Raw genomic sequence first — 52849 nt, forward strand, 5'->3', positions numbered from 1 at the left:
ATCTCAATCCCAACCCCAGATTCACTGTCAGACTCCTTCCCGGTCCCAGCGTCTCGCTCTCCCCGATCGCTGTTACAATCCCAAACCTCTGACCGAGCCTGACCACAAGCAGTCCCCACACAAACCCCTCCAACCTCTCCCTGAAACCCTCACCCCGGTCGAACTCACCCCTCCCAACCTCCTCATTTCCCTCCCTCTACCTTCTTCCCACCTTCCCTCTATCCCTCTTCCATTTCTCTCCCTGTCTCCTCCCACTTTCCCCTTTTCCCTCTGTCTTCCTTCTCTCCCACTCTTCCTCTCCCTCAATCCCTCCCTCCCACTGACCCTGCCCCCGCCCACAGCCTGGGCTCTCGGACGGCAGGCTCGGCTGGTGGATGGAAGCGGAGACGTCTGGCCGGGAGCAGGAGACGTCTGGCCGGGAGCTGCTGGAACTGCAGGTGGTGCACGCGGAGACGGTGCAGGAGCTGTCGAAGATGCGGACCCTGCTGCTAACAGAGAACCAGATCTCACGGCACTGCCAGGTAATGCTCGCTGTCCCGGGTCAGCAGGGGAGGCCGTTCGGTCCATTGGGGATAGCAGGGCAGACCACTCAGTCAGTCGGGGGTGATGGGGGAGGCGGCTCGGTCAGTCGAGAACAGAAACACAGACCCCGCTGTCCACCAGTGATAGAAATTCTGTCTGGGACAGGCATTGGTTCCGTCTGGGACAGGACAGGAGGCCACTCTGTCCATTTGGGTTGGGAGGAGAATCCACTCGGACGATCAGGGATAGGAAAGGATGCGGCTCACTTGTGTTTGAGATCAGAGATAAAAAATGTTTCTCCAAGCCAAATCTGATTGCCTGGAATTTCTCACCAATAAACATCCCCTCAACCCCTCCCTTTCTCCCCATCTCTCTCCCCCCTCCCCCTCCTCCTCTCTCTTCCCTTCTCTCCTTCTCTTTCTCATCTCTCCCCATTTCTCATCTCTTCTCTTTTCTCCCTCCCCCCCTCTCTCTCTCTCCCCCCCACACACCCTCCCCGGCCGCACAGTCGGAGCTGGAGCTGCTTACCGAGCGGTGGGAGACAGAGAGACAGACCCTTACCGACCGCCTGCAGAACCGCGAGCGGCTACTGGAGCTGAGGGCAGCTCAGACCCGCTCACTGGAGGGTCAGTGAGGTTCCCCCTCCTCCACACCCCTTTGAACAGAGACCCTTCAATCCTGACCCCACCTCCCCACCTTCCTCTGCGCTTGGACCCCGAGATCCCTTTCCCCACCCCCTTGTGAGAAAAAAATTCCATGGACTCTGGACTGGCCTCCATCGTTTAAATGTTAAAGCCTCCATCACGCCCTCTGGCAGCTCATTCCATCACCCTCTGGGTGAAAAAGTTGTCCCCCAGGTTCCTATTAAACCTCTCCCCTCTCACCTTAAACCTGTGCCCTCTGGTTCGAGATTCCCCAGGCCTGTGTGCACTCACCTTATCTGTGACCCTCGTGGTTCTGTACACCTCTATACAGTCAACCCTCAGACTCCCACACTCCGACGGATAAAGCCCCACCCTGCTCAACCTCTCTCCATAACTCAGTCCCTGGAGACCTGGCAGCACCCTCATAAATCTCCCTCTGCACCCTTCCGGTGTAATGGCATCTTTCCTACAGCAGGGCGACCAAAACTGAGCACGATACTCCAAACGAGCTTCCACAACCCCAACATAACATCCCAGCTCCTATTCTAAGTACCCTGACCGATGCAGACCAGCACCATCACTACCCTGTCTACCTGTGTCTCCATTTTCAGTGAACCATGTACCTGTACCCCTGGGCCCCTTCCGTTCACCGTGAAAGTCCTGCCCCCCCCCCACCAATTGTCTTCCCGAAAATCCATCTCCCCTCATCTCCATCTGAAGAAGCCATCCCCATACTGTAGATCAGAGACCTTCGGCTGGTTTTTACAGTCTCCCCCATCCTCTGTACCCCCACCCCACTTCTAATAAGCTCAGCCGGCTGGACAAACCACACACCCCCAGGGTCGGGTCTGCTCAACCTTCTCCCAATTGCCACCAACGCGTTCAATTCAGCCGCACCATCCTGACAAGAGCTCTCGACCCGAAGCTTCGCATCCATAGATGCTGCCTGACCTGCTGAGTTCCTCCAGCATTTTGTTTGTGTGTGTGTGTGTGTGTCTGTATGTGTGTGTGTGTCTGTGTGTCTGTATGTGTCTGTGTGTCTGTATGTGTCTGTGTGTGTGTCTGTGTGTGTGTGTGTGTCTGTGTGTGCGTGTCTGTGTCTGTCTGTATGTGTCTGTGTGTGTCTGTATGTCTGTATGTGTGTGTCTGTATATGTGTGTGTGTGTCTGTATGTATGTGTATGTGTGTGTGTGTGTGTGTGTCTGTCTGTATGTCTGTGTGTGTCCCTCAAGATTTCCAGCATCGCCAGAATCTCTCGTGTGCATACTCCAAGTTGTTGTGGACAGTAATCCTCCACCTCGGACTGCACCTAGATCGGCTGATGAAGGCGTGCGGACCCAGGGGACTGGTCCGGCGAGGTTCTGCGGAGGCCGGTCAGCAAGCGTCCGGCGTGCCGGTCCGGCGGGAGTCCGCGGGCACGGCGGACACGAGGCTGTTGGAGATCCAGCTGCTCCAGGCAGAGCTGCTTCCCCGGACGCTGCGGAGACTGGGCGACCCCGACCCCGTCACCTTCTGCAGCCACGGCCTGTACGACTTCGCCACCCAGTGCACGGAGCTGGGCCGGGGCCGCTGCCCGCGCTACCGCAGCACCAGCCTGTACGCCGTCCCGGGCCAGCGGGGCTTTCTGCGCTACCTGCGGGACGGGAGCCTGCGGCTGGAGATGCACCGGGCCTGGGGCGCAGACGTCCAGACGCTGGGCAGCGCCCGTCTGGCGCTCCGGGGGCTGCTGGAGGAGGGCGGCACCGTCTGGGGCAGGGCCCCCATCGAGGGTGAGGACGAGTCCTGAGAGCTCCCCTCCCTCCTCACTCATACTCCTCACACCCTCCCACCTCCAAACCTCACCCCTCCCTCCCACCCTCCCACCTCACTCATCCCTCCTCCAAATCTCACTCCTCCCTCACACCTCCCACCTCCCACCTCCAAACCTCACCCCTCCCTCCCACCCTCCTACCTCACTCATCCCTCCTCCAAATCTCCCTCACACCTCCCACCTCCAAACCTCACCCCCCCACCCTCCCACCTCACTCATCCCTCCTCCAAATCTCACTCCTCCCTCACACCTCCCACCTCCAAACCTCACCCCTCCCTCTCACCTTCCCACCTCACTCATCCCTCCTCCAAATCTCACTCCTCCCTCACACCTCCCACCTTACTCATCCTTCCTCCAAATCTCACTCCTCCCTCACACCTCCCACCTCCAAACCTCACCCCTCCCTCCCACCCTCCCACCTCACTCATCCTTCCTCCAAATCTCACTCCTCCCTCACACCTTACTCATCCTTCCTCCCTCCATCTTCTCTTCTCCCTCAGTCACCACTCTCCCTCGTACTCTCACCTCACCCCTCCCTCACACCCGCCACCTCCCTCCACCATCCCTCACCCTCTCTCCTCCCTCCCACCTTGCTCCTCCCTCATCCTCACTCACGAACCCCTCCCTCCTCCCACATTCCTTCCTCCCGCACTCCCCCCCATTCACAACCCACCCTCACTGCAGAGCCCCCACCCACTTATACTCACCCACCACTCCCTCGTCCTCACTCACGACACCCCTCCCTCCTCCCATATTCCTTCCTCCCGCAATCCCCCCTCCCTATTCACAGCCCACCCTATTCACAGCACCCACACCCTCTCGTGCGATGGGACAAACCATATCTGCAGCCAATACTCCAAGTGTAACCTGACTAGAGTTATACAGAATGTAATATCCCGACATTTGACCTCAGTGCCTCGGCAGACGAAGGCAACCATGCCGTGCGTCTTGCTTACCACGCTATCAACCTGTGCAGACCCTTTTAACTTGGACCCCAAGATCCCCCCGTACCCCAGCGCCGTTAGGGTCCTGTCGTTAACTGTGTTCTGTCTCTGTACATCTCATCTCCCGAAGAGCAACGCTGCGAACTTGCCCCAATTAAACTGCATCTGCCGCTTCTCTGCCCACCTCTGTAACTCATCGGTAACATCTTGTATCCTTTGACAGTCCTCTTACCTCCCGCCAGCTGCCTCAGCCACCCGTCCACATCGTCATCCAGGTCACCTACAGGAATACCCTTCACTATCAGCAGAGGGATAGATCCCCGTGGAACGCCGTTAGTCACAGACCCCCAGCCAGAATAAGTCCCACCGACCTGCTACCCTCTGCCTTCTGAAATTAATCCCGAATCCGAATGGCCAGTTCACCATGGATCCCACTTCTAGATGTGGGCCCTTGTCGAAATCTCTCACAAAAATCTGCCGTGACTTGTCGGTGATGTTTCATGTTGCTCTCACTCTCTCTCTCCCCCTCTGACTTCCTCCTTCCCCCCCACTTTTCTCTCCCTGTTGCCTCTGCCCTCTCTACCTCCCTCCCCATCACTACCTTCACACCCTCTCTGCATACCCCTCCTCATCCCGCCTCTCTCTCTCTTCTCTTTCTTACTCTCTCACTTTCCCACCCCTCTCTCTTCCTCCCCTCTCCCTCTCCTGCCTCCCTCTCCCTTCCCTCTCTCCACTTTTCTTGCTCCCCTCTTACTCTCCACCTGTGCTCCCACCCTTTCTGCTCTATCTTGCCATTCTCTTGTCTTTTTTCTCCCCCCTCTCCCCCACCCTACAGACGCCGGTCCCTCCGCTCGCCTGATTGGCTGGCTGGAGTACGGGATGAGACTCACCCTGCCAGAGAACGAGGGCATCAGATTGGATGAGGAGGGGGATCCCCAGTGGATCTACCTCCCCACGGAGAGCCATCAGCCAGATCCCAGCCAGGTGACCGGGCTTCAGGAACACCAGGGAGACAATGGGGAGGCTTCAGGGGCCAGCCTGTTTGGTAGGGTGCAGAGGTCAATGTCGGGGTGGGAGTCGGGGGTCAGGGAGGAGGGATAAGTCAGGCTGATTTAGGGTGAGGGATTATAGTTGAGGATGGGGCAGATATCGGAGGCTGGGTAGGGGCCAGAGATGGGTTAGATTAGGGGTTGTATTTACAATTTAGATTCATGGTTTGTGTTTAGAAGTTGGGTTGAGGGTTTTGTCTTGGGTTTGGGTTTAAGATTCATGTTTAGTGTTTTTTCATGGTTCTGATTTGGGTTCTGGGTTTAGGATTTGGGTTCTAGTAGTAGGGTTAGGGTTCTGGTTTCAGATTTGGGTTCTGGGTTTAGGATTTGGGTTCTAGATTTAGGGTTTGGGATCTGGTTTCAGATTTGGGTTCTGGGTTCTAGATTTAGGGTTCAGATTCAGGGTTCAGATTTGGGTTCTGGGTTCTAGATTTAAGGTTCAGATTCAGGGTTCAGATTTGGGTTCTGGGTTTAGGATTTAGGGTTTGTGTTCAGGTTTAACGTTTGGCCTCAGGTTGGGGGCAGAGATGCCGACCAAGTCTGGCACGTCTCAGAAATGGGTCAGAGATCCCGGGAACAAGAGAAAACGTGCAGATGCTGGAAATCCGAGCAACACACACAGGACGGTGGAGGAACTCAGCAGGCCAGGCAGCGTCTATGGAAAAAGTACAGTCGGCATTTCAGTCAGTCCTGCCGAAGGGTTTTGGCCCGAAACGCCGACTGTACTTTTTTCCTGGATGTTGCCTGGCCTGCTGAGTTCCTTCAGCGTTTTGTGTGTGTTGCAGAGTCTGGGGAGACGGGACTGGAGCAGATGGGTTCAGGAGAGTCGGATCTGTTGAATAGCCTCGATCAGTGTGAGGGTGTTGGCCGAGCTCCTGGTCATCTCCTGGCGGATCGAGTGACATGGTCCCTGGAGATGAGAGGGGGCAGTTCCCCACCCCAGATTCCAGCAACAGGTTGGGAGATTCCAGGAGGTAACTCGGATCCTCCGCTCCATTCCAGATCCGCGCCCGTCTTCATCCTGAGCTTCACGGACGGCCGGTCGCGGAGAGGCCAGCACGGACCAGAGGAGCACAGGAAGGTAAAGTGCAGAAGGATCCAAAGGCAGGCCAGGACTATCAGGCAAAGAGACGCCAACGGGAGAGGCAACAAAGTTACAAAATAGATCCGATCCAGGGGTTTGAGGTGGGGGGAGGTTGGTTATATATAGAATAACACAACTTCAGGAGTGGGTTACAGGTTGGGATCTGACCTGGGGATTTATATATAGAATAACAGACCCCTGGGAGTGGGTTACAGGTTGGGATCTGGTCCAGGTGTTCATGGGGCTTATATATAGAATAACAGATCCCCGGGAGTGGGTTACAGGCTGGGATCTGATCCAGGGTTTCGGGGGTTTATATATAGAATAACAGATCCCTGGGAGTGGGTTACAGGCTGGGATCTGATCCTGGGGTTCGGGGGGTTTATAAATAGAATAACAGATCCCCGGGAGTGGGTTACAGGCTGGGAGATGTGGAGAAGATCTGGGATCAGAGTTAACTAAAGATGGAACTCCCTAATTCCCAGACACCAGACAGACTGTGGATATCGAGACGCAGACGCCAGATGACAGGGAGACGCAGTCGTCTGACAGCGATGAGCTAATTCATTTCCCACTGAGTCGCCTGAGACCGGTCAGTCTGGCTGGGTTGGGAGGGAGGGGAGGGAGGGGAGGGAGAAGGGGTGGGGGGGGGATGGAGAGGGGCTGGGGTGCAAAAGTGGGTGGAGGGGTGGGGAGAAAGGGGGAAGGGAGAGAGGTGGATGGAGAAGTGTGTGGGGAGAGAGGGGGGGATAGAGAGTAGAAGGAGAAGAGAGAGGGGGAGGGTGAGAGAGGGACAATAAAGAAGGAGGGGGAACGAGAGGGGAGGAGAGATGGGGAGAGGGAGGGAGGGGTGTGGTGTTTACAGCAAGAGGGAGATTAAAGCCTGACATCTTGCTTAATGGTATTGGTCCATGGCATAAAAAAAGGTTGGGAACACGAGGGAGGGAGGGAGGGAGAGGGGATTGGGGAAGTGCGATGGTGAGAGAGGAGAGGGGATGCCAGCTTTGGGGAGAGGGAGGAAGGAAAGGGAGAGGGGCTGAGGGGTGGGGGGAGAGAGGGGGTGTGACACAGTGGGGCGGGTGGGGGTCTCTCCTGTGCTGACCAGCCTCTGCTCCCCACCCCCAGGAGGACCAGCGCCTGCGGGTCGAGGTGCTGTGGCTCTCCCTACGTCCCGACTCCCCCCCGGCCAGGGACCCCGACATCCGGCAGCTCTTCGTGGAGTTCTGCCTTCCGGGGGTGGCCGGGGACGAGACCCCCACCTCCCTGCCCACTCCCCGCCGGGGGGAGAGGATATACTATCACTGGTGCAGGGGTGAGTCCGGGGAGGGAGCGGGCACGGTAGGTGGAGGGAGGGAAGTGGGTGGGGAGAATGAAGGAGAGGGCAAGTGAGAGAGGGGGCACAATGAGGGAGAGGGGAAGTGAGAGGGGGAGAATGAGGGAGAGGGGAAGTGAGAGGGGGAGAATGAGAGAGAGGGAAAGTGAAGGGGAGAATGAGGGAGAGGGGAAGTGAGGGGGAGAATGAGGGAGAGGGGAAGTGAGAGGGGGAGAATGAGAGAGAGGGGGAAGTGAGGGGGAGAATGAGGGAGAGGGGAAGTGAGGGGGAGAATGAGAGAGAGGGGAAGTGAGGGGGGAGAATGAGGGAGAGGGGAAGTGAGGGGAAGAATGAGGGAGAGTGGAAGTGAGAGGGGGGCAGAATGAGGGAGAGGGGAAGTGAGGGGGAGAATGAGGGAGAGGGGAAGTGAGAGGGGGGCAGAACGAGGGAGAGGGGAAGTGAGGGGAGAATGAGGGAGGGGGAAGAATGAGGGAGAGGGGAAGTGAGAGGGGGGCAGAATGAGGGAGAGGGGAAGTGAGAGGGGGAGAATGAGGGAGGGGAAGTGAAGGGGGAGAATGAAGGAGAGGGGAAGTGAGGGGGAGAATGAGGGAGAGGGGAAGTGAGGGGGAGAATGTGAGAGGGGAGAATGAGGCAGGGGAAAGTGAGAGGGGGCAGAATGAGGGAGAGGGGAAGTGAGAGGGGGAGCATGAGGGAGAGTGGAAGTGAGAGGGGGCAGAATGAGGGAGGGGGAAGTGAGAGGGGGAGAATGAGGGAGAGGGGAAGTGAGGGGGAGAATGAGGGAGAGGGGAAGTGAGGGGGAGAATGAGGGAGGGGGAATTGAGGGGGAGAATGAGGGAGAGGGAAGTGAGGGGAGAATGAGGGAGAGGGGAAGTGAGGAGGAGAATGAGGGAGAGGGGAAGTGAGGGGGAGAATGAGGGAGAGGGGAAGTGAGGGGGGAGAATGAGGGAGGGGGAAGTGGGGGAGAATGAGGGAGAGGGGAAGTGAGGGGGAGAATGAGGGAGAGGGGAAGTGAGGGGGAGAATGAGGGAGAGGGAAGTGAGGGGGAGAATGAGGGAGAGGGGAAGTGAGGGGGAGAATGAGGGAGAGGGGAAGTGAGAGTGGGAGAATGAGGGAGGGGAAGTGAGAGGGGGAAGAGGGAAAAGATGAGGAGAGGTGGTGGAAGGAAGAGTTGGTTGAGAATAGGGAAGAGGGAATAGGTGAGGGAGAGAGGAAGGGGATAGAGTGGAGACAGGAGGGGAATAGAGATGGGGAGAGAGGAAAAAGGGGTGAAAGGGGGAGAGGGGTCTGGGGAAGAGAGAGATGCGGAGGGAGGGGGTTGCTAGACAGGGGGTGGGGGAGAGAACGTGTCCCTGTGCCCACTCACTCTCTCTACCCTCAGTTATTCCCCTGGACCCAGAGCGCGACGCCCATCAGCGGCAATTCCTGTATGCACACCTGCAAGGTGGAGAGCCCGACCTCGGCAGGTAGGGAGGGGACGCGGGGGGTGGGGGGAGGCGTCCGTGTTGGATTCGGGTCCCGCGGGCGGAGGAGAGACCCTGTCCCACGTGTCGTGTGGCTCTGCAGGTTGCGGTTCACGGTGGTGAGCGAGCCGCTGGAGGAGGACAGCGAGTGCGAGGACGTTGGATATTCCCACATCCCGTTGGCTTGGATCCATGAGACCGGACAGGATATCGTCCAGCAGGAGTTTGACAGTGAGTGTCCCACTGCCCTGAACCTCCGGATTAGAATCCACCCCCATCCTCCATTCCTCCCGGGGATATTCAATACATAAACCCCTCAGACCCACGGGTCACATCCTAGCCTGTAACCCTCTGCCGGGGACCTTCCCAATCCACGCACAACCCCCTGGACGCTCCCTGCTCGACCAGACTGACTGGATTTCTCTCCCTGCTTTCCAGTCCTGGACGCCGGCCGGGAGACGGACGTCATCGGAACACTCTCCCTCTCCGTGGAGGGAGCGCCAGCTCTTCGCGCCGTCTCTGCCGAGTTCTCCAGGAAGGCCGTGAGCTCCGCCCGTCGCAACGTCCTGGGTTGACGACTCGGCGCCCCGGCGTGCAGGCTGGAGTCCGCTCGGCAGCCCAGGCCCTGCTGGCCCTTCCCCGATCTCCTCCTCTCGACCCTCTGTCCGTATGCTGCCACCTCCCTCCAAGTGCTTGAGGTTCAGTGCTGGTTGGACCTCACACCCCCCCCCGCCGCCCGCCCGCTGAGGAGACCCTCCTGCAAGTCCTCGGTCTGAGACTGGGATGCCTGGATGTGTAGATCCCACCCCTACCCCATTCAACAGATCTTCCCTTGGTCTACAGGTACCCCCCCTGCCATGCCCCATCCACTCAATCCTCCCCCAGCTCCACTCCTCCCCACCACATCCACCTGTCCTTCACTGGGGAGTCCAGACCTGAAAGTAGTCTCCCAGGACTGGTTTGCCCAAGGGCTCCGGGTTACCCCAGGCAAGGCGTCTCCACTCTCAGGATCAGCTTGCCTTCCCGCTCGCTGGGTGTCCTTGCCCGTTAGCGGTCAGTGGGGCGGTGGACAGGGGCACCCTCTCTCTCCGTGTCATCGATACTGTCCATCCCAAGGCGGGGGAGGCGGGGGCCTGGTGTGTCCCCTGGGTCGAGTTCCAGGCAAGGAGCCTTGCGGGTCAGGGAGGTGAGCATGGAGCTGGGATCACTGCTTGGAGCTGTGAGTTATGACTATGGCACAGGCCTGGTTGGGAGGGGGAACAGGGTTGGCAGCCGCTGTTCCTGGGTTTCGATGTTTCAAGGGCGGTAAAAGAGGTGGGCAAGTGACATTACTGACCGGGGGGGGTGGGGGGTGGAATGTCGCAGCAGCACTGGGACAGGACTTACTGCGGGGCTCCTTAGGGAGAAGAGAGTTTTTCTTCCTTCTCCCATCTGCGTGAGGTGTGGGACATCTGAGAAATTTTGAAATTTACTGTGCTCACGGACTTCTTTATCAAGTTATGATATTGTGCACTGTCGTAACTATATGTTATAATTATGTGGTTTTGTTAGTTTTTTCAGTCTTGGTCTGCCCTGTGTTTTGTGATATCACACCGAAGGATATATTGTATCATTTCTTAATGCATGCATTACTAAATGACAATAAAAGAGGACTACATGTCTTCATAATCATCATCATAAACACAACAAAAATCTCCATCACTGCTGGGGTTGTACTGTAGCCAATAGCCATCAGGAGAGGGAGGAACAGATACACAGGCGGATTATGGAGATGTGTAAAAGTGACAAGGAGACTTTAGCTTCCCCGATATTGAAGAGGACCTTCCTTAGAACCACGGGCATAGATAGGGCAGAGTTTGTTAGGTACATCCTGATACACTGTGTGGACCATCCAGCTAGGCTGTCTTGGACCTTGTACTGGGAAATGAGCCTGGACACGGGGCTCTCTTTTCAGTGGGGAGCATTTGGAGAACAGTGATCACAACTCAGAAGGTTTTCAGATTATTATGAATAAACGCAAGTCTAGACCTTGTGGGAAAGTACAAAAATGAAGGGGTGGGGTGCAAATTACAATACTTGTAGAAAGGAGTTACGGAGAGTTAACTGGGAGCTGTTGTTACTGGGCAAGTCTGTGTCTTCTGGCATGTAGGAGTTATTTCAAGACTAGATCAGAGTTCAGTAAGGAGGAAAGACAAGGATGGGAAGAGAAGGGAGGCTTGAATGATCCGAGTTTAGTGAAAATATAGAAGCTGAAAGCAGATAGGGTTCCTGAGGGATGCAAAGGAAGCTGGAAAGAACTCGTGCAGGGGCCGTGTAAAGTTTTTGGCAAGTAGGAGTAGGGTGTCCCAAGGCAACGTATGCACACAGTCAGTGGCCAGTTTATTACGTACCTCCTGTGCCTAACAGGCTGACCACTTAGTGTATGTTCACCATCTTCCACTGCTGTGGCCCATCCACTTCAAGGTTCGATGTGTTGTATATTCAGAGATGCTCTTCTGCACACCTCTCTTGGAAAACACAGTTATCTGAGTTACTGATGCCTTGCTGAAAACTGGCCATCCTCATTAACAAGGCACTTTCACCCACAGAACTGCTGCTTACTAGATGTTTTTCTTCCCCCACACCATTCTCTGTAAATCTAGACTGTCGTGTGTGAAAATCCCAGATCAGCAGTTTCTGAGATACGCAAACCACCCCATCTGGCACCAACAACCAAAGTTACTTTGTTCACATTTCTTCCCCATTCTGATGTTTGGTCTGAATTTCAGCTGAACCTCTTGACCATGTCCACGTGCTTTAATCAATTGAGTTGCTGCCACATGACTGGCCGATTAGACATTTGCATTAACGAGCAGGTTTAACTCATGAAGTGGCAACTGAGTCTACATCGTGGTGGGTCGCAAAGAAGAGGGCAGGACCACTCAGAAACATGGGGGGGGGATTTATACCTGGATCAGGGGAGTGGACAAGGACTTCAAATTGACGTTTACCAAGCAGAAGGATGTGGCGAGTGGTGGGAAGGGGCAGTGAGATCGGGGAGTAAATGCTGCCGGGTTCCTTAAAGGATATTAAGGTAGATAAGTCCACAAGAGTCTTTTGAGAGGTGAGATTGCTGGAGGACATTACTGATCAACAGGAGAGATTGCATTCTGGCAGGTCAAACCAGGGTAGGACATATACAGTGAAAGGTAGGGACCGAGGAGTACAAGAGCATAGTTCCCTGAAAGTGAAGTAATATAGAGACAGGACAGTGAAGGTGTTTGGCATTGAGTACAGGAGTTGGGAAGTCCTGTTGCAGTTGTTCAAGACACTGAAGAGGCTGCACTTGGAGTACCGTGTTCAGTTTTGGAAAGATGTTATTAAACTAGAGAAGATTTACCGGGATGTTGCCTGGACTTGGAGGTCCTGCATTATAAGACCAGGACATTATTCCCTGAAACACGGGAGATTGAGGGGATGATGTCATACAAGATCACAAGAGCTTAGGGTGAAATCAGTCTTTATGCCCAGGGAGGGGTTGCTAAAGGTATAGATTGAAGGTCAGAGGCGAGAGATTTAGAAGGGACATCAGGGGCAGCCTTTCCACACAGCATTTGGAACGAGGTGCTAGAAATAGTGGCTGAGGTGAGCTCATTAGCAACATTTATAAGATAAACAATGGATGGAAAGGTTTAGAGGGGCCTGGACAGGTGGGACTCGCTCCCTGGGCAAGTTAGGCTGAAAGACTTGTTTCCATGTCGTATGCCCAAGATAAACAGGGAATATTCTGGAAACTGTAGACAATGGTCTTGTGTTAGTGGTAGGATTGATGAGCATTTGGGAAACCATGGCCTGATCCAGGACAACCGGCAGGGTAGGTCACGTCTTACTAACTGGATCGAATGTTTTGAGGTGGTGAAGAAGGTGACTGACATAGGAAGGGCTATGAACGTTGCCTACACAGGCTTTAGTAAGGTGTTTGACCAGATCCCTCATGGGAGGCTCATCCCGATTAAAATGGACGGGATCCAGTGAATTGTGTGTTTGGATTCACATTCAGCTTGCCCCTAGAGAGGATAGTGGTCGATGGAACTTATTCTGACTGGAGGGTCCATGACTGGTGTTGTTCCACAGGGATCTGTACTGGGACCTCTGATGTTTGAGATATAAATAGGCTGTATGAAAATATAGATGGGTGGGTATGTCTGCAGAAACACAGCTGGAAAAAGGATTTAGTGCTTTCCTGGCGTATATGATGAATAAACGCTTCTCGGGTTTCCAGCTGGGTACAGATATCAATTATAACTGATGTTTCGATGACAAACTCTGCCACCTCTACCGATAAGGGTGTCAGAGTTTGTCATCGAAATGTCGGTTATAATTGATACCTGTACCCGGATGGAAGCCCGAGAAGAGTTCATGCCACAATAATTAATGGTACTGTGGAGAGTGTAGGTTGCCAAAGGATACAGCAGATCCTTTGCCCTCTCTCTCCGTGACGGTGAGACTATGAAAACTGCCCCAGCTGCCTTGCTCCGTGCCCACTAAAACGATGAACTGATAGAGGGTTTGGGGTTCAGATCTGAGGACTCAATTTGGTTCAGAATATTGTTCAATTGTTTACATGATGTTTTTTTTCTCTTGCGTAGCAGGTGTTGGTCTTTCTTGTTTTTTCTTCAATTGGGTTCTTGCTTTATGACTGCCTGTAGGAAGACACATCAAGGTTATATATTCCTTGATAATAAACTTACTTTGGATATTGATCATTTGCAGATATCAGTGAAAAAATGGCAGATGGATTTTAACCTGGGCAAGTGTGCACTTTGGGAGGTAAAGGGACAGGGCCCTTAAGTGTTGACATGCAGAGAGATCTTGACGTTGAAGTCCACAGCTCCCTGAAAGTAACCACACAGGTTGATAAGGTGGTAGATGTTTATCTTCATAGGGCAGGGCAGTGAGCCCAAGTTATGCAGCTGTAAGTATTTAGATAGGACACACCTCGGAGTGTTGTACATAGCTCTGGTCACCCCATTACAAGAAGGATGTGGAGAGGGTACAGAAGAGGTTCACCGAGATCGTATACACAAGAAATCGTGCTGATGCTGGAATACTTACGCAACACACACAAGTTCCTGGAGGAACTCAGCAGGTCGGGCAGGGAATATAACCGTCAATGTTTTGGGCAGAGACCCACCGAAGAAGAATCATGGGTCGCAACATCGACTGTTCGTTCCTCAATAGATAGTGCCCGATCGGCTGAGTTTTACCAGCATTTCATAGCAGGTTGCTGCCTGGATTAGAGGGCATGTGCTACCTAGAGGTGTTGGAAAAATGGGTTTTCTCTGGAGTAGAGGAGGCTGAGGGGAGACTCGATAGAGGTTTGTAAGAATTATGAGACATAGATAGAGCAGACAGCTGGAATCTTTCTCCCCAGGATGGGCAATTTTGAATGAGCACAGTCTGCAGATGACAAATACTGAGCTGAACTGAACTGAATATAACTGGACTCTATTCAATTTTGTGTTAGTCACTCTTATGCATGGCATTTGAGCGATGTATGTTTGTGTGTGTGGGTGGAGGGAATTTGATGTTATTCTTTGAATGGGTTCTAGTTTTGTTTTGTGGCTCTCTGTGGGGAAGGCGAATCTCAGGGTTGTATCCCTCAAACATACTCTGAATCTTAGAAATGTCTAATGCCAGAGAGCATTAGTTTAGAGGAGATGCACAGGGCAAGTTATTTATTGATAACACACAAGAGGTGATGCTGGAGGTAGCTACAATGGAGGGATGTGCACACTTTCAGAAGGGATTTTGTTGATGTGGCATTGCGTTTGGCACAGACATCATGTTTGTGCGGTGTATCGCTGTTCTACAGACATACCGCCAGCCCAGCCCATTTGACACGCAATCATTAAAAGGCAAGTCCCTTTGGCCCTCGACTCCCCTGTCCTTCCTGGCCGGCCCAGTGTCCGGGAGACCCGTTGTGCCATTAAACCCTGTGCAAGTGTCGCTGCTGGATGTTCACTGATGGTAGGGTGGGGAAGGGACAGTGGGAGAAACCAAAGCTTGTAACTCAGTAACAAACAGATCAGGGTCTGCGGGAGGAGAGAGAAAGACAAGAGACACTTGCCATCTGTTTTATATAAATTGTACTTTAATGAGAAAAAAACTCACAACAATCAAAATGAAAAATAAAAAAAAAAATGGGGAAGGAGCCGCGAATCAGAAGATACTGTCTCCTCTGACAGAACCCGGATACTGTCTGGTCTGACAGAACCCAGACGCCACCCCCAGATGCATCTGGCCTGGCAGCACCCGGACCCCAGGTCACAAAGACAGGAGCTGGACGGTGCTGCCCCCCACCCAGACGCCACTGGCCTCTCCCACGTAGGCGCAGACGAAGCAACCTGCCAGGAGGGTGGGGGGGGGTGGGGGTGGCAGGGCGAGACGCCGCCCTTCCAGCTCAGACAGGGTCATGTGTCTGGTCCAGGTAATACTGGAGAGGCTGGTTCCATGAGGATACCCCACCCAGACAGGCCTCTCTGCAGGTACACTCCTGTCCCAGCCAGCCAATCTCAGCCAACTATTCTCCCACCCCCACCACTGAGGGGGAGAGAGGGTGCTGGGGACTGGGAGGACAACACAGGCAGCGCATACACACACACACAACCCCCTCCACAGGGCCACACACACAGGGGGATAAACAGACAAGGCTCACACACAGTCAGACACAGCAAGCACACACAGTCACAAGGATCAACACATATGCGGAAATGAGAGAGAGCACACACACGGGGCGCAGACAGACAGATACACACAGACCAGGGTCAGTGTGCGCACACACACACGGGTCAGTTAGGACAGTGCCCAAGCACCCCCCCACCCCACACACCGAGGGGGACAGCTACTCTTTCCAACGGGGGATGTTAATAGGCAAGGGAGGGGTGAGAGTGGGAGGCTCTGTAGAGGGGGAGGGGAAAGGGGCAGAGAGAGAGAGACCCCTCCCAAGACGTTTCTAGAAATTGTCACATTTGAAATTGGTCCATGGCATATTAACAGAGAATAGGTTGGTGGGCAGGGGGGTCGGGGAGAGGGTGGGGGGGGGGGGGGTAACAGATCACTTCCGCCTCCGTTTCCTGTTTCCCATGTTGGCAGTGGAACCCTTCCGCTTCCGGCTGCGGGTATCGTCTTCATCCTCGCGGAATTCCCGGTCCGCTGAGATGGGGGGGAAGAGAAGAGTGGGGAGGTTATACACGAGGCACAACTCTAACCCCCGTACATCACTCCCCTGCCCCTCCCAACACCATCCAGCTAAAGATGCTTCGGCCCACTGCCTCTATGCAAACCGTCCCTTCCCCATTCTACCCGAGTGACACTTTCCTGGATCAGCCCGTTGCAGGAAGGGTGAGGGGGCTTTGGGGCTGCTGCAGAAGGGGGTCACCAACCAGGACACTACCTGGATTAGAGGGCATGAGCTACAAGGGGGGGTTGGACAGACTTGGACTGTTGTCTCTGGAGGGGCAGAGGCGGCGGGGAGACCTGAGTGAGGTTTAGAAGATTAAGGGATGTATAGACAGACGGTCGGAATGGTTACTCCCCTACCACACAGTTACAGAGAAGTGCAGCACCGATACATGGCCTTTGGCCCAGTTCATGCTGACCAGTGGCCACTCAGCCAGTTCCAATTTCCTGCGTTAGGCCCATATTCGATTCCATGTGCTTCTGAGATGACACTACTACACCTGACAGCTCATTCCACTCACTCACCAGGAAAAGTTGCCCCCTGGGCCCCTTTTAAATCTCCCCCCTCTCACCCGAAACCTATATCCACTAATTTTGGACTCCCCTACCCTGAGGTAAAACACCATCACCATCCACTTTATCTACACCTCCAGTCGTTTTAAACACTTCTAAGGCTTGACCCTCGTTCTCCTGCGTAAAGACCCAGCCCAGCAAACCTCTCCCTAACTCAGTCCCTCCAGTCCTGGCAACACCGAACACAGAACAGGTCCTTTGGCCCAAACTGTTGTGCTGAGTTAATTTAGCTAGCAATTTAATTACCAAAATTGTCTGTTCTGCCTTTACAATGCCCATTCCCCCCTCATTTCTTGCACATTGATGTGCCTGCAGCTCTTGAATGCCATCTGTGTAAACAAATCTTCCCGGAATCTCTCGCCTCGTAAATCTTTTCTGCGCTCATTCCAGAGCACTGAAATGTCTGATACCAGAGAACAGGCGAGAGGATTAAGGAGGCATAGAAGGCAAGTGGCGGGCTCCTGGAATGTACTGCCAGGGGTGGTGGTGGTAGTGGAGGCAGATACAACAGAGGCTGTTAGACAGGCACGTGGATGTTCAGAGGAAGATAATGGCAGATAGAAGCGATTTAGTCTAATTCTGCATCACATTGGGCAGAGACACTGTAGGCTGAAATGTTGTTATATTCTGTCTTTCTACACCGACTATTCAAATGTCTGTCTAAACGTCCCTTAAATGTGATGACTGTGCCTGATTCCAACACTTCCTCCATCAGCAAGTTCCAAATATCACCTACCCCTCAGATTCCCTTCCCTTCAACCTTAACCTACACCCTCTTGCTTTTGAATAGCCCTACTGCGAGAGAGAGATTCTCAAACTTATACCCCCTCCTTCACTGCATTGAAAGCAGTCCCAGCCTGCGCAGTCTCTCCCCGTCAGTAAAGTCCTCCAGCCTGGACAGTAAACAAACAAATCCTCCTCATCAAAGGCAACAATGATAAAACTGTTCAGTGAGAACTTTCTCCCAGAAGATCAGTTTGGGTTCGGCCAAGGTCCCTCAGGATCGTTGCTTGTTAGGGTCTTGTTCCAAACATGGATAGAAGCAGTGAGAACAGAGTTATCTGCCTTCGACATCAAGCCAGCCTTGGATGGAATCAAGGAGACCAGGCTGCTGGAGCCACTGGCACTGAGTCATAGTCAAACACCACAGAAACAGGCCAGTCGGCCAACCAGACTAACCCTATTTGTCTGTGTTTGGCCCATATCCCTCAAAACTTTTCCTATCCATGTACAAAACCCTGCAAAAGGTTCAGGCTCATATATATAGCTAGGGTATCTAAGACTTCTGCACAACTGTAGTAATTTTATGTATTGCACTGTACTGCTGCTGCAAAAGGAAACAAGTTTCATGACATATGTGAGTGATGATAAGCCTGATTCTGATCTGGGTCTCTGTTGTGGACTGACAGTGGGAAGGGGGCAGGGAGAGGGGAATCACGGTTGGGAAAAGGGGAAGGGAGTGGGGAGGGAGTGGGAAGCACCAGAGAGACATTCTGTGACAATCAATAAACCAATTGTTTGCAATCAAATGATCTTGCCTGGTGTCTCAGGGCTGGGTGTGTCTGCACTGACACCAGCCCCTGGCACTCCTCCTCTGCCACCTGTCCCACACCCCTCCTGTGGCACTCCATCCTCACCACTCCTGATATCCATCAGATTTACAAACTCACTCTCTGCTCCATGCTGCCAGATATAGTACTGTGCAAAAGTATTAGGCATTCTGGCTATATACATGTGCCTAACACTTTTGTACAGAGCTGTACCTGTCCAGGTGCCTTTTACAGGTTGTTGATGTCACTACACGAACCACTGACTCATTCCATATACGGACCCCTCTCCAGGTGAAAAAGCTGCCCTTCAGGTTCCTCTTAAATCTCCCTTTCATCTTAAACCTGGTTCTTGATTCTCCAATCCCGGGGGAAAAGACCATGCACATTCACCTTATCCGCACCCCTCTTGATTTTACACACCTCTATAATGTCACAGTCAAGGAATGAATCCCAACCCCTCTCTATCGCTCAGTCCCTCAAGGACTAGTGGCAGTGTCCCTCGATTTTTCCCTGCACCTTTTCCAGTTTAATAACCTTTTCTATAGCAGGGTGATCAAAAGTGAACAACCTCACCGAGGTCTTGTACAATTACAACACATTTTCCCAACCGATGAAGGCTAGCGCGGCAAATGCCTTTGTCACCACCCGGCAATGCCTCTTTCAGGGAACCATGTACCCGTACCCTTAAGTCACTCAGTTCTACGACACTCCCCCTCCAGAAGTCCTACCCTAATTTGCCTTCCCAAAACCTCACACTCAGCAAAATTAAACTCCATTCACCTGTGATACCACAAGATCCTAATTCCAGGGTCACGGTAAAAAACGTCCTCTAGACCCTCTCCAATGCCAGCACATTCTTTCTCAGATAAGGGGTCTACTCCAAATGTGTTCTGATAAAGCCTCACCATTACATCCCTGTTGATAATGTAGGTCAGAGTTTGATCAGGAAAGCACCTTTATCCTCTCTGCCTCCTGTCACCAAGACTACCTCGGATCCAGTTGCCCCCGGCTCTCTTGTGCCTCAGTCTCCCGTGTGGGGCCTGTGGAAGCCCTCACTATAACCTACGCCCACTGCACTTCGGCAAAGCAGAGAGGGCTGGGACATAGTGAACAGGGAGGAGTGCTGTAGAGGGGCAGTGTGACACCTGCACTCATCCGTGGCTGACAGACAGCTGTTACTGTCTGGGGAAGGCGAGCGGAGTGGGAAGGAGCCTCAGCAGAGTCATTACTCACCTCGTCGGGCTTCCTCTTCTAACTCGTCCCAGTCTTTGCCGCTCTCCTCGCTGCCCAGAGACTCCTCACTCACTGCGAGAACAAGGTGAGACGTTACACCAGGGAGACAGACTGCCCTCCCTCATCGTCACCGCTTACACTCTACACCGTCCCCTCCTCTGCTCAGAAAAGTTACACCAGGGAGACAGCACCCACTCCCCTACACCAGAGCCCAGAGGTTTCACGTGCACCGGGAGAGGGGGAAGGAAAACATTACACCAGGGAGAGAGCCAGCCCTCCCTCCGTCCCTCCACTCAGATGGACACACTCACCAGACTCCTCAGTCTCCGAGGAGTAATCCTCATCGCTGTCCTCATCTTCAGCCTCGTCGTCGTCTTCCGAGGGGTTAAAGGTTTCATCCTCGAGCTCTGACTCGGAGTCCTGACTTTCGGCCTCACTGCCCTGTGGAGTGAGAGGCAACAGTTAACACACTGGCGGCGAAGGTGAAAAGGGAGTGAATAGCGCGAGGGCGCAAACAGCACAGGACTGGGGTGAGGAGAAAGAGAGAGACCGGAATAGAAATCAGTATGCATGAAAGGTGCAGGGGCCATTAGAGAACTTGCTCCCTCCCTACCTCTCCCTCTGGCTCCAGGAACGACCAGCCCCCCTGCTCGAAGAAGCCCTCCGGATCATCCACGATTGTCTTCATGATCTTGGTCCAGTTGAGGGACTGGACGCCCTCGGTGTACTTCAGGTCACACGAGCTGTCGTTGGAAGAAGAGCAATTCAGAGCGGTGAGGGCACAGATCAACCTCCCCACTCCCCTCCCATCACCGACTCCCCGGGTCAGAGACAAAGCAAAGCTCCCTCCACACTGCACATTTGCCTCCAGAGGCAGGAGGTGATATCCTGGCTGAGGCCCCATCTCATCAGGTGTTGCTGTGGCTCAAGCCTGTGCAGCGACTGGGTTTGCCTCCGCTCAGCCGGGTGCTGCTCCCACACAACTTGAGCCGTCTCTCATCGACACCCACAGTTACTCATGGATGCAGGTGGGAGGTAGCTGTACTGGTTACTGCTCCACACCTTCCATTTCCTAGCTCTCGTCCACCACCCTGACATGCAACGAGGGGGAGTGCCAGTGGAAGACATGCAACGAGGGTGCCCACCTCACACACACGGTGGACTTGGGGTGCAGGCTGCTGCACAGGGCACTGTCCTGCAATAAGTTCGCAAATCTCCTGGCTTCTACAGACCAGGTACCACGTGTACATGGAGTGTGCGAGGCTGCAGACAATATTCATACACCTGCAGGGGCTGCTCCTTGCCTTCTGGTCCCACCCTCTTCATATTTGATCACTCAGTAAAGGGAGGCGGATGTCCCAGTAAACTTGCTCCTGGGACTGGCAAAGGTAAATACCCGAGGGTCCTGGAGTGGGCATCACAGGATTCTGCCTGCATTGTCTACTTAATAGTCTGTGTGAAAACAGTCCGTGAGAAAAGAAACTGTGTCCAACAGGTACCCTGGAGGTGCTGTAGAACAGTAAGGCAGCACAGGGGATAAATGTTATTCTTGACAGTGACAGGAACATTTTAATTTAGTTTGTCATTGAGTCTGTGTTTGTGGTATTATTATAGAATTGCAAATTGGCAATAAACGTAGTTTTTGCCATTCATGGGGTGAGGTTCTCTCCACACCGTCCCATCACACACTCCCGGGGTCAGACACAGAGTGAAACTCCCTCCACACCGTCCCATCACACACTCCCGGGGTCGGACACAGAGTGAAGCTCCCTCCACACCGTCCCATCACACACTTCCGGGGTCAGACACAGAGTGAAACTCCCTCCACACCGTCCCATCACACACTCCCGGGGTCAGACACACAGTGAAACTCCCTCCACACCGTCCCATCACACACTCCCGGGGTCAGACACAGAGTGAAACTCCCTCCACACCGTCCCATCACACACTCCCGGGGTCAGACACAGAGTGAAACTCCCTCCACACCGTCCCATCACACACCTCCGGGGTCAGACACAGAGTGAATCTCCATCCACACCATCCCATCACACACTCCCGGGGTCAGACACACAGAGTGAATCTCCCTCCACACCGTCCCATCACACACTCCCGGGGTCAGACACACAGAGTGAATCTCCCTCCACACCGTCCCATCACACACTCCCAGGGTCAGACACAGAGTGAAACTCCCTCCACACCGTCTCATCACACACTCCCGGGGTCAGACACAGAGTGAAACTCCCTCCATACCGTCCCATCACACACTCCCGGGGTCAGACACAGAGTGAAACTCCCTCCACACCGTCCCATCACACACGCCCGGGGTCAGACACAGAGTGAAACTCCCTCCACACCGTCCCATCACACACTCCCGGGGTCAGACACAGAGTGAATCTCCATCCACACTGTCCCAGGGTCAGAATGTGAAGATCCCCCTGCACTGTCCCACCACACACAGTCGCAGCTGAGAGCCAGTGACACCACCTACTTCAGCCATTCCTTGATGGGGTCGAGAGAGGCGACGGGGATGGCGTTGATCATAGTGACCTTCTTGCTGTAATCCTTGTAGACGATCACCATGTCAAAGTTCTTTAGGTGGAACTGCACCCTCTCAAAATGAACCAACTCCACCTCATCCAATGTCACCACGAACGGAGGCTGCAACAACAGCAGGAGATACGTCAGAACTGCCGGGTATTGGAGACCTACAGCAATGCTGCAGATACGGACCATGCCAAACATGATGCCTACCAAGCTGGTCCCAACTTCCTATGTTCAGCCCATACCCCTCCACGTACCTCTCCAAGTGCTTCTTAAATACTATAGTGTATGCCTCAACCACTTCCTCTGACTCTTCACCCCCTGTGGAATAAAGGTTGCCTCTTGCCCTTATTAAAACGTTCCTCTCACTCTAAGCCCATGTCTGGTAGTTTTGGACTCCCTAACCCTGGGGAAAAGGCCGTCACTGTCCACCTGACCTATGCCTCTCATCATATTTATCACTTCTAAAGGCTGGCCCTCGTTCTCCTACATTCCAAGGAACAAAGACTTAGGCTGGCCAACCTTTCACTATAATACAGCCCTCTGGTCATGGATATTAAGAGTGATTTTTAGAGCAAATAACTTCACCTGACTTCAGCCACTAGTCTTCAAGTTCAAATATGAACGACGAATTAAATCTAATATGCAGCTCTGAACAACGGGTCCCTATGATCCGTGAACCAGGTAAATTGGAAGAACAGACCATGATGACTTAAATTCATTACTCGTGTGTATTTCAGTGTCTGTAATACAGGTGCGAACAGGGAGCTGTGATGGTCGGGAGATCCAAGCATTTGAAACTGTTACATGTAATTCAAAGGAAGCATTGTAGACATGGAACTGTCCTTTGGTCTTCAGCTTATAAAATATCATGTAATGGTGGGCCAGGCAGACCTCCTGCTCTGAAAGGGTCTCCCTCTCTCTCCACCCCACCCCCCATAACTCCAAAGACTGTCAGCTTATTTATGATATTTTATTGAATAGAGACAGCTTCATACCAGTACTTCTCTGGTACCTTTCACTGTAATACAGGCCCTCTAGTTCTGGCAAAGTCCTCATAAACCTTCTCTGCACTCTCTCCAGTTGAGCCACGTCTTTCCTAAGATAGGCAGATCAGAAGTATACACAGCACTTCAACAGCCTCATCAATGATATTTACAACTCCAGCACTACTGAGGATGTGCGACAACTTACTGGTGGTTTTCAAAGCGAGAAATACAACTAAATACTTTATTAATAACGCGTTTCTGTAAAACAAAAATTATGGTAAACAATCACCTCAAACAAAGGCGAGGCTAACCGAGGGCTAAAGTGTGTGTGCGGGAGCAAGGTTGAGGCATGTCCGCGATGGAACTGGAGAGTGCGAGGTGGAGAAAAGTTGAAGCAGAGGAGTTTCGGAGTCTACCACTAAACTGAGAGTGAGCTTTGACTGATCTAAGCACCAGACCGATTTGGAAAGGTCAGGTACGGGACAAAATGTGGCAGCAGGGTCCAGGCCCAGAATGCATCAATGTGATGGAGCCCAGGTCCTAGTGCAAGGAACAACACAATGTTTGCATGATTTAAACAGCCAGTAAGATGCATTGAAAAGGCGGGGTGTCAGGACCAGAGACCAGGGTCCGGCTGTTCCTTGACGTTTACTCTGCTCTTCAATGCACTGAGGCTGAGGCCGTGGGCCTGCTCTGGGTTGTGTCAATGGAATCATTTTTGTTCTAAATGCTATTCACTTACTTTTATTGTCTGCATGATTTGAGTTTTTTTTTCCTCTCTGCACATTGGGTGTGGATCTTTTTTTTAAAAAATAGGTTCTTTTGGGTTTCTTATTTTGTGGCTGACTGTGAAGAATCTCAAGGTTGCATAACGTATACATATTTCAAACTTGAACTACAATAGTTGTATTATCCAGTGGAGATGAAAACCGTGCACAATGCTCCCAGTGTGGGTCTGTCCCAGGGATATGGAAACGGGAACTGTACATAGTGCTCCCAGTGTGGGTCTGACCCCAGACAGGGAGATATGAACTGTGCACAATGCTCCCAGTTTGGAACTGACCTACGATAGAGAGAGAGGAACCACGCCAAATCTAACACTCCTGAGACACTGAGGTACCTGCGAGACAATGATGCACTCACCCATTCTGTTACATTGACCAGGGAGCTACTGGTGGGCTGCAACATACACGTACTCCTGTAGGGAGCTCCGTTAAACCTGGGAGGAAGAAAATGAGAGAGCTGTGAGAGACTGTGGTGGATGAGGGAGGGGAAGAGTGAAACTGGGGTAGGGCAACAGACTGAGGGAAGTAAGGAAAAGGGATAGTGAGAAAAAGAAAAGAGTAATGGGGAGGATATGAGAGATGGCAGGAGGAATGGGATGAGGGGAGGTTTGGGTGGGGAATAGATGAGTTGGGGGTGGGATGAGGGGATGCTTGAGTGCAACAGATGATGTGGGGGTGGCAGAAGGAGGGATGGGATGAGATGAGAGGGGAGGTTTGGGTGGAATAGATGAGGTGGGGCGGGGGGTGGATGGCAGTATGGGACCAGGAACTGGCAATAGACTCCAGCTGCAGGGTGGATGAAGGACAGAGGGTTGGGAGGGATGGCTCAGGAACTGTGGACTGACCACAGGTAGCTGGGGGGGGGGGGGAGGGGTATGCAGGGGAAGGACTGCAGACTGACCCTAGGTCACGGAAGGGGACCTCAAACTCCAGCTCCTCTTTGGTCAGTGCCTCCACCTTCTCAATGAAGTTTTTGAAGGCCGTCTTCAGCTTGTGCCTCATCTCCCGCTCCAGCTGTGGACAGAGGTGGGAGAAGTCAGTCCTAGGGTCACCCCTCACCAACAACTCAACCCCCAGGTAACCTCCTCACCACCCTCCCCGCCCCAGACATTGTCTAACTTCACCCCCTCCCTTCCTAGGACACCGTGCCCCTTAACCTCACCCCCCCCCATGGACACACAGCCTCACCCCCTGGTACCTGCTCAGCGTAAAGGTCATCGCGGTCGTGCATGTGTTGATGTTTGCCCAGGTCGGTGGTGATTTCTCCCACCTCTGTGTAGAATTGCACATCGGTGTGCCGTCTCTTCCCGAACATGATGGCGTTCTGCAGGAGGGAGAGGATTACTTCCTACTGGCCCCAATCCATCACTGACTCAGTCCCAAACCCCATAAGCGCTGGGCCAATCCTCACCAGACTGAACGCAGTCCAACCTGGACTAAACCCCACCAGTCAGAATTCCGGCGAGCCCAGGTCAAGCCTATACATGGCATCCTGGGGAGTAAGGGAGGGTTAATTCCCAGAGCCAGAAGGGGTCAGGGTCAATCCCCACGAGTCCCAACCAGGTTACACACGTACAAGGTGTTCTGGGCCACAGACACAGTCACTGTCTGGTATGGAGAGGCCACTGCACAGGACTGGAACAAGCGGCAGAGAGTTGTAAACCTAGCCAGCTCCATCTTGGACACTAGCCTCCTCGCCAGAGGACATCTTCAAGAGGTGATGCCTCAATAAAAAAAGCAAGCTACATCAATCAGTAAGGACCTTCACCACCCAGGACACACCCTCGTCTCATTACTACCACAGAGGGTGTACAGGAGCCTGAAGACACACACTCAACCTTTTAGGAACAGCTTCTTCCCTGATTTTTGAACAATGAACACGACCTCAGAATTCTTGCTCACTTTTTGCATTATATTTACAATTTAACGTATTATGCACTGCACTGTCCTGCTGTCACAAAGCAACACGTTTCATGACGTACTGTATACCAGTGGTAGTTAACCTGATTCAATCCCCACAGGTCTGAACCAGACACAAACCCAGGTTTAAACCCTACCGTAACGGTGACATTCTGGGAAAGGTGGAAGGGTTAGGGTCAATCACACACCAGTCCAAACCCCGTGCACAGCGTTCTGGGCCAGAGACAGAGGGGACGAGCTCATCCCTGGCCCAGACCCCCACATCAAACCCATACAGGATTGAGGATTAATCCCCACAGACTAACAGAGACAGAGGAGATAAGGCTCTGATCCTGTCCTGTGGTGCTCTGGGCCAGAGAGGAAGGGTGAGACGATCCCTGCCCCAAACCCGAGGCAACGTCTCCCTCCTCTCCAGATCCACGCACGGGACCTACCTTGAGGTGGAAGTGCAGCACGATAATCATCTCGCCGTCACAGGGCTGGAAGATAGAGTGCTTGATGTTGTTGTACAGGATGTCCACCTTGTCACCACGCACAGAAGTAAAGCGAAACCCTGGGGGTGGGGGGAGAGCAAGTCAAGGTTAGAGAGAGTTTACTGGGGTAGTGAGTGTGCTCATTTGACACAGATTCACAAAACACAGAAACATGCCCCTTGGCCCAAATCCTTTGTTGTCTTGAACAAGCGGCATCTCCCAATGGCCACCCATTTTAATTCCACTTCCATTCCATTCCAGTACGTCCATCCATGGCCTCCTCCACTGTCGGGATAAGGCCATACAGGTTGGAGGAACAACACCTCAAATTCCATTTGCATAGCCTCCAGCTTGTTGGCATGAATATCAGTTTCTCAAACTTCTGGTAATGCCCCACAGCCCCCCTTCACTATTTCCCATCCCCCTTTCCCCCTCTCACCTCATCTCCTTGCTCACCCATCGCCTCCCTCTGGTGCTCCACCACCCTTTTTTCTTTCTTCCATGGCCTTTTGTCTCTTTCACCATTCAACTTCCCAGCTCTTCACTTCATCCCTCCCCCCCCCAGGCTTCACCTATCACCTTGTGCTTCTCTCTCTCCCCTCCCCGCACCTTTTAAATCTACTCCTCAGCTTTTTTTTTCTACAGTCCTGCCGAAGGGTCTCGGCCCGAAACGTCGACTGTACTCTTTTCCATGGATGCTGCCCGGCTGCTGAGATCCTCCAGCACTTTGTGTGTGTGTTGCTTGGATTTCCGGCATCTGCAGATTTTCTCATTTGTGATTTGCCCAGCCAGCGAGTCCCATCTGCCCGCTTGCAGCCCACTGTCCTCTAAACTTCCCCTTCCACCAACTCGTCTAGGTTGCTTTGAACGGCTGCTCGCTCAGAAAAATACTGGAGGAACTCAGCAAGTCAGACAGCACCTATGGAGAGAAATGAAAGATCTTTTTTTGGAGCCAAGAACCTTCAGGACGGTTTTTAAACGTCGCTTAACGTGCCCACCTCAACCATTTCCAGCAGCTCATTCCAAATACACACCACCCCTATGTGAAGACATCGCAGTACAGGCCATTCAGCCCCACGATGTTAAACTAAGATTGATGCCAGTTTATTCTGAACATCACCCTGCTTTATTTCATCCACAACCGCTCAATTCCCTTCAGATTCAAGCATTTCTCGTTTCTCGCATTTCTCTGAAAGTCTTCGTACTCCACTGAGCTACTGTGGTTGCTTCTACAACTCCTGATAACCCTGGCACCTACCACTCGCTGCATAAAAAACCCTGCCCCCCACATTACCTTTAAACTCCCCCCACTCTACCTTTAACATGTCTTTTGCTGTTAGATAGCTGAACCTCAGTCATAATCATACTTTATTGATCCCAAGGGAAATTGGCTTTCGTTACAGTTGCACCAGCCAAGAATAAGTATAAATAAAGCAATATAAAACCATACATAATTAAATAGTAATATGTAAATACCAGGAAATAAGTCCAGGGTGTCTGACCCTCCAAGGGAGAAGTTGTAAAGTTTGATGGCCACAGGCAGGAATGACTTCCTATGACGCTCTGTGTTGCATCTTGGTGGAATGAGTCTCTGGCTGAATGTACTCCTGTGCCCACCCAGTACATTATGTAGTGGATGGGAGACATTGTCCAAGATGGCATGCAACTTGGACAGCATCCTCTTTTCAGACACCACCGTGAGAGTCCAGTTCCATCCCCACAACATCACTGGCCTTACGAATGAGTTTGTTGATTCTGTTGGTGTCTGCTACCCTCAGCCTGCTGCCCCAGCTCACAACAGCAAACATGATAGCACTGGCTGCTACAGACTTGCAGAACGTCCTCAGCATCGTCCGGCAGATGTTAAAGGACCTCAGTCTCCTCAGGAAATAGAGACGGCTCTGACCCTTCTTGTAGACAGCCTCAGTGTTCTTTGACCAGTCTAGTTTATTGTCAATTCGTATCCCCAGGTATTTGTAATCCTCCACCATGTCCACACTGACCCCCTGGATGGAAACAGGGGTCACCGGTACCTTAGCTCTCCTCGGGTCTACCACCAGCTCCTTAGTCTTTTTTACATTAAGCTGCAGATAATTCTGCTCACACCACGTGACAAAGTTTCCTACTGTAGCCCTGTACTCAGCCTCATCTCCCTTGCTGATGCATCCAACTGTGGCAGTCATCCCGAAAACTTCTGAAGATGACAAGACTCTGTGCAGTAGTTGAAGTCCGAGGCGTAAATGGTGAAGAGAAAGGGAGACAAGACAGTCCCCTGTGGAGCCCCAGTCTTGAGAAAATGATTCTGACTACCTGACCGATCTACGCTTTTCATATTGTCCATTTGAAATCTCTCGCCTGCGGACCAGCACATGAATGTAACCGCGAAGAAAGTACGGCAGCGCTCCTACTTCCATGGAGCCTGCGGAGGTTTGGTATGTCATCGGTAACTCTGACAAACTTCTTCTGACGTGTAGTGGAGAGTGTATTGACTGACTGCATCACTGTCTGGTGTGGAAACACCAAAGCGTTTGAATAGAAAAATCCAACAAAAGGTAGTGAATTCAGCCCAGTACATCGTGGATAAAGCCCTCCCAACCACTGAGTACATCTACATGAAACACTGTCATAGGAAAGCAGCATCCAAAGTCTCCCCCACCCCCAAGGCCGTGCTCTTTACTCACTGCTCCCATCAGGTAGAAGATACCAGAGCCTCAGGACTCGCTCCACCAGGTTCAGGAACAGTTACTACCCCTCAACCATCAGGCTCTTGAACAAAAGGGGGATAACTACACTCACTTGCCCCATCATTGAGATGTTCCCACAACTGATGAACTCACTTTAAGGACTCTATCTCATTATTTTATGTTCTTGTTCTATTTATTTACATTTGCAGAGATTGTTGTCTTCTGCACTCTGGTTGATCTTTCATTGATCCCGTTATAGTCACTATTCTGTAGATTTGCTGAGTATGTCCACAGGAAAATGAATCTCAGGGTTGTAAATGGTGACATAAATGTACCGATAATAAAATCTACTTTGAACTTTGACCTGAAGCCTGTGCCTCCTATTTTTAACCCCCCCCCCCCCCCAGGAAAAGGACCAAATGCTTTTATCCTGTCTGTGCTCCTCACAAACTTGTATATCACCCCCTCAGAATAAAGACCTAGTCTGTGTAACCTCTCCTTGTAACACCACCCCCCCCAAAAGTCCGGACATCATCCCGGTAAATTTTTTCTGCACTTTTTCTTGTTTAATATCTTCCCTACAACAGTGAGACCAAAACTCAAAACAATACTCCAATGCAGCCTCACAACTCCCAAACTCCTGTACTCAGTGCCCTGACTGATGAGGGTTAACGTGCCACAAACCCTGTGACTCAATTTCTGCCTTCAACACAGCCTGTGACTTGGCCTCCACAGCAACAGATAAAAACAAATCCCAGAGATTCACTACCCTCTGATGAAATTCCTCAACTCAGTTCTCAAAGGGATACCCCTCCATTCTGAGGCTGTGCCCTCGGATCCTCTTCTCCCCCCACTGATGGGAACATCAACTGCATGCCCACTCTATCCAGGACTGAGAACCACCCCTCCCCGCATCCTCCTGAACTCCCATCAAATACAGGCCCAGAGACAAACCTTCCTCATCCTTTAACCTTTCAATGCCAGGATCGTCCTCTGGTCCCCTCTCCATATCCTTCCTCGTATATTGCAGCTGAGGTCTGACCAAAACTTTGTACATCCTTTCTTTCGCGTTCTGGTCCCCAGGAATTGAATGCAACCGTTGCACTTGCCGGGGCAGGGCATCTCTCTGTGCATGCCTACCTGCACGCACAAGCGAGCAGTATAAACACAGGCCAGGGACTGCGCCACAGAACACTTACCATTGACGTGAGCCTCCAGAGATCCCTGCATCCTCTTCTGGGCGATGTTGGGCCTGATGTACAGGTCCTTGAGCTTGGGGTTGCTGCGGTTCAGGTTGATGACCAGTGAGTCTTGTTTCACGATACCCTGGGGGGGGGGGGGGGGAGAGGAGAGGAAGGGAGAGAGTCAGATCCCTCTCACTCCATCCCAATAATCCCTCAACAGCAACTCTCACCTAATCCCTATGGTCACCCCTCTCTCACAGCTGCTGCCCATAATGTTTTTAAGAAACCCTAAACCCTGGAAGATTCAAAATAAAATTCGGAAATGAAGCAAACACTCATCAGGTAGGCCAGCGTCCACGGGGAGATGCTCCCATTGGTGGAGGGGGAGGAGAATGGAGAGCAGGTCGCTGATAGAAGAGGGTGAAAATCCAGGAAATGCTGCCGACTGCTGGCTGGAAACCAGAACCACACCGACAAGTAAACACAGGGGATACAATCATTCCCCTGCACCCTCAGTCCCTCAACCTTTCCAACACTTCCTTGTCCCCACCTCAGGTCCCCTCCTCCTGCCCCGGTGATCTACCCTGAACCCCACCCCACAGACATTTCTATCCACCCCAGTGTCCAGTGATGGCACCCCCTCACCCTGTAACTGCGCCCCACTGTCCGGGACGCTCCTGTGGGTGGGAACGAAGAACGTCACAGCAGGGGAACAGACTATTCGGCCCTCTGTGCCCATGCTGAACACGATTCCCACCTGCTCCACATCTCCGTACAATAGGCAGCGCAGGAAGGGCATGGAGGCTTTCAAGGTGCAGAAATGGTTCAACGGGATGCTGCCTGGACTAGAGAGTTGGTGCTATAAGTAGGTGTCAGAAAAACTTGGGTTGTTTCCTCTAGAAGAGTGGGAGACCTGATAGAGGTTTAAAGGAGTGAAAGACACAGATCGACAGACGGTATCTTTTCAGCAGGGTGGGAATATGTAACACTAAAAGGCATGCAAGTTAAGGTGAAGAGGGGAAATTCACAGATTTATTTATAAATTTTTTATATGGTTGGGGATGTTGTGGATAGTGTAGAGGGCTGTCAGAGGTTACAGCGAAACACTGATAGGATGCAAAACTGGGCTGAGAAGTGGCAGATGGAGTTCAACCCAGATTAAGTGTGAGGTGGTTCATTTTGGTAGGTCAACTATGATGGCAGAATACAATATTAATGGTAAGACTCTTGGCAGTGTGGAGGATCAGAGGGATCTTGAGGTCCGTGTCCATAGGACACTCAAAGCTGCTGTGCAGGTTGACTCTGTGGTTAAGAAGGCATACAGTGCATTGGCCTTCATCAACCATGGCATTGAGTCAAGAGCCGACAAGTAACGTTGCAGCTATATAGGACCCTGGTCAGACCCCACTTGAAGTACCGTACTCAGTTCTGGTCACCTCACTACAGGAAGGGGTGGAACCTATAGAAAGGGTACAGAGGAGATGTACAAGGATGTTGCCTGGATTGGGGAGCATGCCTTACGAAAATAGGTTGAGAGAACTTGGCCTTTTCTCCTTGGAGCGGCGGAGGATGAGAGGTGACTTGATAGAGGTGTATAACACGAGAGGGTGCAGTTTGAAGGTGCTTGGAAGTAGGTACAGAGATGTCAGGGACAAGTATTTTTTTTAAATAAACGCAGAGAGTGGTGAATACATGGAATAGGCTGCTGGCATCGGAAATGATAAGGTCTTTTTAGAGACTCCTGGATAGGTACATGGAACTTAGAAAAATAGAAGGCTATGGGTAACCCTAGGTAATTTCTAAAGTGCGTACATGTTTGGCACAGCTTTGTGGGCCAAAGGGCGTGTATTGTGCTGTAGGTTTTCTATGTTTCTAAGCAGATGCCTGGAACGTGTTACCAGGAGTATAGCTTCCCTGCTGTTACATGACTATTGAAGAGTTCCCTATTACAATAAGATGGATCTTTTAAACTGACCTGCTTCAGTATTGGGCTTGCCTGTTTGTACTACACCTTCTTTGTAACTATAACACTTTATTCTGCACTCTGTTATTTTATCTTCTACCACCCTGTTGTACCTGGTAACTTCAAGACATTAAACTAATTGAAAGGAGGTCACACGAGTCTGAATCGCAGGTCTAACTTAGGAGTTTAAGCCGTGCCATTCACACGGTAGCGTGTAACGTATGAATTCACCTATTCATACATCCAGCTGCAAGTAAAAGTTATTGAACCCTTTGCGATTACCTGGTTTTCTGCATTAATTACTCATAAAATGTGGTCTGGTCTTCATCTAAGTCACAATAATAGTCAAACACAACCTACCTAAACTAATTACACACATATGATTGTACTTAATACTGAGTACACCATTAAAACAATCACAGACTAGGTTCAAATAAGTATGTGAACCTCTGGGGAAATACTTTCTACAAAAGCTATTTGGAGTCAGGTGTTCCAAACAATGAGGTGAGATTGGAGGTGAGGGTCGCAGAGGTGCCCTGCCCTGTTAAGAAACACACACACAAAGTCAGGTTACTGACAGAACCTGCTCTTCTCAAGGAAGATCTGCTTATGTGCACCTCGCACCAATCAAAACAATTTTCAGAGGACCTTAGAAGAATTGTAGAGATGCCTGAAGCTGGAAAAGATTACAAAAGCATTTCTGAAGACTGAATGTTCATCAGTCCACAGGAAGAGAAACTGTCTACAGATCGAGGAAACTCAGTACTGTTGCTACTCTCCTTGGAGTGGGCATCCTGCAAAGATTACACCAAGATCACAATGCTGAAGGAGCTGAAAAAGAAATCAAGGGCAACAGTAAAAGACCTGCAGAAATCTCTAGAACTTGCCGAAGTCTCTGTTCAGAAAAACACTGAACAAGAATGGTGTTCATGGATGGACACCATGGAGGAACCACTGTTCTCCAAAAGAAACCGCACATCAAGCTTGCAAAAGACCACCTGGATGTTCCACACGCTTCTGGAACAATGGTCTGTGGACAGATGAGACAAAAGTTGAACTTTCTGGCAGAAATGCACACTACTTTGGAGGAAAAAGGGCACCGTACATCAACCGTGAAACATGGTGGAAGGAGCATCATGGGTTGGGGCTGCTTTGCTGCCTCAGGGACTGGACAGCTTGCAATCGTTGAGGGAACAATGAATTCAAAGTTGTATCAAGATACCTTACAGGAGAAGTTGGATGATGCAACAAGACAATGATTGGAAACACAAGAATAATCAACAGAGTTGCTTAAAAATAAGAATATTTGTGTTTTGGAATGGCCAAGTCAGGAGTCCAGACCTGAACCCAACTGAGATGCTGTTGCATGACTTGAAGAGGGCTTTTCATGCAAGGTAACCCAAGAAATATTGATGAACTGAAACTATTTTGTATGGAGGAATGGTCTAAAGTTCCTCCTTGCATTTGTGAGAGTCTGATCAGCAGCTACAGCATATGCTTAGTGGAGATTATCGCTGCAAAAGGAGGTTCTATCAGTTATTAAACACAAAGATTCACATACTTTTTCCAGCCTGGACTGTGAATGATTAAACAATGTGTTCAATAAAGACATGAGAAGTATAATTGTTTGTGTGTTATTAGTTTAGGCAGCTTGCGTTTATCTATTATTGTGAGTCAGATGAAAACCAGACCACATTTTATGAGTAATTAATGTAGAAAACCAGGTAATTGCAAAGGGTTCTCAACATTTTCTTGCAACTATATAACCTATAATGAAATATTTGAACAAGAATGCTTTATCAAACAATATATACGAGATTACTCCAACATTACTGAAATATTAAATACACAACAATCATGAAAATCTTTATGGATGATGTGCTAAACGCAGCCTGTTCACTGTACCTTGGTACACGTGACAGTAACCCTAGCTCAATTTAGTGGAGTCTCTCGAAGTCCAAGCCGACATTCCCGTTGTGTGAGGTGGAAGCAGGTAAGGCTGGCCAACAGGCTCCGGTGAAGCTCTATAGGCCAACCCCCTGTACAGTGGATACAATGGATTATAGAAACATTGATCCAACCATGCCATCGATCTTGGACGATGGAGACGGGAGATCATTGATGGTCTCTGCTCCACCAGGAGCTAAAGGCCCAAGAAGAACTCATTGGAGAAGGCAGATACCACAGAGCTGTTTAAGAGCCTGTTACATTGATACATGGATGTGCGCAGAACGGAGATGAAACCACGTGCAGACACACAGGATTAGACAGATTGGTCAGTACAGACATGGAGGACTGAAGATACAGGGCTGCGCTGGTCCACTTTCCACCGATAACCCCGCACTGTGTGTAACGGCAGCTGTCAGTGTGGGGCCGGGAGCCACTCACCTCTTTCTCCTTCTCCTCAGCCTCGCGTGTCTTGTACCGTTTCTGCACCTCCTTGATGATGCGGAAGGCGTTCTGCAGGTTGGTGGCGGGCACCGCTTGCTCACCCGGCGTCTTCAGATTGGAGGCGCGGTAGGTGCTGGGGGTGGTGCAGAAACAAGCAATAAGGATCATAGCTGGCAGACAACCCTTCCACACAGTGACTGCAGTTCTGTCATTCCATCCCAGGGAGCATCACACACAGTTCCTATCTTCATATCTCCTGGGTCAGACCCATTCCGGGAGCACCGTGCACAGTTCCTGTCTCTGTATCCCTGGGTCAGACCCATTCCCGGAACACCGTGCACAGTTCCTGTCTCTGTATCCCCGGGTCAGACCCATTCCCGGAACACCGTGCACAGTTCCTGACTCTGTATCACTGGGTCAGACCCATTCCAGGAACACCGTGCACAGTCCCCATCTCAATATCCCTGCGCCAGACCCACACAAGGAGCATCGTGCAGTTCCCGTTGCCTTTTCTCCTGGGTCAGAGCCACACTGGGAGCACTGTGCACAGCTCCTGTCTGCTTATCTCCTAGGTCAGATCCACATTGGGAGCACCATGCACTGTTCCTGTCTCCACATCTCTGGGTCAGACCCACAGCGGGAGCACAGTACAGGGTTTCTGATCTGCATCCCTGGGTCAGATCCACATCGTGTACAACCCGTTTCCTCCTCTCCCTGTGGGGCACACCTCACCCCCACCCCTCCTCCTCTTCCCTTCGCCCAGCACTTACATCTCCTTGACGAAGGTGGCCTCCGGATTGGGGAAGAGGTTGCCCTCGTTGCGCCCCAGTGCACTGCCAGGGCAGTAGAAGTTAATTCTCAGGTAGGTGTAATCGCCTTCCACTGAAGTACTGATGTTCTGGAGGGAGGGAGGGGAAAGAGTGGTAATTACAGAAAGAATCAGGAAAAACCTCTCTCCCACCCTGCACATTTCCCATTCCGCGGACATGGCAGTCCTACAGAGGTCCCTCTGTTCCTCAATACTCCCCACCATTCAAGGAGTGTGACCTACCCTTATGAACTCAACAGGGAAATCCATCTGCCACAGCTCTGCACACCTCCCTGAATCACAGCTCGGAGGAAGTGAATTCCGGAGTGCCCACAGACCTATGCCCAGCTCTCTGGAACCTCACTCTACCCCCACACCAGATGGAGGGGTTGCAACAGCTATTCCCTGTTTTTGCAGCTGATGTCAAGGCCCAGCAACCTTGGGAAGACAGCCCCAGTGGTGGTGGCTCGGGGCGAGAGAGGTGGAGCGGACTCACCTTGATGGTGGCGATGTGGAAGGGGGTGGCCACACCGAAGACGGGCAGGATGACCGTCTCATACTTCTTGTCGATATAGATCTTCATGTCGCGGATATCTGCTTCCTTCGGCATCTGGGAGGGGTTCTTGTACGAGTCCCGGGACTTCCGTGCTCTGCCGGGGAAGGAAACAACCTCGGGTCAGCCACTGAGGGGAGTGGAGAGGGCGAGATTGCTTGGCCCTTCTGTCCTTGGCCTGTTGTATAGTCATACAGCACAGAAACAGGCCTCTTGGTCCAACTGACCCATGCTGACCACCAGCTCTCTGTGCCCATGTTCCTCGAAACATTGCCTATCCATGTACCTGTCCAAGGGTCTTTTAGACGTTGGTAAAGTGCCTGCCCCAGCCACTTCCTATGGCAGCTCATTTCATACAAGGACCAACCACCCTCTGAGTGAAAAAGTTGCCCCTTAGGTTCCTACCAAATCTCTCTCCCTCACCTTGAACCACCATTCACACACCTCATACTCATCCGAATTAACCTCCATTTGCTAATCCTTGGTCACTTACCCAACTGATCAACGTCCCTCTGATAACTACCTTCACCATCACTGACACCAGCTATTGTAGTTGTCTGCAATTTACTAACCCTAATTTGTACTTGCTAGCCCAAGTCAATGATAAACAGGGGAACAGGAGGTGGTAGCCTGGCCTTCCATCCTGTGGCCTGACACACGGGGATGGGAGAGGAGTGGAGTGGAGAAGAGAGGGGAGGGTCTCTTACTTCTGTGCCTGCTGTTCACCCCTGTTTTCTGTCAGCCTCCTCTTGGCTTCCTCGTTGAGCTGGTGAGCAAGTTCCCGCTGGTGGGTCCGTCGTTTCTCCTCTGAAGTCATTTCGTTCTGTCCGCGTGGGTGCGGGGTAATGGAGGGAAGAGGGTGGGGGGAGGGAGAGAGGAGAGAGCAGGGAGAGAGGGGAAGAGAACAGAGTGGGATGGGTGAGAGATGAAGAGGTTAATGGAACAAGGCTTAAATTAGAAATACTCCAACACCCCTCTCTTGCAGGACTCTCTCAACACTGCGTCCACCCCCCTTGGTGCACACAGCAGCCAACAGGGAAGTGAAGAGAAGGAACGCTTTGGCGAGTGAATGCATCTGTGTTGGCAGCTCTGTCCTGGATAAAGATTGTTGGAGCCCCTCCCCCTCAGTTTCACAGGGGAGATAATGTGACAGACTCACCCTGGTCCTCTCGGTCAGCAGATTGGCTTTTCCCCCACGGCCCAGTAAATCCTCGGCCTCATCCTTCACTTCGTCGTCTTCCTCCTCGTCTTCATTCTGGAACAGAGTCAAACAAGGAACTAGTAACAATAATAAGGCAAGCCTGCCATACACCTTCGTTACCACCCCATCTGCTTGCGTGCCTTCCGTTGTTGTTCCCCCATCGCGCACTCAGGCTGCCTCACCTTCAGAAAGATGCCGATGTTTTTGATCTTCTTCTTGACACTGGTGATGACAGACGCGGCTCCCTCCTGCAGAGGGGGCAGAGAGTTATCGAGAGTTACCAGCTGCTCTTGCCCGCATCAGGTGAAACTAGAGAACTACACTGGGGAAAACGTAAAGGAGAAGGGTCCTATGAAAACAACAGGGAAGAGGTCTCTCCGTGTGTCTGACTGGAGGAAACAGGCTGGTGATTCGGAATGTGTGAGTATGTTAGAGTGGGATAGGGTGGGGACAGGGAACGTGAGTGTGTTGGAATGGGGTGGGGAAACAGAGAATGTGAGTGTGTGTGTCAGAGTATGTGCATGTGTCAGGGTGGGGTGTGAACAGGGAATGTGAGAGTGTGTTGGAACGGGGTGGGGACAGGGAATGTGAGAGTGCGTTGGAACGGGGTGGGGACAGGGAATGTGAGAGTGCGTTGGAACGGGGTATGAACGGAATGTGGGAGTGTGTTGGAACGGGGTGAGGACAGGGAATGTGAGAGTGTGTTGGAACGGGGTGGGGACAGGGAATGTGAGAGTGCGTTGGAACGGGGTGGGACAGGGAATGTGAGAGTGCGTTGGAACGGGGTGTGAACAGGGAATGTGGGAGTGCGTTGGAACGGGGTGGGGACAGGGAATGTGAGAGTGCGTTGGAACGGGGTGGGGACAGGGAATGTGAGAGTGTGTTGGAACGGGGTGGGGGCAGGGAATGTGAGAGTGTGTTGGAACGGGGTGGGGACAGGGAATGTGAGAGTGTGTTGGAACGGGGTGGGGACAGGGAATGTGAGAGTGTGTTGGAACGGGGTGGGGACAGGGAATGTGAGAGTGTGTTGGAACGGGGTGGGGACAGGGAATGTGAGAGTGTGTTGGAACGGGGTGGGGACAGGGAATGTGAGAGTGTGTTGGAACGGGGTGGGGACAGGGAATGTGAGAGTGTGTTGGAACGGGGTGGGGACAGGGAATGTGAGAGTGTGTTGGAACGGGGTGAGGACAGGGAATGTGGGAGTATGTTGGAACGGGGTGAGGACAGGGAATGTGAGTGTGTTGGAACAGGGTGTGAACAGGGAATGTGAGAGTGTGTTGGAACGGGGTGTGAACAGGGAATGTGAGAGTGTGTTGGGAGTGGGGTCAGGGAACTCGTGTATGTCGGAGTGGGGTGGGGTGCAGACAGGTCACAATACCTCATTGATCTGTACTGTATCCCCAATGAAGAGGGCATAGTTCTTGGCCTCATTGGTCCGGCCCTCCTGGTTTTCCATGGGTGAGAATCCCACGTTGATGCTGAACACCATGCCTGGGAAATAAGGTCGTCGGGTCAGTGAGTTACTAACACCCATTCCTGTGACACCCATGACCCTTGCCCCTCCTCCATTCCCCCCCCATCCCCGAGGCACCCCTCCCCATGAATCCTGCGACCCACCTTTCTTGAGCCGGTACTGGTTCTTGCCGTTGATAACCAGCGATCCCTCGCGGAATTCAATCCCCATCGCGAATCTGTGAACAAACTGCATCCTGTCAGCACACTGGCCCCCAGCAGAGGCACAAGTGGAGGTGGGGGAAGGAGGAGAAACCATTTGGCCCTCCAGCACATGGCGTCATATCACATCCAAATCTAAACAGCTGCCATTATCTGTCAACGAACCCCACCCCCCCCCGCCCCACTATCCGTGCTGGATAAAACCAATCCAGCCCTGCCCTGTCGGGGTAAGGGAGGGAGGGGATCTCACAGACAGGGATGAGGAGGGGGCAGGTCACAGAAACGTGCAAAGCGTTGCATTTGAGTACACGGATCTCACAGCGAACAGCAGGACGCTGGGGAGTGTTGTAGAGGTGGGGCAAGGAGGGAGGGTGGAGAGCCGCGGGAGAGGGTGTGGCAAGGAGGGAGGGAGAGGGGGTGCCGTGGGAGTTACAGGGAGGGAGTGCCCCTTTACCCCAGATTCTTGGTGATCTTCGTCAGTAGCTCAGATTTCTCCTGCTTCACAAAGGCCATGACGTTCTGGTAGACGTCAGCGATCCTGGCACCTGCAACAACAGGAGAGGTGAGGCAGGGACGGCTCACAGCCCACGGGAAGAGAGGGAGGGGTGGCCGAGGGCAGGCTCTACACCTCTCACAGAGCAACTCCAGGGGTGTGTTCACTGGGAAGATGGGTTCACCACATCTCTCTCTCCCCCCCCCACCCCTCACTCACCATTCTTCATCTCCTTCAGTAGCTCCTCCTCCACCTCCAGCAGGAAGTTGTAGTTGTCCTGCATCTCCTGGGGAGGGTCCACCATCAGCGTGCGGACAATATTGGAGCAGTAGGACTTGTAGCGGATACCCATGGCACACGTGATGGCTCCAAAGTGCATGTGGTTCTTGTCACTGAGGTGGGGGTGGGGAAGGAGAGTAGAGGGTTAATGGAGCTCTCACACCTCCACACAGTCCCATCACATACTCCCAGAGTCAAACACAGGGTGAAGTTCCCTAGCCATGGTCCCATTTAACACACAGATACAGCAAATCTCCCTCCACACCGTCCCATCACACACTCCCGGGGTCAGACACAGAGTGAAACTCCCTCCACACCGTCCCGTCTCACACTCCCGGGGTCAGACACAGAGTGAATCTCCATCCACACCGTCCTGTCACACACTCCCGGGGTCAGACACAGAGTGAAACTCCCTCCACACCGTCCCGTCACACACTCCCGGGGTCAGACACAGAGTGAATCTCCCTCCACACCGTCCCATCTCACACTCCCGGGGTCAGACACAGAGTGAATCTCCATCCACACCGTCCCGTCACACACTCCCGGGGTCAGACACAGAGTGAAGCTCCCTCCACACCGTCCCATCACACACACACACTCCTGCAGCCACAGAGTGAAGCTCCGTCTGCACTGCCCCATCACGGACTCCACGTGGAATCCTCGCAGAGCCCCTGCCCTGGCCAGTGAGCAGCCACGCACCTGACCACGCTGAATTTCAGGTTGTAGTTGCCTCCGCTCTGGATGATGGGGGGGTAACACATCTCCACAGTGGAAGGGTCGGCCCCTGCCAGATACTTCTTCTCCTCGATGGCCTTCTCCACCGACTCTGCCAGCTTGCTGTGGCGCACTTTCTGCCAAGAGAGAGAGTGCACACCTGGGTGACACAATCATCCAAGTGTGGATGAGGTGGGGTTTGGTGTTGGGAACACCTCTTCACTGACTGGGACAGGCAATAGGTACAGGGACAGTATAAGGGGGTAACGTGGGCTCCCCTGAGGAAATGACAAAAGCCAGGAGACAGTAACAACCTAGTTTCCAGCAGCTCGGGATAAATCACCGAGGATGTGGGTGGGGAAGTGATCATAACATCAACAATAACAAGCGAAAGGACGATTCGACAAGACAGCTTGCAAATTTCGGAAAGAGGGAGATCACACAGGGTTGGAGGAGGGCTGAGGGAGCAGGTAGATGGAGTGTAATAGGTGGAGGTGGGGGAAAGTGAGGGTGACCTCCCCAGAGCCCTTTAAGGGGAGCAAGTTGATGTACAGAGGGATGCGAGGATGAGAGGGTGAAAAGCCAAGGGGTAGCCTGCAGGAACAGCAGGGAGTGGGGAAGGTTAGGGCAATGCCAGTCTTTATTTGTGTGGGGGTGAGGGGGGTGCAGAGGATAGTCTATCTACAACTGTATGGAAGTGGGCGGGGGCCCACTTGGGTCTCTGCATGCGGTTATGGGCTGTGTATTTAAGGAGGTGGTGCAGAGATGGTTCACCACAGGGAGATAACAGAGACAGACGTTGGATAATGCAGGACGAGTCTGAAGATGGGGAAAGGGAGGGCAGCCTTACTGAAAATGGTGAAGGAAGTAGTGAGGGAGTATTGTTTGGACACTTTGAAAATAAACAGGGCGCCTGCCTTAGAGGGAGATGCAGGAGAATGTAGAAGACGACTGATGGTGTTGTGGTCAGTGTGGAATGTTGCAGTGGGATATGGATCTGTTACAGACATGGACGGAGAAATGGCAGATGGAGTTTAATCTGGGCAAGCGTGAAGTGTTGCACTTTGGGAAGTCAAATGTAAAGAACAGCATACTATTAGTTGTAGGATCCTGAACAGCGTTCACGTACAGAGGGATCTTGGGATCCAAGTCCACAGCTCTCTGAAAGTAGATGCACAGGATGGTAGGGTGGCTAAGAAGGCATATACAGCATCGCACATGAAATGCTGGAGGAACTCAGCAGGTCAGACAGCATCAATGGAATTAAAATGATTGGCACCAGGAAATCCTGCCTGTTGTGGATGGAGCAGAGGTGCTCGACAAAGCAGTCCCCTTATCTACAGTATGCCAGGTCCCACCGATGTAGAGGAGGCCACAGCAGGAGACAGTAGACAACCTCAACAATCCACAGATTTGTAGGTGAAGCGTCACCTCACCTGGAAGGACTGTTTGGGCCCCTGAATGGAGGTGAGGCGAGGTGAAAGAGGACACAACACGCTCGACTTAATTTATCAAAGTATTGAGTTGGGAAGTTACATTGCGTTTTTATAAACACTGACTGGGCCAAATCTGGAATACTGCATTCAGTTCTGGTCGTTCCATTACAGGAAGGGTGTGAAGGCTTTGGAGAGGGTTCATCAGGGTGCTGCCAGGATTACAGGCAGCATTCTCTAACGTGCATTTTGTGTGTGGTACTAGATCAGAGGGCATCTGCTGTGAGGAGAGATTAGACAAATCTGGGTTTTCTCTGGAGCAGCACTGGCTGAGGAATGACCTGATAGAAATTTACAAGATTATGAGAGGCACAGACAGTGGCAAGTCTCCCCCGCCCCACCCCACATAGATCATTCTATTCATATTTATTTATTTATTTGAGGCGCGGCCTGGAACTGGCCCTTTGAGCTGTGCCACCCGGCAACCTCCGATTTAACCCTAGCCTAACCATGGGACAATTTACAATGACTGATTAACTTACCAACTGGCAGGTCTTTGGACTGTGGGAGGAAACCAGAGCACCCTGAGGAAACCCACGTACTCAACAGGACTCCTTACAGATGACGTCGGAATTGAACACCAAACCCCGGCACCCCAAGCAGTAACAGTGTCGTGCTAACTGCTACACTACACTGGCACTGTTTTAAAGATGTGTGGTGGTAAGACTTTTTTTTTCCAAAAAAACATACAGAGAGTGGGTGTCTGGAATGGTGGTGAAGGCACACACGATGGAAGCATTTAAGAGACTGCTGGACACGTGAACAACCAGGGAAATGGAAGATTATGGTCTATGTGCTAGAATGTACTCCATTCTTGGTTGGTGCAACTGTAACGAACACCAGTTTCCCTCGGGATCAATAAAGTATGACTATGACTAAAGGATTAGGTGTCAATCGTTCAATCAGTTCAGCACAAAATCATGGGCTGAAGGGCCCATGCCGTCCGTCTATGAACCCCAGATGCCTCTGGAATTCTTTCCAAGTATTTAGGAGAGAAATGCAGGCGCCTTCGGTCACAGAGACACAAGGGACTTGAGATACTGGAATCTGGAGTAATGCACAATCGGCTTGAGGAACTCAGCAGATCGAGCAACACCTGTAGATGGGGCGGGAGGAACTGCTGACATTTTGAGTTGAAACCTCTACACCAGGACTGCACGTGGAGAAGGAAGGAGGGCAGTATAGTGGGAAGAGAGATTGGGGAGACGGGTTGGTGTACATTAGAGTGAAAGATTGGTAAATTGGTTTATTATCATCACAGACAGAGATAATATAACTGTTTGGCACGCCTTCCAGACTTCACATCAGTACGAGGCAGTACAAGCACGAACAGTAACAGAATGCGGAATGAGATATTAGTCAGAGGAAGTGCAATGCAGACAGACAGTAAGGTGCAAGAATACACTGATCATTGTCACGTGCACTTAGATACGGTGAAAAGCCTGTCTTACGTACTGTTCTTACAGATTTACAGTGCATCAAAGTAACAGAATGCAGAATAGAGCATACCAGGTACAGAGAAAGAGCGGTGTAGGTAAACGATAAGGTGCAAAGGCTATGAATTTTAACATTACAGTTCAAGAGGTTACTGGCAGGCGGAGGCAGACTAAGAGATGAGGAGAGAAGGGGAGTGAGAAGTTGGAGGTGGTTGCTGGGGGAGATAAGCAGGGACACTGGGCTCTGATCAGTACAGGCGGTGAGATTGGAAATGGTTAAGGGAGGCACAAAACCAGAGCCAGACAGGGGAGCAGAGGGCAGTGGGAGGAAACAGGATGGGTGAACGGTGCTTGTAGTGGGTGGATGCGACAAGGAGCAGAGGGGTAAGGAGATGAACAATGGGGGGAAGGGTGGGGGGGGGCATTTCAGAGGTGGCTACGTGTGTACATGGAAGATGTTGCTGTGGTGAGCACCTTACAGGAGGTGGACCAGATGCTCCTGGGAGATGCACGAGGGAAGCAGTCCCTACCTCATCAGCGTCCACAATCTCCATCACCCGCTCCTTAAAGAACTTGTTGAAAACCTCGGAGGTGATGGAAGCTGCTTTCTTCATGGCGTTGAGCTCCACGTCTTCCTTCACCGCCAGAGTGTAGGCAACTGAAGCGCTCATGTCCACCTGGGAGAACACAGGGGTCAGAACAGGGAGGCATTCCCTCCACACAGTCCCATCACAAACTTACGGAGTCAGTCACAGATTGAGGCTCCCTCCACATCATCCCATCACTCTCCTGGGGCCAAACGCAGTGGAGCTCCCTCCACACCGCACCATCACACACTCCCAGGGTCAGACATGGAGGTATTTCCTCTACACCACCCCATCACACACTCCTGGGGTCAGACACAGGAAGACATTCTCCCACTTCATTCATTCAGATTCTCATTCATATTCATTCTCATTCTCTCTCTTTCTCTCACACAGACACACACACACAGTCAAACACAAGAGTGAAGCTCCCTCCATGCCAACCCATCATACACTGACAGGATCAGAGAGAGAATGAAGCTCCCTTCACACCATCCCAAGGGACATCTGCTCCTACCTTCTCCAGTCCCTCCTTGCTGAGGGCATCGTTCCAGCTCTTCATGAAGTCGCCAGGAAACTTGTCCTTGCTGAATACTCCAATCACCTTCCCGCCCTTGCTGCTCCTGATGGCCTCGATCATCTTATCAAAGTTTGATTTGTTGCTCTCGTTCTGTGGGGAGGTTGGGCCAGGAGGCAGGAGGGAAATGTACGAGGTCAACAATCATGAAGTCAAAGTCATGCAACTCAAAGACAGCCCTTTTGGCTCAACTGGTGTATTATGACGACCAGGATGCCTCTTCTAACATAGTCTCCTATGCATTTGTTTGCCCCATATTTCTCTAACCCTTTCCTATATACGTATCTTTTAAATATAGTTAATATACCGTGCCTCAACCACTTACTCTGGCAGCTCGTCCCATACCGAATTCCTACCTTGAACCCACGTCTGCCAATCCTTGATTCCAGCCCAGGAAGAAACGAGAGTCTGCATTCACTCTGTCCATGCCCCTCGCGATTTTATGCACTTCTATCAAGGTCAGCTCTGTTTCCTCTACTCCAAAGAATGGAGCCCCAACCTCTCCCCATAATTCTTTCCCTCAACATCCTCATAAATCTCTTCTGCACTCTCTCCAGCTGAAAGGCAACATTCCTACAGCAGGTGACCAAAAGTGAACACAACGCTCCAAGTGTGGCCCCTGTCAACATCTTATACACCTGCAACATAATTGCCGAGGGTCGGCGGGAGACATGCTGATTTTTACTTCCCTGGGGAAGTGGGGAACGTTCTTGGCTGTGGTGTCGACATGGTTGGAACAGGGCATTATTTGGAAGCTCTCAACCGTACATCTGGATAGTGCAGATACAACCAGTCTCATCTAAGGGAGAACATTAACACGCTCCTCGGCATCCGCATCAGCGAGGACCTCATGTGGTCTGTACACATCAGCTGTGTGGTGAAAAAGCCACAACAGTGCCTCTTTCACCTCAGACAGTTGTGGAAGTTTGGTATGGGCCCCCAAATCCTAAGAACTTTCTACAGGGGCACAATTGAGAGCATCCTGACTGGCTGCATCACTGCCCGGTATGGGAACTGTACTTCCCTCAATCGCAGGACTCTGCAGAGAGTGGTGCGGACAGCCCAGCGCATCTGTAGACGTGAACTTCCCACTATTCAGGACATTTACAAAGACAGGTGTGTAAAAAGGGCCCGAAGGATCATATGGGACCCAAGCCATCCCAACCACAATCTATTCCAGCTGCTACCACCCGGGAAACTACTGCGGCATAAAAGCCAGGACCAACAGGCTCCGGGACAGCTTCTTCCACCAGACCATCAGACTGATTAACTCACACTGATTCAACTGTACTCTATATTACATTGACTGTTCTATTTATCTTAAATGACTATGATTACACATTTAGATGGAGACAAAGATTTTTACTTATATACATGAAGAATGTAAGAAATACAGTCAATTCAATTCATAAACAGTATAGAGAAGGTTTCGCTCTCCCTGACCCAGCAAGGGTGGGTTATCCCACTGGTAAAGGTCAGACAGGCTAGGCTTAAGAGCAGAGATACAAGCCCTTTGGCCCAACCAATTAATACCTACCCAGGAGCCTACGCAACTAGTCCCAATTTCTTGTGTTTGACCCATATCTCTGCAAGACCCACCCTTCCATATCCCAGTGCTTCTTCAATGAAACCATGGTATCTGCCTCAACCACTTCTGCTGCTGGCTCATTCCATATATCCACCACCCTATAGATGAAATCTTTCCACTTCTCACCCTAAATACACACACCATAGCTTTGGACTCTCCTACCCTGGGGAAAAGACTGTTACCGTCTACCTTATCTATGCCTCTCATCATTTAAAAAATTTCCATACGGTTGTTCCTTGTTCTCCAATAAAGATCTAACCTGGCCAACATCTCAGGCCCTTTAGTCTTGGCGATATCATCCCCCGTTAAAGAGGTAGACTGGTCAGGAAGGTGTCAATCGCTGAGGGGAAGTCTGGAGAAGGTGTATCCCCTGCTCCTGCCTCTCCCTGCTTACCTTCTCCCGGACCAGCAGTGTGACGGCAGGCAATCCATTGGCGTTCTCACTGCCCTTAGTGTTGGCCACCTGCTTGAGGAACTCCACCTTCTTCTTGCTGGCCATGAAGATGATGCGCTCCTCACAGAAAACCATGATGGTGTCTGTCAGCTCGTAGCCCAGCAGCCAGGTCTGGGGTGGGGAGGGAGTGAGAGGGAGTAGAGTGGGGGGTGAGGGGAGGTGTGAATGAGTAGTGGGAGTAGGGGTGAGAGTGAGGGGGATACGGTTTGGGAAGGGAGGGAGTGAAGGATATCAAAATTAGGTTTAACATCACTGGCAAGTTGTGAAATTTGTTAACTTTCCCGCAGCAGTACAATTCAATACATAAACAAATATAAAACTAAAGTATAAATGTGTCTATCAAATTGATAAGTCAAAAAGTATCAAAGTAGTGTTAATGTGTTCAATAATGATTTAGAAATTCCATGGGAGAGGGGAAGAAGCTGTTCCCGAGTTGCTGAGTGTGTGCCTTCAGGCTTCTGTATCTCCTTCCCGATGGTAACAGTGTGCGGTGGGCATGTCCTGGGTAGAGACGGTAGAAATAAGGGGGCAGAGGGAGAGAAGCTGCTAGCTCGTAGGGGAACACTAGGCTGATACTGGGTGCTGGAGAAGGGAGTGAGTGAGTGAGTGGGTTGGGGAGAGTGGGGGGTGGGCTGGGAGGTTTGAGGAGACGGCAGGAAGATAACAGTGGGAATAGGGAGCAAAGGGGTAGGAGAGGCAGAGAAAAGGGAGCGGGGAGGAGGAATAGGGAAGGGGAGACCAGTTGGAGGGGGATCCAGGGTCAGGGGAAGGGATTGTTACCTGTAAGGCAGTGGACTTTGCGTACACAATCTCCTCGTCCACACCCACTGCCACCACGATGGCGTCAACCTTTCCATATTCATCTTCTCCTTTCTGGATGGGGGGGGGGAGGAGAGAGATGGGTCAGCAGTGAGCAACACACCTCACCAGCAAGTCAGGGCCCCCTCCCTTTATTGCCCCTGCTCACTGTAACCACGTCTTAACACCCACCCCCTCACCACTCTGTTATACACCTTAACCTCGGTCACCACCACCTCCCACCCCCAATCACACTCATATCACCCATCTCCTCAAACAACTCTCCCACACCAACATCCCTTTTCTACCTCCCACCCCACCACTCCCAGACACTTCAACATCCCCCTCATGCACCTCCCCGCTCCCACCGATCCCTGCTTGAGCTCCCCACTCTCCCATCATCATTCTCCCCACCCACACCACCAAATTCATCTTCAGCTCCCCTCCCGGTCACTCTACCTCACCCCTGTCACTCCCCCATCCACCTAGCATCACCTTGATACATCAACCCCACCTCTTCCCTACCTTCACTCCCATCCCCCTTTCAAATTTATTCCCACCACCCTCATCTCAACCCTCCCCAAGCAAAACCCTAACTTTCCATCCCTCACCTCCTACATATCTCCAAAACCCACCCTCACATCATACCCTCCACCCTCACATCACAGTCATCTCCCATACACGTGCCTCCTCCCCACTTGCCCTCGTTTTCACTCCCTCTCCAGCACCTCCTTCACTCCATCTCTAGCTCATCCCACCCCCCCCAGCATCCCACCCACCCCTCCCATCTGTATCTGCCACAATCTCCATCACCACTCCAACCCCTTCACCTCCAATCCCTACTATCCCCTGCACCTCCCCATCACACAGCTCATCATCACTCCCCACCCCACCCCAGTCCGAGTTGCTGGCCTCAATCCCAGCCCATCTCTACCTCCCAATCACGAATTCCTCTCCCTCAGCCCCCTTCCCAAACTCTCCCGCCCAGTCACTGTCTCCTCCCCATCTCTACTACCCAATCACTCTCTCCTTTCCCCCAGCCCCATCTCTATCCCCCACTCCCTCCTCTCCCTCAGCACCCCTCCCCACCTCTCCGTCCCCTTCCCAATCACTCTTTCCTTGCCCTCAGTCTCTTCCATCTCTCTACTTATCAATCACTTTCTCTGCCCCCTCTATCCCTGCCTCTCAATCACTCTCCTCTCCCTCAGAACCCGTCCCATCTCTCCCTCCCAATCACTTTCTCTTGTCCCTCAGCCCCTTTCCCCACCACTCCCTCTCACTCTTTCCTCTCCACCTCTATCTCCCATTACTTTTGCCCCACCATATCAATCTCTTCCCTGTCACCCATCCATCACTCTCCTCCTTCGTCACCTCCCCACACCTCGCAGGTCACTCACTCTCCACGAAGCTCCGCTCCTCCCACATCCCTCCAGCTCTGTACTACCGACCCCCTGGTCCTTTTCTCCCTACGCAAACACACATATGCCTCGAACTCTCCCCGTCGTCCGCCACGCTCCCGGTATCAGCCGGTCCGCAGACCTCGTGTTCCTCTCCTCACCTTACACCCCTCCACCAAAGCCCGTGCTCCACCTCCGACCCGGTCTCCCTACACCCGTCCCCCAGACACACACATACAAGCAACAGGCCCCGGGCTCCAGGCCCCATCCCCGATCCATCTCTCCCCCAGAGCCCGGTTACCCTACCGCCAACAGACCTCAAACCCCCGGTCTCCAGCATCCTTCTCCCGCCGAAATCCCCATTCCATCTCCCCCCCCCCCCCCGCCGACCTCCAGCCCCTGGCCCAACCCCGCTTCCTCCCCTCGGACCCCCTCCAGGCCGCGCTTTATCGGCAACAACACCCCCCCCCCCGACCCCGGACCGGAGGCCCCTCGCTCCCCCTCACACCCGCGCCTTCCGCTATCCACCCTGGCGTCCCAGCCCGTCTCCCCCGCTTACCTTCCAGTGGCTGTACAGCCGTTTCAGCCGCCGGTAATACGCCTCCTTGTCCAGGCTGACGGCCATGATCAGCGGCCGGAGGCCTCGCCGTCCCTTCAGCGGCAAATGGCGGCGGTGCCGGTTCCCGTCTCCGCCCCGCGCACGCGCCCTGCCGCCGGCGGCCGGCAGCGCAAAAGCGATTCCCCTACTGCGCAATCCTTGCACGAGCAGCCCCCGGTGAAGGCCAGAAACGGGCCCCGCTCCGCCTGAACACCCTCTGCAGGGCTCACAACACGTTCCACTCCGCCTGCACGCTCTCGGCACGGCCAGCAATCGAAACCACTTCACGCACTCCTTTTCACCTCCCGCGGTTGGCGCACGCGCCTTAACGGCACGCCGCCGATCTTTGTAGTTGTGCGCGTGCGTGGAGCCGGCACTCGCTCTCCAGCTTCGACGACGGCGCCTCTCTTACCATTGCGCATGCGTCCCAACCGGAGCGAAGAGGAGGGGTTTGCGTCAGGACACACCCCCCCTTTTGGCGCAACGGCGGGAACCAGAGAGCTGTTAATCACCGTCCGTGACCCCGCCCACCGCCGGCTGTGCATAGATCGCTACTAACCAGCTGCTCCCCGCCGGTGAGACCACCTCGATTTCTGAAAAAGGATCTAGTCGTATCCCGGCGTAGATGACCAACAAACTTTTCTCGTGCTTCCAGCCTGGTTCAGGTATTGAAGCCCGGCTGGATGAGGACTTACCAAGCAGGAGGGAAGGACGACGGGGGTACAAATACCACCGGACTAGACATGCCCAGGGATCATCCCTGATGAAGATAGCAGAATTCGTCATCGAAAAGTATATTTGCACCCGGCTGGAACCCTGAGCAGAGTTTATTCATCTTGATGTCTTCCCTTCCGCTCCCCTCCCTCCCCCCCACCCCCACCTAGGGCTGAGCTCTGGGACACAGAATCTGGCATTCTACCTTCTCCACCCTTCCCATCAGACAGAAGATACAAACATCTGAAAGCACGTACCACCAGGCTCAAGGACCGCTTCTACCCCATTGTTATAACACTCTTTATTGAATGGGGCCCTAGTATGATAAGTCTGACTCTTGGCTTCACAATCTACCTCGATTTTGGACTAGCACCTTAATGAGTGCAGTACTGCACTTTCTCTGTAATTGTAACACTATTCTGCACTTCGTATTGTTTTCCCATGTAGTACCTCAATGTACCATTGCAATGAATTGATTGGTACACAAAACAAATTTTTCACTGCATCTTAGTGCATGGGACAATAGTTAAGTTGGAAAGAGTGCAGAGCAGATTTACAAACGTGTTCCTTGGCCTTAGATTACTGAATTATGGAGATAGGTTGGGAAGTATTTCACTAGAGCGGCAATCTTTTGAACTGTATAAAACAATGTGAAGAACGGCCTCTTGGCTAGGGTTGGGGAAACCAGGAGCTACAGTTAAAGCTTTGCATTTCGTGCAGAGTAACTAAGTTAGGACTTCCACAGTGAACAGCAGGTGCTTGGAGAGTGTTGCTGAACAGAGGGACCTAGGGATTATATGTCGTTTTTCATCTTTCTCACCTGGACCCACCACCCCACTGTTTCCTTTAAGCAGCATCGAGTGCTTCCACGCACATAGCCTTTGTGATGCGCAGCTTACAAAGTTTACAAAACATGAAAGATTTTCTTTGAGCAACACACATCAAAGTTGCTGGTGAACGCAGCAGGCCAAGCAGCATCTGTAGGAAGAGGTGCAGTCAACGTTTCAGGCCGAGACCCTTCGTCAGGACTTTTCTTTGAGCTGTATTTCTACATACCCTCCAATTCATAAATAAAATCAGAAGTATGTGATTTTTTAATCTTCAATCTAAATATCCTTAGTATGTATATTACAAAAAGATGCACTTGAAGTGTTTTCAGACCATTAAAAAAAATTCGGCTGAAAGAAATGGTTGGACCACACATTAGAGGTAACATTGGCCCAGCCTTCCATGATGGCTTCCTCGCCTTTCCAGTCTTGATAGTGTCTCAGCCCAGAAGGTCAACTATCCATTTTCCTCCACAGATGTTGCCTGACCCACTGAGTTACTCCATCATTTAGTGTATCACATGTAGGAGTTTTCCTGAAAGTGGCGCCACAGGGCAGTGAAAGAGGGATTTGGCACCAAATACAGGAGTTGGACCATTATGTTGCAGTTGTACAGGATGGTGCTGAGATCACATTTGGGGTATTGTATGTAACTCTGGTTGCTCAGCTACACGATGGATTGTAGTTGGTGATGGGAGGGCACACAGGAGTGAGGTATATCAGCTAGTTGAGCAGTGTCATTGCACTCAACGTCAGTAAGACCAGGAAGGGATCTGAAATGGAAAGAATGAGCAATTTCAAATTCCTGGGTGTCAATTTCTGAGGACCTATCTGGAACCACGTATCAATAGAGCTACAAAGAAGGCACAATAGCAACTATATTTCAGAGGAAATTTGGTATAGCACCAAAGACGCAATGCTGTACAGATGTACCAGTGAGAGCATTCCAACTGGTTGCCTCTGGTATGGGGATGGCAACTGCACAGGATCAAAATAAGCTGCAGTGTTGTAAACTTAGTGCCATCACGGCCACTAGCCTCCATAGTATCCGGGACATCTTCAAAGAGCAGTGCCTCAAAAAGGTGGTATCCATCATTAACGACCCCCCCCCCCCCAAATCACCACTCAGGACATGCCCTCTCTCATTTCTATCATCAGAAAGGAGATACAGGAGCCTGAAGGCACACACACAGCGATTCAAGAACAGTTTCTGCCCGCCTGCCATCCCATTTCTGAATGGGGATTGAACCCGTGAACACTGCCTCACTACTTTTTAATTTTTGCACTATATTCAACAATGTAATAAATATATGCTTATGGTAATTCAGTTTTTTTCTCTCTATTACTATGTATTGCATTGTACTGTTGCTGCAAAGACATCAAATGTCACAACATATGCTGGTGATATTAATACCGATTCTGAAAGCAAGTGGACAGGTACAGGGAGAGGAAAGGTAGAGGGAATGGGGCAAAACACATGTAGATTGGGATTTAGATGGAATCGCAGTTGGCATGAACCAGGGGGGCTGAGAGGCCCGATTCCATGGAGAGCGATACTGTGCTCCTTGGGGCAGATGCAAGGTTTCAATGAGATTCCCCCTTCATCCTTCTGAACTCAATCAAGCACATGACCAGACCAGAGACATCAAACGCTCCTCATACGTTTAGCCTTTCCCTCCTGGGATCATTCTTGTGAACCTCCTTTGGACCCTCTCCAGGCTCAAAACTGCTCAGTATCCCAAACATAGTCTGAGCAATCTCATACAAAGCCTCAGAAATACATCCTTGCATTCTAGTCCTCTCGAAATATACTCTGTTATTTAGAAGGCTGAAGGGGGATCTTATTGAAACATATAAGATTATTAAGGGATTGGACACGCTGGAGGCAGGAAGAAAGTTCCCGCTGATGGGTGAGTCCAGAACCAGAGGCCACAGTTTAAGAATAAGGGGTAGGCCATTTAGAACGGAGTTGAGGGAAAACTTTTTCACCCAGAGAGTGGCGGATATATGGAATGCTCTGCCCCAGAAGGCTGTGGAGGCCAAGTCTCTGGATGCTTTCAAGAAAGAGATGGATAGAGCTCGTAAAGATAACAGAATCAAAGGTTATGGGGATAAGGCAGGAACTGGATACTGATTGTGGATGAACAGCCATGATCACAGTGAATGGCAGTGATGGCTCGAAGGGCCGAATAGCCTACTCCTGCACCTATTGTCTATTGAAATGAATGCTAACATTGTATTTGCCTTCCTTACTACCAAACTCACCCTACGAGTTAACCTTTAGAGAACTCCCACTTCCCTTTGCACA

The 52849-nt window shown here is 51.8% G+C and overlaps 2 protein-coding genes across 2 annotated transcripts in view; one reads left to right on the forward strand and one right to left on the reverse strand.

Annotated features, from left to right (window-relative positions):
• Positions 1-10165, forward strand: part of LOC140203848 (X-linked retinitis pigmentosa GTPase regulator-interacting protein 1-like) — a 30407-nt gene extending 20242 nt beyond the window's left edge. Inside the window, exons 12-21 of the mRNA XM_072269981.1 lie at positions 342-521; positions 1031-1148; positions 2480-2935; positions 4756-4904; positions 5972-6050; positions 6539-6645; positions 7179-7365; positions 8765-8849; positions 8950-9077; positions 9285-10165. Coding sequence (XP_072126082.1) covers positions 342-521; positions 1031-1148; positions 2480-2935; positions 4756-4904; positions 5972-6050; positions 6539-6645; positions 7179-7365; positions 8765-8849; positions 8950-9077; positions 9285-9421 — 1626 coding nt within the window. The 3' untranslated portion in view covers positions 9422-10165. The remainder of the gene's footprint in view (positions 1-341; positions 522-1030; positions 1149-2479; positions 2936-4755; positions 4905-5971; positions 6051-6538; positions 6646-7178; positions 7366-8764; positions 8850-8949; positions 9078-9284) is intronic.
• Positions 10166-14957: 4792 nt separating this feature from the next.
• supt16h (SPT16 homolog, facilitates chromatin remodeling subunit) lies at positions 14958-49269 on the reverse strand. The gene is made up of 26 exons (XM_072269982.1): positions 48962-49269; positions 46988-47080; positions 46148-46318; positions 44106-44258; positions 43535-43681; positions 40061-40212; positions 39302-39474; positions 39044-39134; positions 38533-38606; positions 38294-38406; positions 37098-37163; positions 36874-36969; positions 36422-36537; positions 35658-35811; positions 35124-35251; positions 34351-34486; positions 30015-30141; positions 26093-26211; positions 24937-25062; positions 24640-24752; positions 24097-24172; positions 21912-22081; positions 20037-20166; positions 19735-19864; positions 19424-19495; positions 14958-16040 (listed from the first exon to the last, which is right to left on the reverse strand). The coding sequence occupies exons 1-26, from the start codon at positions 49025-49027 to the stop codon at positions 15943-15945; spliced, it is 3090 nt and encodes a 1029-aa protein (XP_072126083.1). The 5' UTR covers positions 49028-49269; the 3' UTR covers positions 14958-15942.
• Positions 49270-52849: the final 3580 nt, after the last annotated feature.

The sequence above is a fragment of the Mobula birostris genome, chromosome 10 (genome assembly GCF_030028105.1).
Source record: "Mobula birostris isolate sMobBir1 chromosome 10, sMobBir1.hap1, whole genome shotgun sequence".
NCBI lineage: Eukaryota > Metazoa > Chordata > Chondrichthyes > Myliobatiformes > Myliobatidae > Mobula > Mobula birostris.

What these genes read in the sequence shown, in the direction of transcription:
- supt16h (XM_072269982.1), bottom strand. Translation starts at nt 49,027, where the DNA reads ATGGCCGTCAGCCTGGACAAGGAGGCGTATTACCGGCGGCTGAAACGG. An exon ending in ACTGAAGGAGATGAAGAATG is followed by an intron (nt 39,135 to 39,301) that starts GTGAGTGAGGGG and finishes CTGTTGTTGCAG; the next exon opens with GTGCCAGGATCGCTGACGTC. An exon ending in CTCGGAGACTGAGGAGTCTG is followed by an intron (nt 19,496 to 19,734) that starts GTGAGTGTGTCC and finishes TTGTTCTCGCAG; the next exon opens with TGAGTGAGGAGTCTCTGGGC.